This window comes from Canis lupus, chromosome 6 (assembly GCF_011100685.1).
Source record: "Canis lupus familiaris isolate Mischka breed German Shepherd chromosome 6, alternate assembly UU_Cfam_GSD_1.0, whole genome shotgun sequence".
NCBI classification, from domain to species: domain Eukaryota; kingdom Metazoa; phylum Chordata; class Mammalia; order Carnivora; family Canidae; genus Canis; species Canis lupus.
This window is the reverse complement of record NC_049227.1, coordinates 59665283-59737371: the sequence shown is the minus strand read 5'-3', so window position 1 is coordinate 59737371 and position 72089 is coordinate 59665283. Positions and strand designations below refer to the sequence as shown.

The window sequence follows — 72089 nt, the reverse complement described above, 5'->3', positions numbered from 1 at the left end:
TAAGAAAAAGTACCACAAGCTTCTTCTGGAACTCCTGTTGGTCATCCCCAGAAGAGTGCTCCACGAGGACTCCAACAACTACCCCTCACAGTCTTCATGCACATCCAGCAGCTCCTTGAGCATGTCTGTGGGGAGCCTCAGTCGCTAGGCCATCTGCTCGCTGTAGTGGTCAGCTGCCTTCTGCATGGCCACTTAGTTCTCACACAAAGCCAGAGTTGTCACTGCATTCTCCAAGCAAGGCACTGCTCCATGATTGATGGCATCCACATAGGTCACCACTAGAGTCCTCAGCATAAATAAAGCAGAAAACAGGGATAAATATCAATTTCTTACTCAACAAGAACCAAGATTCTGAGATTACAGTTCTTTTATTATTGTTTTAATATTTATTTATTTATTTATTTATTTATTTATTTATTTATTTATGAGAGATTGAGAGAGAGAGAGCATGTGTGAGCTGGGCCGGGGGTGTGGGCAGAGGGAGAAGGAGAGAGAAACTTTAGCAGACTCTGCACTGAGTGGGGAGCCCCATGTGGAGTTTGATCCCAGGTCTCTGAGATCATGACCTGAGCTGAAACCAAGATCAGCCTCTTAAAATACTGAGCTACCCAGGTGCCCTATAGTTTTTTTAATTTTTAAATTTTTTTAAAAATTTCATTTATTAGATGTGTAGCTTTACACATCTAAACTTTTGCACTTCGGAAATAAATTTATAAGTATTCATGACAACTAAAGTAACATACAAATGAAATACTTTAGCTATGGCCACAAACAGTGTTCTGAAAAGGTGTGTTGTCAGTACTGATCCATTGCAAGGATATTTAAAGAAAATAATCGAACTACTGATCAGGGGTCACATGGCAATAACAGAATGCCACAGATTGTACCTAATAGACAACAATGGATTATTAAAATTCTCAAGATGTTGTACACAAAGTTAGTTATAACCCCCCCAGCTTTGCTTTCTTTAATTTTTTTAATCTGAGATTATAGTTCTAAAGTCACACACACCTACTTACTTCTATTATCATCACCTTTATTTTCACTTTCACTTCATTTACTCGTTATTGTATTTTTCTCCAGGTCATAACATCGGGTGAAAAAAAGATGAATACCTACCTTCATCTAACATAATCAGGGAAATCTGGGAAAAATTATTTCACATTAACACAAATTAAGATTAAAAGAGGGGAATCCCTGGGTGGCTCAGCGGTTTAGCACCTGCCTTCGGCCCAGAGTGTGATCCTGGAGTCCCGGGATTGAGTCCCACATTGGGCTCCCTGCATGGAGCCTGCTTCTCCCTCTGCCTGTGTCTGCCTCGCTCTCATTAATAAATAAATAAAATCTTAAAAAAAAGAGTAAAAGAGACCACCAAAATAGACACCCAGGGTAATTCACATAATATTATTTCTAATTCTTGAGATTTCAGTGGATTTTCAGGGACTCAAAAGCTAGTATTTATTTTGGACAGGTTTGAACTCCAAAGTAGTCCCTTTGAGAAAAACACATTATATAGGACTTCCTCTGGGAAGACGATCCACCCAGTCTAGTTAGTGTTGGGTTCTTCTTATATATGGGAACTGCAGATATCAGTGACAATGTTTGGGGTTTTGGAAAGGGATTTGTTAATCCTATGATCAGAGATAATTACTAAAACACATAATCATTTCTATCTGGGGTATGAATATATATAAGTATACACCTATATATAAATTGATACAAAGCTGCTGAAGAGTGCATATTATAGTTAGCACATATCAGGTCACAGAGAAATATGATTTTGGACAAGGACACTCACTATTCTCAGTGACCTTGACTTCTTTCCTGAGGGTCCTAGCCCTTGCATGGGTAAAGATAGAAGAACAGAAATTATTTGATTGTTTCTGGAATTCAGGATCCAGTTGATTTTCCAGAATATCCTCAGTATGGGCTAGAATTTCCTTTTTGTGTTTTGGCTGGCTAAAAACAATTCTGTTTTGGGGAGGCGGTAAATATAACATTTTATATACTCCCTGGGTTTGTTGGAATTTTTAGCTTTGGGATTCTAACCTGAGGAAGAGAGAAAACAGAGTTACAGTAAGCACACTCTTGGGACAAGGCAGCTAAAGGTTTTTATGAGTGGGGATTTCTGATCTTTCAAGTATTCTAAACTCAGAACTTCTTTTTACATATTTATACAAATGGCAAATTAAACTCATATGAATGATGTATCACTGGAGAGGAATTTTTTAAATTTTCTTTTTTAATTCAAGTATAAATAACATACAGTGCTATATTAGTTTCAAGTGTAGAATATAATGATTCAACAGTTCTATACATTACTAGTGCTCATCATGATTAGTGTACTCCCAATATCCTTCACCTATTTTACCCGCTTTCCCACCTCCCTTCTTGCAACCACATTTTTCCTCTATATTTAAGAGTCTGGGCTTTTTGTTTGTTTGTTTGTCTTTAAGACATTTAAAAAAATATTCATTTGTTCCTTAAATGCCACATTTTCTTTATCTATCAATGGATGCTCGAGTTGCTTCTATATCTTGGCTATGGTAAATAGCTTCAGTAAACGTAGGGGTGTATACATCTTTTCAAATTAGTGTTTTCATTTTCTTTGAGTAAATACCTGGCAGTGGAATAACTAGATCATCTGGTAATTTTTGAGGAACCTCCATACCTTTTCCACAGTGGCTGCACTACCTTGCATTCCCACCAGTAGTGCACAGGGGTTTCTTTTTCTCCACACCCTCACCAACACCTGTTTCTTGTGTTTTTTTATTTTAGCCATTCTGACAGGTGTGAGGGAATATCTCATTATAGTTTTGATTTGATTTTTTACTGTTCAACATTCATGACTCCCTAAAGAAGTTAAGCTAGCTGATGGCATTATAATTAGGTCAAGACCTTAAAATTGAGGAATAAACAAGATAATTTATTCAATAATTATTTACTAAGTACTTATTATGTTCTGGCACTGGGGATATGTTCAAGGGTCAGAAGATACAGCAGTGACTAAAGCAAAGGGAAATAACCTGTTCTTTGGAATTATATAACTGATAAGTGTTAAGACTACTAATGTATAGGGGATCCCTGGGTGGCTCAGCGGTTTGGCGCCTGCCTTTGGCCCAGGGCGCGATCCTGGAGTCCCGGGATCGAATCCCACATCGGGCTCCCGGTGCATGGAGCCTGCTTCTCCCTCTGCCTATGTCTCTGCCTCTCTCTCTCTCTCTCTCTCTCTCTCTCTCTATGTCTATCATAAATAAATAAATAAATCTTTAAAAAAAAAAAAAAAGACTACTAATGTATAATGAGCTAATGCCAGGCAGGTGAAATCTGGTCTTAATGGAAGGAGTATGGGGAGAAAGGAATGGGTAAAACAAAATAAAACATAACAAAACATACATAAAAGGTTGTGACTGCATCTCACTCCTTACTTGTTTTGAGGATGCTGTGAATCATAACTAATTCAAGGGATCTCAGCAGAAGTTAAAATATTTTCTAAGAGGAACATTCCCCCTTATGTTTTCTATGCTTGAGGGGAAGAGAATTTCTGAGATACCTGCATAGAACCAGGGTAGAAGTGTGGAAAGATGGAAGGATGGTTGATACTACTTCTATATTGTCATTTTTTCCCACGGAACTCAGTAAGGTGACCTCTGTTTTTCTTATGATTTGTACATGCCCAGCATCAGATGCTCTTTACATTAAACCATAGTTATTAACTTTATAGGACCTGGACATGCTATTCTATAAGGTATTCTGCAACACTAAGGTACTTTGCTCTAACTAGAATTTTCATGAAAGTTAGCTAAAGCCAGTGAGCTCATAGATAAACATTCTGATTTGCCTTTTTTTTTTCAATTCAGGTAAAGAAGCAATTATTGTGTGCCTACTATGTTACACATACTGTCCTTGTTGCTGGAAATTGGCAACAAAGAATCAGGTAGGATTTCTTCCTCTACAGATTTTAATTTTAATAGAAGAAAAAAATAAGTAAAGATATAAATAAATATGTTCATATTGTGTTAAGTTTATGTGGAGGGGCAACCTGAGACAGAATGGTCAGGGAAGACCTCTTTGAAAACTGACATTTGTGTAAGGCCTTGAAAGAAAGGAGCAACTGGGTGAAGGAGCAGCAAGCACTGCAGGCAGAGTGAACCATGAATGCAAAGACCTGGAGATAGGAAAGGGATTGCAATTTGCAAGGATAAAAAGGAGGCTGATGTGGCTGTGGTATGACCGTGGTGGAGAAAATACAAAAGATTAATTTAGAGAAATAAGAAAGAGTGGTCACAGTGTGCGTTTGAGGAGTATGGATCTTATGTAAGTATAATGCAGGTTTAAGGAGGGTATTAAAAGCAACTAGATTAATGGTCACTATGGTTGTTTTGAAGGGAATTTACTAGAGAGGGTCAGAGTGGAAATGAGAAGGACATCAGGACAAATAAAAGTATTTCAGGCAAAAGAGGAGGGGACCCAGTCCAGGATGGTAGAATAAAAACAGAGAGAAATTGACAGCTTTGAGATATATTAAGCAAGGGTAACAAGAGGACTGATGTATGAACTGGATGTAGGAGTTAAACTAAGTGAGGAATGCAAGTTTTGAGTCTTGCAACCTTCAGGTTGGTGATACATACTGAGAAGAAGATGAACGAGAAAGCAAGAAGTATGCTTTTGTTTTGCTTTATTTTACTTGATTTCATTTGAGTTTAGGAGTGATCAAGACTTATACTGTGAACATGATAACTTAATTTTTTTAACATGATAACTTTAAGTGGACAGCTTGCAAAAAACCAAAAAAAAATTCAGATGGTTATTTGATCTATGCATCTGAATTTCAGAAGAGATATCGAGGCAAGAAATATCAATTCGAGAGGTATCAGAATAAAAGCAACATTGAACATCCAAAGACTGGATGAGATCATTTTGAGAGGGTATACATGGAAGAGAGAAAAGAACCCAGGGCCACATCCTAGAGAGACATACAATTCAGTGGATTGGATGAAAAGTCAGAGTCTGGTAGAAAGACTGAGTGAGCTAACCACAGAGACAGAAGAAAGTCAGAGTAGTGTGGTGAGGCAAGGAAGGAAAGAATTTCAAGGAGCAGGAAGAAGCAGGGGAGTAAGATGGGTGCAAAGAAACACTGAATCAGGGAAAATGGACGTCATTGGTAAGTATAACAAGAGCATTCAGTAAAGTGTTGGGTTAAAACTAGAGAGGAATTCATTGAAGACAGAGGTAGAAAAAGGAAATTGAGGCTATATATTTTTGCATGAAGAGGAGTAAAAACAAAATATGGGGTGATAGTCATAATGAGATGTGGAGTCCAGGGAGAATATTTAAGATGATAGTTATTGAAGCATGTTGGTTAGTTAATAAGAATACTCCAATACAGCAAACAAAACATGATGTGAAAGACATAACTGCAAAAACTCCACGTGTGGCAGGCTAGAAAAGATGGCTTTAAGAACACTAATATGAGGGGCAGCTCTGGTGGCTCAGCGGTTTAGCGTCACCTTTGGTCCAGGGCCTGATCCTGGAGACCCAGGATCGAGTCCCACATTGGTCTCCCTGCATGGAGCCTGCTTCTTCCTCTGCCTGTGTCTCTGCCTCTCTCTCTCTCTGTGTCTCGCATGAATAAATAAATAAAATCTTAAAAAAAAAAAAGGACACTAATATGAGGGATTTTCCCTCTATATGAAACAGGAACAACAGGAGTAGGAATTGGGAACAGAAAACAATTGGGTTGCAATTTGCTGATAAGAATTAGAACGTGTGTTTCGTAAGAAATTTGAACTCTCCTTTCATGTAGCCCTGGAGAAGTGGTTAGAAACAGATTTCACTTGAAATTGAGCAAATAGCCTCTGTCATAAGACTTTACTCCCCAAGCTTTTTTCTTGCAAAGCAGTACATCAAGTAGGACTTGCCTGTATGAGGCAACCCAGTGCTAGCCACAACCACCACAGGTTGAGAAATCCTGAAAGAATCTTTAACACTTTCCAGTTCACCAACAGCTGTTCATTCTTGTTCTCCACCAACATGTGGGAACAAGCATGATGGCTTATATATGCCTGGAAACCTGAAAACCCCAAAGCTCTCTGTAGAAATAGGATCACAAACTGATTTTCTGCCTCAGGGTTAATCAAAATATGTGTACATCAGCAGGGGGCTGGTGGGACCTTTGTATTTTTATGTGATATAAAATGGAGGATAGCATTAGCAGACCACAGAGAGCTCCCCCCACAATAATCCCTGATGATGATAGTGAAGGAATAGCAGGTATTAGCAGCCTTCAAATTTTTATTTCCATAATAAAAATAAAATTCAAGCAATGCTTATCATGTATTGAGAATCTACATTGCGCTGAGCTCTGTGACACATGCATTGACATACCTGACCTCACCTGTGTTTATAAGACCCTTGCAAGTTTGGGCTTATTATACCCATTTTGCACATGTAGTAAGTGAAGTTCAGAAAGACTGAGAGATTTGCTGAAATTTATGTATGAATAAGTGGTAGATCCAGGATTTGAAACCAGCAAAGTCTGTTTCATTACGCTATGCTTTGCAGCCACTTACCTCGCAAAATAATCCTTCTCAGCAACATGGATTACTCCATGTGCTCTTTAATCAATAATATACAGGGGCTTCCTATTGACTCTCCTATACCAATAACACGTCCTCTAATGGATTTAGTATGACAAGATGGGTTCTCTTATTTCTCATTCCATAAACCAGCAATTCCTAGACCAGTCTCTTTCTTTGCATGACCAGTGTCTCCTCAAGAGCTCCACATCACCTAGTATTTTTTGAATGCTGTGCTTTCACATCTTCATTCTTTGATATCCAGTCCTATCAATACTATGTTTTTATGTATTGAAATATATTGAATGATTATTATGTACCTGAAACTGCCTGTTTCCTGGGATAAACGCATTTATGACCTATGGCCCTGCCCTCAAAGTAATACTAGAGTAACCATATCAGTTAGAATTAGATTTAGCTGTGAGAAACAGAAAAAAGGCTCATAAACAAATATGTTACTCGATGTATTAAATATGCTACTCTACTACATAAATTCCAGGATCAGTAGTCCATAACTGGCAGAGTAGATGTGTTTCACAAAAGATTGGGGCCTAGGACTCTTAGCCACTTATGCAATGTGCCATCAAATCTGTAGTAAGAGCAGATTGGAGAAGGGAAAGAAGGATAGGCACCTCCTTTAAGGACTCATCACTTCTACTCAAAAATGATAGATCTTAAGTTATTGCATTATCATATCCTGCCACAGGCGAGGCTCTAATTGCTATGAGCCTTCTGAAAACACATGTACACAGCAGACAGACAGCGATTCTTTCTCTATGGTTATTCTATTCTCTATTTCATTTGTCTCTAATTCTTATTACTTAAGTTCCCTCTGCTAGCTTTGAATTTAGTTTGTTTTCTAGTAACAAGAACAGCTAGAAAAATACAACCTCTACCTGGGTTGCCATGAGTTCATATTATAAAATAGAATCATGAAGCATGTTGATTAGTTAATAAGAATATTCCAATAGAGCAAACAAAATATGATGTGGGAGACATAACTGCAAGAGCTCCATGTGTGTCAGGCTAGAAAAGATGGCTTTAAGAACACAAATATGAGGGGTTTTCCGTCTATAGGAAACAGGAACAATAGGAATAGGAATTGGGAACAGAAAACAATTGGGTTGCAATTTTACTGGGAAGAATTAGAATTTCAAGCTGAAAATTCCATCATAGCTCTAAAAGTATGTGGCAGTATCAGAGACAGCTTTTTTTACAGGACCTAAAATAGAGCAATTTCTAGAATTGAACCCACACTGGGCTAAATATAGTGACCATGTACTTATGGCACAGAGATTGATGCAGGATGAGGGTTGGGTACTGCCCCAAGCCCCAAGGAAGGGTCCTTCTTCACCAGCTGTATCAAAAAAGCTCCTTGTCTCTGTGTCTGTGTGTCTGTGTGTCTGTCTCTCCCATTTTTGCTTTTATTTTGTTCTATGATACTCTAATATAAAACTGTGACTCCAGAGATGAAGAATATAAGGCTAGTTAGTTCTTTTAAACTTTCAATCAATATTTTATTGTTATTTTTATATTTTAATGTTTACCATTGACTTACTTTTAGTATTATTATTTTAAATTTATTATTGTTGAAAAATACATTTGGAATATTTTTCAAATGTATTTTTCAACAACATACAGGGAAGTTGTTACAAGAAAAAAATATATCAAAAACATATTCTGTAAGTCTGTCACAAAAATATAATAGTGATAAAGGAAGAATTATTAACATGATTTCTTAAACTGAAGGAGGTTAATGAGACTTGGTTTAACTGAAATGAAGTTTTTTCATATTTATTAACTCCAGAAAAAATGATCTAGCATCTTGTTTTAGAAAGTGTGTTTATTTGGCACTAAGTATACTCTACTTTGGGGTTTAGTGGAAATTCTCAGACAGGAGGAGTCTCATTTTAATATCCTGTACACAAAGCTTGGTGGAAGACCAAAAAGCTGCAGCTGTGCCAGCTCTTTCAGAGAAGCACAAACTTGAAGCAGTTTCAGTTTTAGAATTCTGTTGAGAGCAGTTTTCAACTGAGAGAAATGTAGGTACAAAGGAATAATGGCCTTTAAGGGATAAGATTTATAGGCTTGGGGAATTTTAGAATTGGAGAAACCTGCTGTGACAAAACAATAAAAACAAAACAAAACTAACAGCACCTTGGATATTGCTAGATATAGAAATAGAATAAAGGGCTAGGTTTTCAGAATTATACAAAATGTAAGGCATGGAAATTGCTTGGTGGATTGGCTATGTAAATATAGCTGGAGTTAGATTACATCACTAGAGAGATGTACCCCAATTTGTTCTTCCTGTATGGAGAACTTAGAGCTGAAAAGGAAAACTGAAATATCAGAGACTTTTTATTTGTAGGATGAGTATTTAAGGGAAGACAGAGCCTCTGGTAGGACCTCCTAAATACTAGAATGCTAGGATTACATATGAATATATAAAAATCCAGTTTCCCTCATGCCACCTTCTGAGAGGAGAGGCTCTGACTGGTTCATTGTAACCCTTCTCTAGTCTTTTCAAATCCATCGTGCCTTTAAGGGTGCATCCACCCTTAAATCAGGTAAGACTTAGCCTTGTGCCACATCACTGATAATGGCTACAACCACTCCCTAAAGTCCAGCTCCAGGCACCCAGTCACTCTTTCTTCCAGGGGCACCTTTCATAGACACTGCCCTGACTTCAGTGGCTCAGTGACTTATAAATAGGCCTGATGTGAAAAAGCATCTCATTCTTGTCCCAGAGATCCAACCTGGAAAACACCCTCACAACAGTCAGCTGATATGGCCCCTCCATGGACCGCCAAATGTGTCTTGGCGTGAAGACACATATAAGTGCACTATTGTTGGGCTACACTTCAAGAAGTACCCCCTTTATACATTTGCGACACTTGGCAAGGCTGGTCCACTCAAGTAATATGTAAGTGATTTAAAAGATATTTCAGATTTCTGACTTTAGGTTTCAGGTCTCAATGGTTAAACAGGCTCACTCTAAAGCCTCTTTAGGTCCCATTTATAAAGACAAAAAAGTTATTCCTGGTTCAGTGTTTTCCTTCTTACCATTTCTTTGGTGTTAGAGAGTTCATATAAAGTGTGGAGACTTTAAAATTTGGAAGGGAGGAGCCTTCTGGGTGGCTCAGTCAGTCAAGTGGCTGATTCTGGATTTTGACTCAGGTCATGGCCTCAGGATTCTCAGATCAAGCCCCATGCTGGGCTCTGCACTCAGCTGTCAGTCTGCTTGAGGCTTTGCTCTCCCACTGCCCCTCCCCCTCACTATTTCTCTCTCTAAAAATAAATAAATAAATCTTTTTTAAAAATTTGAAAGGGAGTGTGTGTGGGAGGGAGGATTATCTTTTAAAGATACCCAAAAGACTTTCCATATAACAATATCAAAATATTTAATATACATGTAATCAGAATAGCAAAAAGTATAGGAGGATAAGAAAGTGATACATAGTTTTTCCAAAATTAATAAAAGACAAAAAGCCACACATCCAGAGGTTTAGAGAACCAACCCAGTGCAGAATAAATAACAAGAAAAAAAAACACCCCTATACACACTATAGTCAAATCCATGAAATCCACTTATTCAAAGAAAATATTAAAGACATCTAGTGAAAAAAGAAGTACTACCACAGAAGGCCAAAAATAGGAATGTCAAAAGACTTCTTCCTAGAATCTATGCAAGTAGGAAGAAAGTGGAATGACCTGTCTAAAGTATGAATGAAAAAGAATGTGCAACCAGAATTCTCCACCCAGTAAAGATGTTTCCAGAAAGAAGGCAAAATAAAGACATTTTCAAAGTAAAGGTGACTTCATAGTATGGGATGGTCTATCCAATTCAGTGTGCACATTAAATGAGGAAAACAGTATAAAAATTAAAAATAATCAAAGAAAAATGTTATTATTTGTAATTATTATAGTGGTGATGTGTGTGTTCTGTAAGAATTTTTCTGTCATCCAGAGTCATAGTGTTACTTACTTGTGTTATTTTCTAAAATATTTATTATTTTACCTTTTACTTTTAGAACTGTAACTCACTGAGAATTGATATTTCCAGGTGGTATGAAATATGGGTCTGAAATATATATTTAGAGGTAGGTACAATTTCCCAATACAATTTAATCACAGGAATGGGGGAAATAACTATCTATATAAACATATATCTATATATAAACATATATAAATAAAGCCGTGACCTTAGATATCTGAGAAAGATAATGCTTACAGAACAAACACACACCCCACCACCACCTCCGTAAAGTAAAATATTAAGTTAGACTATATCAAAACTAGGTATGTCCTTCATGGAAAACATTCTTAAAATTATTAAAAGGTAGTCACAGAATAGATGACATTTTCAATCACCTAATCAATAAAAAACTCATATCTAAAACACATATAAAAAATTCTTACAAATCAAGATGAAAAAGACAAACTGCTCAAGAGAGACATCTACAGGGGTATCACAGGAAAACAAAATAGTGAGTAAATATGAAAAGAACTCTTATTTATAGTGAAGAAAATGCAAATTAATGTCTCAGTGAGATAGCTGAGAATCTTGTAGAGATTCTTTAATGATTCCTAATTCAGTGACCACTGCTGAATTTTGTTTTTCTCCAGACATGGGATCCAGGCTCCAATAAATCAAAAAAAAAAAGTCTCTAAAGAGCCTACTACACCACAAGTCATCCCTTGACACAGGGTCATCCTGCATGTGGAACCTAGTGGGGGATGGGACACCCTATGTCATCTCAATTCAAAGATTAGCACTGGCAGATGGCATAGCTCTTTCTTTACCATGGCCTTATTTGCTAGTGGTCACTCATGGGCTATTACCTGTCTCCAAAGATTGACTTCTATAATAGCATTCTAGTGCTGCTTAATATTTATTGAATCCCTTACTGTGTCCAGCCCTGGTCTAGATGTCTTAATCACATGATCTTCTTGACTCTTGCAAGAACCCTAAAGGTTAAAGATACTTATTCTTCCTTTGTAGATAAATAGAGTAGACTAAGGCTGACAGATTTGCCAAAAATTGTATATTAAGATGCAGAATCCAGGAGTAAACACAGATCTCTTTATCTCTCACTACACTTGGTGATCAAAAACCTATTCGAAATTAACTTTCTTAAATGTTTTTATCCTATAAGCCCCTTATAAATGAAGTATGGTGTACTATATATTGATTATCACATAGCAGGTTTATAGTATGCTAGTATAAACCAAGCAGATGCTGTTATTTCTGCAGTGTCTGTCATTCATCCCACAAGCACTAAATTGTTTCTAGGCAGATCTTCATTTTTAAACAACTCATCAAGGAATTCAGTTCATCTCACATTTTATGACATCCAGCCCTACGTATTATCTTTATTCTACCGCTCATCAGATATTTGATGAGCACCTATTATACTTAGATATTGTTCTCAACTCTGAGGTTCAAATGTGAGCAAGATAGTCCTTGCCTTCAAAGATTTTTAGAAATTATAACAGCTAGATTTAGGTTCATCTAAAGTTAGGTCAACTGTTGATTATCTATGAGTAATAGAAAAGATCCAGCAAAGTATGGATTAAAGATGAAAATTTTGTTTAAAAGTTCTTTTTTTTAACTTTTATTTGTAAGTCCTGTGATAAACAATCCAATACTGGTATTGAGGCTATGTTCAACAAAGTCAATAGGGGCACAAGGCTCTTCCTGAAACAGAATTAAACCTGGATGTGATTGTCACATACTCAGGGAAACTGAGGAGAATACCAGAGTCAAAAATAAAAGTAATACTTGCTGTTCTGAACTACTTAGGACAGTTATGTGGATATTACTGGACTGCAGAATGTCTATGGGTGAAAGGGGGTTGAAAAATCCACATTTTCTCCCTGCTCAGGCCTCAGTAAACTGAAGATCATCTGCTTGCCTATCTTCCCTCCAACTTCTGACCCTGGAAGAATTTCACACAAACATTTCTTCATGCACCTCTCCCTACTGACTTCAATATCCATGCCACACATGATAAAGGATGTATTCCAATTATTTCAACACCTTATCTCTTAGGAGGGATTTCTTGGATAGTCCTTTAGTCAGAGAAGTTGCAATTGTTTTGCTTGTTCTTTTTTAAATATTCAATCTGATAAATAATCAATGTTTTTATAAAACAATCAGAAAACAGATGAACAAAGATAACAACCAAATACTCTCCTTAAAATTTTTCATATCTGCTTTTTGGGAGACTGGCTCCCCACATTTAAACAACTGCTTCTCCCCTACTGCTCACACATATACATCTGCTTCTGAACATTGTGGACAATATTCATATTCATATTGCTCAGTTTACATCAGATAGCAAATGTCATTATTGTTGACACATATGTAGCTTCTTCTCATGGGTCTATGTGGTGCCTATAGTCTAAGTGAATAAAAAAGAGCATTATTGATAGAAATGATAATCACTTGAAATCTTAGATCATCGTAACTTTTGATTAAGTTGTCCCTTTCTATTCCCTCCCCAAAATAAAGGAATTGTTCGTTGTACATTTGAAATTTCAGTTCAGAGTTTCCTTTCTCTTTCTTTCTTAACCTCTTCCTCTTTTAAGATTTCCCACAGGAAATTTAAAGATCTCTATTAATTTTGCTTGTCTTTACACTAATGGAGGTAACACCTATATTGCTTTAAAACAAGACTCTGAGATACAATATTTACAAATATAAAAAAGTATTAAAAGTATTTCACGTTACCATCCAAACTTTCAAGGTTTCTGAGGCACATATCTGGACTGTAGACCATGAGACAGGAAAAGAGAATGTCAGAATACTTATTCAGTATTTCATGGCCCAAGCCAGAATATGGTATATTCCATGTGTACTCATATTTTATTTGTGAAAATTGAAACACCTGACATTCCTGGCTGCAATATAGGAAATATAGTTTTTAGGTGCATGGCCATGTGCTAAGTAAAAGAGTAAAACAGATCTTTTTTTTTTTTTTTCTTTTTTGATGGAGGAGGCAACCAGAGAATCTTTTAAAATAGAACCATAGAATCATAGGCTATTCAGTAGGATATGGTGACCATAGAGAAATAATGTAGTATTGTTCATATTAGCATAGGTTTGGAACCAAGCTCTTTTCAAATTGCATTTTTGCATTTTATGATTTTGTAACCTTGAGTAATTTACCTGACTTCTTTCTGACTTAGTTTTCTCATCTATAAAATAGTAATAATAATAGAACCAATTTTGTAGCCTTGTCATGAGAATTAATGAGTTAATATATTTAAAGCGCCCCACATAGTAACTAATAATTATTTTGCTATTAGCAGGAGTAAAAGTGAACTCAAATTAGAATTACTGGTCATCTCACTAAAGTTTTTATTGACCATATGTGTGCTCATCCCCATAATATTTGGCTTGAAAACCAGAGGGTCCAAATTTTGTGAGTTCTTATAAGCAGAAGATTTTAAAAAATAAGTGGACTCAGTTCTGGGAGAATTAGGAAGGTGAGAGAAAACTGAGTCCCCACCCTGAAAGAGACAATACAACAAACAGCCCAGAGAGATGCAGCATAGAAGCAGCAGTTTGAAAAACACCTGGGGCACACAGGAAGGAGAGTTATTTGCTAAAATCAGAGCATTTCCCAAAGGGACAGAGATCTGTGGGAGATTTCTCTGAGAAGAAGTACCATTTCCCTCTCTCACCCTGCAGCATAAACTGATGGCCACCTGCACAAAGCAGCCTGGCACCAACACTCACTCCCTAACTGCCTCATACCAACACCCTGCTCCTCATATTTATGTGATCTGCCCCCTCCAGCCAGGCCTGCCTCATACCCAGCATGGCAGGCCCTCACCCTGAAGATCAAGGCATCCTTGCTACCATTACATCTCCCTACCTGTGCCCATTGCAGATCCATGCCCTCCAACCCACCAGCTTGGTCTTGATGACAGTGGCATATCTCACAGAGATCAATGTGCTAAGCTTGCTAAAATCGCATACCCTGCCCCCTTACATGTTATGGATCTGCCCCCTCTGATTTGCTCTTAGCCAGGCCAGAGCCCATCCAAACTGGGGCCATGAGCCTGGTAGTGTGCAAGCAGACCCAACAGGAGCCAGCCACTCCAAAGTGATTCATACGTTGGGAAGAGGAGAAGGTAATCACATACATGAGTCAGACTATGATCCCAGCAGTGGGTTTGGGGCAGACAGTTCATCTGACTACAGGCCCCACCCACCAAGGGAAGCTTCTTGGGACAACACAAGGAACAAGCCCTGAAGTTTGCTGCAAGTGCATCTCTGGCAAACTCCTGGTCTGACTCAACTCAAGCTCAAGGGAGCCTCAGACTGGTCCACTAATAATACAGGGACCAAACACTGCCCACAACAGTCAAAGAGAGCCACTAGAGATGGCTGGACTGAGGGAAAAAGTGGCTCAGGCACAACAGTAGGGCACACATGACAGACATAGGAGACACTCCTGAAGCACCAAGTTTCGGCAAACGAGGGACACTGGACTGGAGGGCACACAGGACCTCTTACTCATAAGGGCACTACTTTCAAGAGCAGGAGACATAGCTGACTTTCCTAAAACAGAGAAACACAGGAAGTTACATGAAATGAAGAGACAGATGAGTGTGTTCCAAATGAAAGAATAGGACAGAATCACAGCAAGAGACCTAGGTAAAACAGAGATAAGTAACATTCCTGGTAGAAAATTTAAAGTAATGACCATAAAGAAACTCACTGAACTTGAGGAAAGAGTGGAGGACATCTGTGAGACCCTTACAAAGAGATAAAAAAAAACAATCAGAGATGAAGAACACAATAAATGAAATTAAAAATCTACTAGATGGAATAAATAGCAGACTACAGGAAGCAGCAGAACCAGTCAGCAACTGGAAGAAAGAGTAATGGAAAGTAATCAAGCTGAGTAGGTGAGGGAGAAAAAAAGAAAAGCTATGTAAAATAAGAATAGACTAAGGGAACTAAATGACACCATCAGCCTAATAACATTCACATTCTAAGGATCTCAGAAAGAGAAGAAAGAGAAAAGGGGACAGAATGTTTATTTTTAGAAGTAATAGCTGAAAACTTCCCAAATCTGGGGAGGGAAATGGAAATTCAGATCCAGGAAGCACAGAGATCCCCCAACAAAACCAACCCAAGGAGGTCCACACCAAGAAACACAATAATTAAAATGGCACAAAGTAGTGATAAAGAATTTTAAAAGCAGCAAGAGAAAAGAAAAGAGATACATGCAAGGGAAATCCCATAAAGCTATCAGCCGATTTTTCAGCACAAATACTGCAGGTCAGAAGTGAGGGGCATGATTCAAGTGCTGAAAGAAAAAAATCTACAACAAAGTATAGTTTACTTAGCAGAGTATTATGCAGAATAGAATGAGAAAGAGTTTTCCAAACAGACAAAATTAAAAGAATTCATGACCACTAAACCATACTTACAAGAAATGTTAAAGGGCCTCTCTGAGTGGAAAGGAAAAATCATAAGTAAAAGAAAAGTAGGAGGGATGTCTGGGTGGCTCAGGGGTTGAATGTCTGCCTTTGGCCCAGGGTGTGATTCTGGAGTCCCAGGGATCGAGTCCTGCATCCAGCTGCTTGCATGGAGCCTGCTTCTCTTCTCTCTGCCTATGTCTCTGCCTCTCTCTGTGTCTCTCATGAATAAATAAATTAAAAAAGAAAAGTAGGAAGCACAAAAGCTGTCAAAATAACTACATCCATAAAAGTCAAGGGACTCAAAATAAAAATGATGTAAAGTATGACACTCCATATCTAAAACGTAGGCAGAGAGGGAGCAAGGAGTAGGAAATGAGTTCCTCCTCTGTGTAACTTGAAGTGCTGCAACCCCAACCAGAATGCCAGAGTCAGGTCAGTGTGAGGCCCAGCTATCCAGGAAGTATCCTTCCCAAACTGTAGAAACAGTGTCCAAACCTGAAAAAAGGCATCAAGTCCTTGTAACCAAGGAAAACTGTTATCTATACCTTGACGGCCAATTTTTGCTGAGTTTATGTGTCTAGTACATGTCACCAAAATTTTGCATGGTTAGCATCTTTTCTTTCTTTCTTTTTTAAAATTAATCTCTTTACCTTACTTTTTCTTGTCTTCTTCCCGTCTCTCCTTTCCAGCCATCTTACTTCTCCTGCTTCTTGGGATATTATACAAAGCCTGTTGAATCAGAAACTTCTATTTAGAATACAATTTATTTCACACATTTTGCTAGTTGTCATAGGTACATCACTTCCAAGCCGATATGAAATGCATTTGTTTAATTTATCTGCCACTATGAAAAGGTAGACTTATTAAACATGTACAAATTATTTCAGTTTTGTAACACTCTTCTTGAAAATTCAAGATGATTTAAAGTGCACTCAGGAAAGCTGTTTGGAATCATTTACTTAAGCTGACAAAAAGTTTCCTATGACCTGGCCATTTCACTCCTAAGTGTATGGCTAGCAGATATGTGAGTACATGTGCATAAAGAACATATATAGAATGACCATAGCAGGGGCATCTGGGTGGCTCAGTGCTTGAGTGTCTGCCTTTGGCTCAGGTTGTGATCCTCAGGTCCTGGGATCAAGTGCCCCCATCGGGCTTTCTGCAGGGAACCTGCTTCTCTCTGCCTATGTCTCTGCCTCTCTCTGTGTGTGTCTCTTATGAATAAATAAATAAACATCTTTTTTTAAAAAAAATGACCATAGCAGCAATATGTATAACAGCTCCAAATTGAAAAAACCCAAATATCTGTCCACAGTGAAATAGCTAAATAAACCCATTTGTACAACAGAATTGTCTTATTGTAATGAAAATAATCAAACTATAGCTAAACCCAATAACATGGATTAATCTCACAGTCATAATGTTGAATAAATAACAGGATAGAATAGAATACATTTTGTTTGATTCCATTTATATAAAATTCACTAATGAACAAACTTAGTCTCTGATGTGAAAATAAGGAGAGTGGGTATCCTTGAGCAGGATGGAGGGGTTGTTGAGTGGAAGCACAAGAAGTTTTTGGGATACGGGGAGTACTCTCTATTTTTAACCTAAGTAATAATTACAGGAGTGGATTTATCTTGTGTGTTTCACCTGCTATATACTTCTGAGCTGAGCACTTTTCTCTTTCTATGTCATGCTTTAATTTGAAGGCTTAAAAAGTACTGCAAAAGTTCTTACACTAATAAAAAAAGCTACTTAAGACACTTCATTATAAATGCTCTACCTCAAAAACAAAGAGGAGAGAGAAAGAAAGAAAGAAAGAAAGAAAGAAAGAAAGAAAGAAAGAAAGAAAGAAAGAAAGAAAGAAAGAAAGAAATAGAAAGAGAGAAGGGGAGGTGAGGAGAAGAGAGGGAGAGAGGAGAGAGAGAAGGAGAGAAGGAGGGAAGGAGGAAGGAAGAAAAGAAAGTAAAGAACTGTTGCCTCTTTTATGTCACAGTTAACAATCCTGGCACTTTTGTGGTAAATATGAATGATTTAATGCCTGATCTAAAATTCAGATTCTTATCCAAGCTATCAGGAATATAGGCTGAGAAGATGACCAGCATGTCAGTAGAGTTGGAGGCCCTATGGAACTCTGTGAGAGAAACTGAGAACTTAGCAAAATCTACTGGTTTCTCCTCTCACCCTCCCTAACTTTCCTTCAGCCGGATTCATATTTTGTAAATGATAAGGTCTGAAGTTTATCCTTACCTTCCCCATGTATGCAAAATTCTGGTGTTAATTTCATTCTTTATTTTCTTTTTTTTTTAAGATTTTATTTATTTATTCATCAGAGAGAGAGAGAGAGAGAGAGAGAGAGAGAGAGGCAGAGACACAGGCAGAGGGAGAAGCAGGCTCCATGCAGGGAGCCCCATGTGGGACTCGATCCCAGGTCTCCAGGATCACACCCTGGGCTGAAGGCGGCGCTAAACCGCTGAGCCACCAGGGCTGCCCCTGGTGTTAATTTCAGGACAAAATCTAATACTTTATTTTCTATTAATATAAGCAGACTGAAAGTGAAATTAGGGCAGGGCTGCTTTGAAATCAGACTAATGCTGAGAGATCGGCTTTTTTTTCTGGTGACCAGTAAAGTCTTTATGTCAGGCAACCAAAAATAGTTCCAGGAGCAACTGAATGTTTATGTAAACTTTGCAAACTGAATTTCTTGTCTGTCCGCCAGATTCCTTTCCAGATAAACTAGTTATTTATTTCATGCAGATGAACTTGGAAAAGTTAGTTAGAATAATTTAATTTGTGGCACATACAGTTGAAGTCTATTTTTTAAAAAATACTTATAAAGCTAGGTCATTGAAGGGACTAAAGTTTACTTTTATAGTTTTGTGTGCTTTATAAATTTATCTTCAATAAATGTGAATTATTTTTATCACAGAAGTACGCATGTGTAATAATAAAATAGTTTCCATTTTGAAAAATTATGTCACTTCTTTCAAGTAATATTTCCTATGTAATTTCGATGATCATGTATTACGATTCAATTGGCCATTGGTATTTATTAGAGAAGTATTAATTAATTAATACTTAATAAGCACTGACTACTTCCCAAACTATCACACATTAGGGCTCAACTGGGTGCACTGAAATTATTTATATTAAGTTAGATCAGACAGGAAAGCTGCCTGACATGAGGGATTGTAGGGGCCTTCCATGGTTTAGACAGAACCTGGCGTTTGCTATGATTGCAGAACAAAAGAAAAGATACTTTATTCTGGTGAGCAAATAAGGAGGCAAAACTTTATAACAATAGTAGATTGGAATTGGAGCAAATTTTTATTTTATCCATGTGATAATTTAATATTTTATTTTTTTATTCATGAGAGACACAGAAGGTGAGGCAGAGACATAGGCAGAGGGAGTAGCAGGCTCCCTACAGAGAGCCTGATGCAGGACTCGATCCCAGGACCCCAGGACCCCAGGACCCCAGAGTCATGACCTGAGCCAAAGGCAGACACTCAACTACTAAGCCATCCAGGTGTCCTAGATAATTTAAATTGTGCAGTTTTTTCATCATTTGTTTTTTAACTTGATGATAAATCTTGGAGATTATCTCATGGTAGTTAGAAGTGTTTCTCTTTTTATCTTAGTAACTGTAGACTGTTCCATTATACATATGTCCCGTGGTTTACATTATGAGTACCTGGTAGATGGACTTGAGAGTTGTTTCAGTCTTTGTTATTACCACAGTGCTGCAACACATACCCTAGGACGTCTCTCATTGTCTGCTTGGGCAAATTTATCTGCAAGATAGTCTTAAAAATTAACTTGCTGGGTCAGAGGTTTTTATGCATTTAAAGTTATGATATATAATTATGGCAGTTTGTACTGTCACTAGCAAATGAGATGGCCTGTTTCCCCAAACCCTTGCTAACCTGACGTCCCAACAGACGTGTCATTTCTTGCTGCTTGTAGAAGCAAAACAGATAGTATAGTTTTAATTTGCACATCTCCTTATCACCCTTACAGCTTTATTTTCTTCTACTGTTTTTGCCTAGTGTTTCATGGGGTTGTTTTTTTCTCACTGTTATATGAAGGGCTCTTTATAGCATGAAGAAATTATCTCCTTGTCTGATATAAATTGCAATTTTTTTCCATCTTGTCATTTGTCTTTTGTTTTGCTTATATATTTTAGATAAATAATTTCATTATTTTCATGTAGGTAAATTTATTATTTTTTTTTATTTTGTCTTTCTTTTATGTGACATTTAAAAAGGGCCTCCTTGGGGGACCTGGGTGACTCAATCAGCTAAGTAGTCGACTCTAGGTTTCAGCTCAGGTCATGATCTCAGGGTGCTGCGATGGAACTCTAAGCCAGGCTCAGCACTCAGTGTGGAGTTGGCTTGAGGATTCTCTCTTCCTCTTCCTCTGCCCCTCCCCCTACTTGCTCTCTCTATCTGCCTCTAAAATAAATAAATAAATCTCAAAAAAATTAAAAAATAAAAAGGGTCCTTTATTACAGTACTGTTATTTATTTTATTTAGAGCATGTGAATGGAAGGGAAGAGAGAGAATATAAGTGGGCTCCAAGCCCAGGATGGAGTCCAACAGGGGGCTCAATCTCATGATCCTGACATTATGATCTGAGTTGAAGTCAAAAGCCGGATGCCTAACTGACTGAGCCACCCAGGTGCCCCTAAAGTATTATTTTTTAAATCTCATATATATTATCTAGGTTTTTAGTTGAATTTTTTATGTTTCAATTTGATCCATCTGAAATTTATTTTGTAAAAGGCATAAGGGAATCTCTAACTGTTTTGCACATGGCTACCTTGAGTCCAAATACCATTTACTGAAAAATCTATATTCTTTCACCATTTACTGAGTTTCAGGATAAATTTGAGTCTATTTTTAGGCTTTCAAGTCTTTTATCAATTTAAAAATATTCAGAGGTCAGTACCAGTGTGGTAATTGTTGGGATGTTTTAACATATGATTACAGTAAGTCTCCCCCAATATCATTTACCATTTTTCTTCCAGAATTGCATTGGATATAGTTGCTTTTAGTTTTTACATATCTGCCTTAAAGTTAGTTTTTCTACTTCCCCCAAAAACCTTCTTGCCATATTTATCTGAATCATTTTAAAATGTATACATTGACTTTAAGGGTTGACGTTTGTGCAGAGCCTTAAAGAGAAGGAGTATGTGGGTGAAGACGCAGGAAGCATTGTAGGTGTAGGAGTGGGGTTGATCAATTATTTTATTGTGAACATAACTTTCAAAAGAAAAAAATCAAGTGTTATTTGATTTATAAATTTCAAGAGTATTAAGGCAGGAAATATCCATGTGAGAGTTATCAGAATAAAGGTAGCATTAAAAGTCTGAGGATTAGGTGAGATCACTTCAAAAGAGGATATAAATAGAGGAGAATAAAGATCCCAGGGCCAAGTCCCAGAAGGATTCACAATTCAGATGCCTGGAAGAAAAGTTCGAGACTGGCAAAGAGACTGAAGAGAAGTTGAGAAGAAACCCTGAGGAATGTGGTGCCACAGAGGCCAAGGAAGGAAAGGAGCAGGGGTAAGTCACCTATGAGATATGATGCCAGGCAGGGGACCAAGATGGATACTAGGAAGCATCTGTTTAATCAGACAAAATGGAAGTCATTGGCAAATAGAACAAGAGCAGTTTAGTGGAGTGTTGTGGTTTAAAGCCAAAGAGCAGTTAACTAAAATAAGAGGTGGGAAGAAAAAAAAGTGAAAAGAAGAAATAGAGACAATATACTTTTGCCTCGAAGAGGAGTAAAAAGAAAAAAAAGAGAGAAAGAGTGGTAGTCATTCTTTCTGGGAACAGAGGAAGTTAAGTTTGCAGTTTTGCTGGTGAGAATTGGAATTGAAAGATTTCTTTAATAAGAAATTTGGAGTCTCTTTCCTCTGGATTTCACTCACCAAGGATCTTTCCAAGCGGTTCATCAAGCAGGATTATCTAGTATGACGCAGTCCTACCATAACCACAAACCACCACAGCCTGAGAAATCTTGTTAGAACCTTTGGGATGCCTGGGTGGCTCAGCGGTTGAGCATCTGCCTTTGGCTCAGGGAGTGATCCTGGAGTTCTGGGATCGAGTCCCACATCAGGCTCCCTGTGAGGAGCCTGCTTCTGTCTCTGCCTATGTATCTGCCTCTCTCTGTGTGTGTCTCTCATGAATAAATAAATAAAAATCTTTTTTTAAAAAAAAGAACCTTTCAAGGGTTTCTGGTTCACAACAGATGCTCAGTCTTCTATTACACCAGACACAGGAGGGTCTGAATAGTGGATTTAGATATTGTGGTAGCATGCACAACCAGAACAACCTCTCAGGAGAAGTAAAATCACAAATCTATTTTATGCCTCAGGGTTATCCAAAGCACATGTATACCAGCTGAGGGCTGGTGGGACTTCTGTACTTTTCTATGGCCCAAAATGTAGGCTAGTTGGTAAACAGAAGAGCACTTTCTCCATCTTTCTCCAATTATCTGATGATGTCAATGATGAAATGCTGGGTATTATCAATCTCATAAAAATCACAAAAATAAAATTGAAACAATACTTACTATGTATGGAGTATCTACCATGTGCTAAGTTCTATAGTGTGTTGAATACCATACCTGACCTCACTGGTATTTACAAGAACTTTGCAAGTTAGGGAATATTATACACACTTTGCAAATGCTGTAGATGAAGTTCAGAAAGGCTGAATGCTTTCCCCAAAAGTACAATGAGTAAGTGGTAGACTCAAAATTTGAAAACTGGATGATCTGTTTCACCTTGCCATGCTTTGCAGCCACTTCACTGCCAGAATAACCCTTTAAAACATTGATTAATAACTACTGGGACTTTCTTTGATTCTCTTATGCCAACAGCATGCTCTCTGATCAATAGTATGACCATAAAGGCTCCATTTATTTCTGCAGAGTCAGGTTCTCATCCCATGAATTCAGCAGCTCCATACTGGTATCTTTCCTTACATGGCTAGTCCTTCATCAGGAGCCCCCGTTAATCTTGTATTTTGTGAAAATACATGTTTTCATGTCTTGATACTAGACTTTAAACTTGCCAGGTATATTCACTCTTGTCTTGCTACATTCTATTCTAGGGCAAATGATTTTCTTTTTTAAAAGATTAATTTGTAAATCATAAATATAAATAAAGATAACTGAATTATATTCTTGCTGTAGATAATTTTCAAAAAGTAGGTATGCCCTTCAACCATAAGCAAATTCCAGCAATAGATTATTACCAAAGATTCCCAAAAAGCCTTGTCATGGCACCTCCCAAATTTCAACTCCTTCCTTTCTTTCATAGGAAACTGGTGGGCAGTTTTTTTACAATAATCTCTGCCTTCTTGTGTTCAGACCCTTATGTAATCCTCTCCTGAGTGTGGGCTTAACTTAGTTATCTTTAACTCTACCCTAACAAATAGAATATGGCAAAAGTGATGGAGTATCACTTTCATGATTAGGTTACAAAGGACTGATTTCCGTATCACTTGTACTCTCTGTCTTGTCTTCTTGTCTTGCTCACTTTGATGAAGCAAGTTGCTGTAGTGGACAGGCCCAAATGGCAAGGACTGAAATTAGTCTCCAGGCAGAAGTCAGTGTGAAAATGTAGCCCTTGGTCCAACAACCCATGATGAAATGAATTTTACTGACAACCACATGACTGAGCTTGGAAAGGTGTTCCTTCCTTAGTCAAGCTTTGAGATAACTACAGTCCCAAGGAGCACCCTGATTGCAGCTAGTGAGAGACCTAGAAGCAGAGGACCAGACTAATGCCTCAATTCTTGGGCTACAGAAACTCTGAAATGATAAATGTTGTTTTGGAAAATTTGTGTGTAGTAATAGATTACTAATACAGAAACTTTAATCTGACTTCTAGCACCATAGATTACTATTGCCTGTTTGTATCTCTACATAAATTGAATTATACAAGATGATTTGTTTTATGTTAGCTTCTTCAACATTATGATTTATAATTCGTTCAAGTTGTTGATTTCAGTAATAATTTATTCATATGTTTTGCAGTTTAGTATTCCATTTGATGAATATACCACAGTTGTGTTATCCATTTTACCATTGATGAGAACTTGGGGTGTCATTTAGGGCACTCCACATACATATGCATTTCAGTTGGGCATAAATCTAAGACTGAGATTAATTGATCCTGTGGTGTTCATTTGTTCATTTTATGGTAGATAATATCCAATAACTTTTCAATATAAATATTCCAATTTATACTCTCACCAGCAATGTATAAATTTCCGGTGATCCATAGCCTCACCATCATGTAGAAATGCCAGACTTTAAAATTTTAGTCATGTTCATGAGTTCATAGTTTTAATTGTAGATTTAATTTGCTTTTCTTTGACAATTAGTGATAAGTAGGGGGTTGAGTCACATCTATTATTTATTTAGCTATTCTTTTGTCTTGCATATATTTCTAATGGGTTGTGTGTCTTTTTTCCTTTGACTTGATGATTGCTTTATTTTTTCTTAGATTTTATTTATTTTAGAGACAGAAAGTGTGTGTGTGTGTGTGTGAGACAGAGAGAGAGAGAGAGAGAGAACAGGATGAGGGGCAGAGGGAGGAGAAAGAGAGAATCTCAAGCAGACTCCAAGCTGGGCACAATCTCATGACCCTGAGATCAAGACCTGAGTCAGAAAGAGTCATTTAACCAACTGAGCCACGCAGGGACCCCTCAACTTTTTATTTGTGGATAGTCCTTTTGTGTCTTGTTTCCAAAACTAGAGGACATGAAAATAATCCCTTTAATATCTTCTAAACTTTATTGTTTTGTCATTCACATGGACATGGACTTCCATTCCCTTTCCTTTAGAGCTCTTTTTTGTTTACTAGTTCATGGTGAACTTCACTCTGCTAAGATCATTTACCCGAATAAAAACCCATTAATGTAATTCATACTGCCTCAAATTACAGACTCCCAAAGGGGAAAGCATATTAAGGAGTAATGCCCTTTATTTTCCTGTAACATTTGGAAGATCACACTGGGTATCGTCTGATTCCTGGCAGCATAATTTTTGCTATCTTGGAGAAACTGACATCTCACTTTTCAGACAGTAATTCAATCAAAGATAGAGCTGCTTGTAACACCTCCTATAACCCCACTGCCAAATGCAAGGCTATCCATAAAGTTCATGTGAGTGTAATAGATTTTACTAAAAATGAGGGAAGACATCTTTTTTTCCTAAGATTTCTTTGTTCATCACAGCTTTGAAGAAAACCATGATCATTTCATTCCACTAAAGCCCAGCCCCTTTCTATTCTACTGGCTCTGCTTTCCTGTGCCTAATATCTTCTTTCACATACTCTCTACCTTGCTTTTAGGAACATTCAAAATTTCTCTAACAAAGCAATTTAGCACCATTTTTTATTGCGTGGGTTTCACCTCTTTGTATTCACCCCCTCTGCTTCAGTAGGCAGCTCAATGAATTTTTACAATGCACATTTGCCTCTCTATCTAGAAGATCGGGTGTTTAATAAATCTTTGTCTCCTCTTTTTATGTTATCCCGGTATCTATTCTCCTATAAGAAAGAAGGAGGCTGTGTGTTGAAGATTCTGAGTTCAAATAGGGCCCAGATACCTTTGCTTTGGAAACTGTAGCAAAATGTATCACAGCAGGAGAGATCCATGCAAGCTTAAATTGAATACACATTTTTTAATTACACCAATCTGGGGTTTTGGTGAAGTTCCCAGCCAAGCAGCAGTTGTACAGTCCATGAATTTTTTCCGGCAGGTGAAAAGCAGGTGGCCCCTCGTGGAAGAATGTGGTGTCTAAGGAGAACGGGTAAAAGTACATTCGGGACAGTGGTTTAACTGAACACTTCTAACACATTTGGCTATGCATTTAGATAATCAAAAATAGTCTCTTGTTTTGCTCATAAGAAAGGTGCCTGATTTCCTGGAAATAAGTCTGTTTGAAAGTGGCTCTTCTTTACTTTCAGTTGCAATCTGAACTATGTTCACAGGAAATGCCATTTCAACGTGCCTTAACTGACCTAAGAGATTATTTTTCTGGGTAAAACACCTTTATATTAGATCATTTTAAAAACCTAATTACTGTCCACCTTCAACTTACACAATGTTACATGTCAATTATCTTTTACAAAAGCTTGGCGGGGAGTAGTGACTGGAAGTGTGTGCAATTTGGAGGGAGCAAGGGGGAAAAATTCAGGGTAAGAATTCTGGTGCCTCTTGGTTTTTTTTTTTTTTTTTTAAGTGAATGTATGACACTTGCCATTTTAAATCTTTTACAAAGAGGCTAGTAGTTTTAAGAAACCTGTTTTTAGGGCTGACAGCATGGCCAGGAATCATCACTGTTGGCAGGCTCCAGTTCATTCTCACCCAGTCATCACAGTGAGTTTTGTAAGAAATAAGTCATATCACTTTTCATAAAAGTTTGCGGTTGTCATATAAGAGCCACAGGATCCCGTAGTCTGGCTGCTGCTGGCTCCTCTTTTCATCACATATTCTCTCAGCTTTGGCACGTAGACTTTCACTTGGGTACCGAACACACCCAGCTCTTCTGCAGTCAGGAATTTTATACGCAAACCCTCCTTCTGCTTGAAACTGCCTTCCCTCATTTCTTCCCTAATAGCATTCTTTTTTTTTTAAACAAAAAGATATTATTTATTTATTCATGAGAGACAGAGAGAGAGAGGCAGAGACACAGGCAGAAGGAGACCAGGCTCCCTGCAGGGAACCTAATGTGGGACTCCATCCAAGGACCCTGGAATCACGACCTAGGCCGAAGGCACTCAACCACTGAGCCACCTAGGCATTCCTCCCTAATACCATTCTTTTTTTTTTTTCCAATTTATTTTTTTATTGATGTTCAATTTACTAACATACAGAATAACCCCCAGTGCCTGTCACCCATTCACTCCCACCCCCCGCCCTCCTCCCCTTCTACCACCCTAGTTCGTTTCCCAGAGTTAGCAGTCTTTACGTTCTGTCTCCCTTTCTGATATTTCCCACACATTTCTTCTCCCTTCCCTTATATTCCCTTTCACTATTATTTATATTCCCCAAATGAATGAGAACATATAATGTTTGTCCTTCTCCGACTGACTTACTTCACTCAGCATAATACCCTCCAGTTCCATCCACGTTGAAGCAAATGGTGGGTATTTGTCATTTCTAATGGCTGAGTAATATTCCATTGTATACATAAACCACATCTTCTTTATCCATTCATCTTTCGTTGGACACCGAGGCTCCTTCCACAGTTTGGCTATCGTGGACATTGCTGCTATAAACATCGGGGTGCAGGTGTCCCGGCATTTCATTGCATTTGTATCTTTGGGGTAAATCCCCAACAGTGCAATTGCTGGGTCGTAGGGCAGGTCTATTTTTAACTCTTTGAGGAACCTCCACACAGTTTTCCAGAGTGGCTGCACCAGTTCACATTCCCACCAACAGTGTAAGAGGGTTCCCTTTTCTCCGCACCTCTCCAACATTTGTGGTTTCCTGCCTTGTTAATTTTCCCCATTCTCACTGGTGAGAGGTGGTATCTCATTGTGGTTTTGATTTGTATTTCCCTGATGGCAAGTGATGCAGAGCATTTTCTCATGTGCATGTTGGGCATGTCTATGTCTTCCTCTGTGAGATTTCTCTTCATGTCTTTTGCCCATTTCATGATTGGATTGTTTGTTTCTTTGGTGTTGAGTTTAAGAAGTTCTTTATAGATCTTGGAAACTAGCCCTTTATCTGATACGCCATTTGCAAATATCTTCTCCCATTCTGTAGGTTGTCTTTTAGTTTTGTTGACTGTATCCTTTGCTGTCAAAAGCTTCTTATCTTGATGAAGTCCCAATAGTTCATTTTTGCTTTTGTTTCTTTTGCCTTCGTGGATGTATCTTGCAAGAAGTTACTGTGGCTGAGTTCAAAAAGGGTGTTGCCTGTGTTCTTCTCTAGGATTTTGATGGAATCTTGTCTCACATTTAGATCTTTCATCCATTTTGAGTTTATCTTTGTGTCTGGTGAAAGAGAGTGGTCTAGTTTCATTCTTCTGCATGTGGATGTCCAATTTTCCCAGCACCATTTATTGAAGAGACTGTCTTTCTTCCAATGGATAGTCTTTCCTCCTTTATCGAATATTAGTTGACCATAAAGTTGAGGGTCCACTTCTGGGTTCTCTATTCTGTTCCACTGATCTATGTGTCTGTTTTTGTGCCAGTACCACACTGTCTTGGTGACCACAGCTTTGTAGTACAACCTGAAATCTGGCATTGTGATGCCCCCAGATATGGTTTTCTTTTTTAAAATTCCCCTGGCTATTCGGGGTCTTTTCTGATTCCATACAAATCTTAAAATAATTTGTTCTAACTCTCTGAAGAAAGTCCATGGTATTTTGATAGGGATTGCATTAAACGTGTATATTGCCCTGGGTAACATTGACATTTTCACAATATTAATTCTGCCAATCCATGAGCATGGAATATTTTTCCATCTCTTTGTGTCTTCCTCAATTTCTTTCAGAAGTGTTCTATAGTTTTGAGGGTATAGATCCTTTACATCTTTGGTTAGGTTTATTCCTAGGTATCTTATGCTTTTGGGTGCAATTGTAAATGGGATTGACTCCTTAATTTCTCTTTCTTCAGTCTCAGTGTATAGAAATGCCACTGATTTCTGGGCATTGATTTTGTATCCTGCCACGCTACCGAATTGCTGTATGAGTTCTAGCAATCTTGGGGTGGAGACTTTTGGATTTTCTATGTAGAGTATCATGTCATCGGCGAAGAGGGAGAGTTTGACTTCTTCTTTGCCAATTTGAATGCCTTTAATGTCTTTTTGTTGTCTGATTGCTGAGGCTAGGACTTCCAGTACTATGTTGAATAGCAGTGGTGAGAGTGGACATCCCTGTCTTGTTCCTGATCTTAGGGGAAAGGCTCCCAGTGCTTCCCCATTGAGAATGATATTTGCTGTGGGCTTTTCGTAGATGGCTTTTAAGATGTTGAGGAATGTTCCCTCTATCCCTACACTCTGAAGAGTTTTGATCAGAAATGGATGCTGTATTTTGTCAAATGCTTTCTCTGCATCTAATGAGAGGATCATATGGTTCTTGGTTTTTCTCTTGCTGATATGATGAATCACATTGATTGTTTTACCGGTGTTGAACCAGCCTTGTGTCCCAGGGATAAATCCTACTTGGTCATGGTGAATAATTTTCTTAATGTACTGTTGGATCCTATTGGCCAGTATCTTGTTGAGAATTTTTGCATCCATGTTCATCAGGGATATTGGTCTGTAATTCTCCTTTTTGGTGGGGTCTTTGTCTGGTTTTGGAATTAAGGTGATGCTGGCCTCATAGAACGAATTTGGAAGTACTCCATCTCTTTCTATCTTTCCAAACAGCTTTAGGAGAATAGGTATGGTTTCTTCTTTAAACGTTTGATAAAATTCCCCTGGGAAGCCATCTGGTCCTGGACTCTTGTGTCTTGGGAGGTTTTTGATGACTGCTTCAATTTCCTCCCTGGTTATTGGCCTGTTCAGGTTCTCTATTTCTTCCTATTCCAGTTTTGGTAGTTTGTGGATTTCCAGGAATGCGTCCATTTCTTCTAGATTGCCTAATTTATTGGCATATAGCTGTTCATAATATTTTTAAAAATCGTTTGTATTTCCTTGGTGTTGATAGTGATCTCTCCTTTCTCATTCATGATTTTATTAATTTGAGTCTTCTCTCTCTTCTTTTTAATAAGGCTGGCTAATGGTTTATCTATCTTATTAATTCTTTCAAAGAACCAACTCCTGGTTCTGTTGATCTGTTCCACAGTTCTTCTGGTCTCGATTTTGCTGAGTTCTGCTCGAATCTTTATTAACTCCCTTCTTCTCTTGGGTGTAGGATCTATTTGCTGTTTTTTCTCTAGCTCCTTTATGTGTAAGGTTAGCTTTTGTATTTGAGTTCTTTCCAGTTTTTGAATGGATGCTTGTATTGCGATGTATTTCCCCCTTAGGACTGCTTTTGCTGCATCCCAAAGATTTTGAACGGTTGTATCTTCATTCTCATTAGTTTCCATGAATCTTTTTAATTCTTCCTTAATTTCCTGGTTGACCCTTTTATCTTTTAGCAGGATGGTCCTTAACCTCCATGTGTTTGAGGTCCTTCCAAACTTCTTGTTGTGATTTAGTTCTAATTTCAAGGCATTATGGTCTGAGAATATGCAGGGGACGATCCCAATCTTTTGGTATCGGTTCAGACCCAATTTGTGACCCAATATGTGGTCTATTCTGGAGAAAGTTCCATGTGCACTTGAGAAGAATGTGTATTCAGTTGAGTTTGGATGTAGAGTTCTGTAGATATCTGTGAAATCCATCTGGTCCAGTGTATCATTTAAAGCTCTCGTTTCTTTGGAGATGTTGTGCTTAGAAGACCTATCGAGTATAGAAAGAGCTAGATTGAAGTCACCAAGTATAAGTGTATTATTATCTAAGTATTTCTTCACTTTGGTCATTGATTGATTTATATATTTGGCAGCTCCCACATTCGGGGCATATATATTGAGGATTGTTAAGTCCTCTTGTTGGATAGATCCTTTAAGTATGATATAGTGTCCCTCTTCATCTCTCACTACAGTCTTCAGGGTAAATTTTAGTTTATCTGATATAAGGATGCTACCCCTGCTTTCTTTTGAGGACCATTAGAATGGTAAATGGTTCTCCAACCTTTTATTTTCAGGCTGTAGGTGTCCTTCTGTCTAAAATGAGTCTCTTGTAGACAGCAAATAGATGGGTCCTGCTTTTTTATCCAGTCTGAAACCCTGCGCCTTTTGATGGGGTCATTAAGCCCGTTCACGTTCAGAGTTACTATTGAGAGATATGAGTTTAGTGTCATCATGATATCTATTCAGTCCTTGTTTTTGTGGAATTTTCCACTGAACTTCTTCTTAAAGGGGAATTTTAAGAGTCCCCCTTAAAATTTCTTGCAGAGCTGGTTTGGAGGTCACATATTCTTTTAGTTGCTGCCTGTCTTGGAAGCTCTTTATCTCTCCTTTCATTTTGAATGAGAGCCTTGCTGGATAAAGTATTCTTGGTTGCATGTTCTTCTCATTTAGGACCCTGAATATATCCTGCCAGCCCTTCCTGGCCTGCCAGGTCTCTGTGGAGAGGTCTGCTGTTACCCTAATACTCCTCCCCATAAAAGTCAGGGATTTCTTGTCTCTTGCTGCTTTAAGGATCTTCTCTTTATCTTTGGAATTTGCAAGCTTCACTATTGCAAATGTTGAACGGTTTTTATTGATTTTAGGGGGGGGATCTCTCTATTTCCTGGATCTGAATGCCTGTTTCCCTTCCCAGATAGGAAAGTTTTCAGCTAGAATTTGTTCAAATACATATTCTGGCCCTCTGTCCCTTTCGGTGCTCTCGGGAACACCAATTAAATGTAAGTTTTTCTTCTTCAGGCTGTCGTTTATTTCCCTTAATCTATATTCATGGTCTTTTAATTGTTTGTCTCTTTTTTCCTCAGTTTCCCTCTTTGCCATCAACTTGTCTTCTATGTCACTCACTCGTTCTTCCACCTCGTTAACCCTCGTCGTTAAGGACTTCTAGTTTGGATTGCATCTCATTCAATTGATTTTTAATTTCTGCCTGATTAGCTCTAAATTCTGCAGTTATGAAGTCTCTTGAGTCCTTTATGCTTTTTTCTAGAGCCACCAGTAGCTGTATAATAGTGCTTCTGAATTGGCTTTCTGACATTGAATTGTAATCCAGATTTTGTAACTCTGTGGGAGAGAGGACTGTTTCTGATTCTTTTTTTTTGAGGTGAGGTTTTCCTTCTAGTCATTTTGCTCAGTGCAGAGTGGCCAAAAGCAAGTTGTATTGGGAAAAGGAGAAAAAGAGAGGAGAGAAAGAAGGAAAGAAAAGAGAAAGAGAAAAAAAAGGAAGAAAAAAAAATGAAAAAAAAAGAAGAAAAAGAGAAAGAAAAATAAAGAAAGGAGAAAAAAAGGGGGGTGGGGGAATGAAGCAAATCAAAAGGCAAAACAAAACAAAACAAAACAAAACAAAAAAAGAACCACGGGGGAGTATCTTCTGATTCTGTGCTTCTTTAAGTCCCTTGGCTTCTCCTGGAAGTTGTCCGTCTAGCTGGTGTTCTGGGGGAGGAGCCTGTTGTGCTGATTTTCAGGTGTTAGCAGTTGGGGGAGCTGCTGTGCCCCTGCCTGGTGCAGGGCTCAGTGGGGGTTGTTCACCCCGTGAGGCCCGAGGAGGAACAGCCCTAGTGGCGGGGCCAGCTCTGCAGCCCTGGATTCAGCTCCGGCAGGAACTGCGTCTGCAGGGCCTGGAGGCTCCGGGGCGGGGCCGCTGCTCTGCTCAGCTGGGGCAGGAGCGTCCTCGCTGTCCTGGGCCCTCCCGGCCTCTGCCTGTCCCGGGGGAGGCCGGATCCTGGGCTGTGTCCCGGCGCCCTGTGCTTCGGAGCCTGCGCTGTTGGATTCGCGCTCCCGCCCCGCAGTCCCCTCCGCGGAGCCGCCGCCCGAGCCACTCCGAGCTGCTCCTGGAACCGCGCAGCCCCCTCCGCCCGGAGCCTCTTCCTCCGCCCGAGCCCCCCCAGCTGCTCCCGCCCCGCAGCCCCCTCCGCGGAGCCTCTTCCTCCGCCCTCCCCCCTCCGAGCTGCTCCGGGTCCCGCCGTGCGCGCTGCAGCCCTTAGGGAGCTCGGCGCACTCTCCCGGGGTGCAGGTGTCTGTTACTGTCCCCGGGAGCCCGAGGGCATCCCCGCCCTCCTGGGTCCTGCTCCAACTCCCTGCGAGCCCCTTTCCCCCGGGAAGGTCGGTGCAGCTCCTGCGTCCTCCGGGACGGGGCTCTCCTGTCCTGGGGACACTCGCCCCGGCCTCAGCCCGGCTCCTCGCGGGCCCCTCCCCCTTGGAGGCCTTTTGTTTCTTTCTTTTCCCCCCCGTCTTCCTACCTTGATAGAAGCGCGAACTCTACTCACTGTAGCATTCCAGGTGTTCTCTCTTTAAATCTCAGGCCGAATTCATAGATTTTCAGGATAATTTGAAGGTTTTCTAGGTAATGTGGTGGAGACAGGTGATTTGGAGACCCTACTCTTCCGCCATCTTGCCCCTCCTCCCCCCTAATAGCGTTCTTAATAAAAATGCATCTTACATGATACTGTACATAGAAAACCCAAAAGATTCCACCCCAAAATTGCTAGAACTCATAAAGCAATTCAGCAATGTGGCAGGATACAAAATCAATGCAAAGAAATCAGTGAGATTTCTATACACTAACAATGAGATTGAATAAAGAGAAATTAAGGAGTCAATCCCATTTACAATTACATTCCAAACCATAAGATACCTAGGAATAAACCTAACCAAAGAGGTAAAGGATCTATACCCTAAAAATTACAGAACACCTCTGAAAGAAATTGAGGAAGACACAAAGAGATGGAAAAATATTCCATGCTCATGGATTGGAAATAATAATGTGAAAATGTCAATGTTACCCAAGGCAATGTACACCTTTAATGCAATCCCTTTCAAAATACTATGGATTGTCTTCAGAGAGCTGGAACAAAATATTTTAAGATTTGTGTGGAATCAGAAAAGACCCCGAATATCCAGGGGAATATTAAAAATGAAAACCATATCTGGGGGCATCACAATGCCAGATTTCAGGTTGTACTACAAAGCTGTGGTCTTCAAGACAGTGTGGTACTGGCACAAAAACAGACACATAGATCAGTGGAACAGAATAGAGAATCCAGAAGTGGACCCTCAACTTTATGGTCAACTAATATTCGACAAAGGAGGAAAGACTATCCACTGGAAAAAGACAGTCTCTTCAATAAATGGTGCTGGGAAAATTGGACAGCCACGTGCAGAAGAATGAAACTAGACCACTCTCTTACACCATACACAAAGATAAACTCAAAATGGATAAAAGATCTAAATTTGAGACAAAAATCCATCAAAATCCTAGAGGAGAACACAGGCAACACCCTTTTTGAACTTGGCCACAGCAACTTCTTGCAAAACACATCTATGAAGGCAAGGGAAACAAAAACAAAAATGAACTATTGGGACTTCATCAAGATAAAAAGCTTCTGCACAGCAAAAGAAACAGTCAACAAAACTAAAAGACAACCTACAGAATGGGAGAAGATCTTTGCAAATGACCTATCAGATAAAGGGCTAGTATCCAACATCTATAAAGAACTTATTAAACTCAACAGCAAAGAAACAAACAATCTAACATGAAATGGGCAGAAGACATGAACAGACATTTTACCAAAGAAGATATACACATGGCCAAGAAGCACGTGAGAAAATGCTCCACACCACTGGCCATCAGGGAAATAGAGATCAAAACCACAATGAGATACCACCTCACAGCAGTGATAATGGGGAAAATTAACAAGACAGGAACCAACAAATGTTGGAGAGGATGTGGAGAAAGGGGAACCATCTTGCACTGTTGGTGGGAACTGGTCCAGCCACTGTGGAAAGCTGTGTGGAGGTTCCTCAAAGAGTTAAAAATAGAGCTACCCTACGACCCAGCAATTGCACTACTGGGTATTTACCCCAAAGACAGAGATGCAGTGAAACAAACGCCGGGACACTTGCACCCTGACGTTTCTAGCAGCAATGTCCACAATAGCCAACCTGTGGAAGGAACCTCGGTGTCCATCGAAAGATGAATGGATATAGAAGCTGTGGTCTATGTATACAATGGAATATTACTCAGCCATTAGAAATGACGAATACCCACCATTTGCTTCAACGTGGATGGAACTGGAAGGTATTATGCTGAGTGGAGTAAGTCAATTGGAGAAGGACAAACATTATATGGTTTCACTCATACGAGGAATATAAAAAATAGTGAAAGGGATTATAGGGGAAAAGAGGGGAACTGAGTGGGGAAAATTAGAGAGGGAGACAAACCATGAGAAACTCCTAACTCTGGGAAATGAACAAAGGGTAGTGGACGGGGAGGCAGACACTGAGGAGGGCACCTGATGGGACAAGCACTGGGTGTTATACTATATGTTGGCAAGTCAAACCTCAATGAAAAAAAATTTTTTTTTAATTTTTTAATTCATCTTAACTCTCATTTTGTCAGGGTAAGTGGCTCTCTGACTAATCTAAATTGGGGCTCCTTTCTAAACTTACCTCGAGGCACCCTGTATTATTCTTTACAGAGCTTCTCAGAAATTAGAATATGACAATTGTTTGTGTGACTTGTTTTAATATCTTATTCCTGAACTAAAAAAATGCATAAGTACAAGCACAGGGACTATGGCTATTGTGCTAACCACAGGATCCTCAATGCCCTCCTACAGTGTCCTGCACATGGGCATTGGGCATTGGGCAGCACATATTCATTGAATGACTAGATGTTTAAAAGTGCCTGCTTTGATGTCAGTCAGGACTACACAATAAATTTTTCTCTCTGCATTGTAACCTTGTAAAAAATATGAAAAATCCATAGTCTGTATATAAAACTTGAATCGTTGAAGGTGAGCTCTTGTCAGTATTGTATTTGTTGCCGTCATCATCATGATTACTATCACTTATGTTAGGGTTGCTTTGTTCTGTGACTCAGAAAAACCACTCTGTCCAAGGGACAAATGTATTATACAAAACCCAAGAAATTTAGGGATTTTGCTTAGATTTCTTTTGTATTATTACTGAGATTTTGGGATTTTATTTTGAGATCAGTTATTTACTTAACATCATTCTGAATTAAAAAAAAAATAACAGGACTAGGGGCACCTGGTGGCTCATGGTTGAGTGTCTGCTTTTGGTTCAAGTCATGATCCTGGGGTCCTGCGGGGAGCCTCCTTCTCCCTCTGCCTATGTTTCAGCCTCTCTCTGTGTCTCTCATGAATAAATAAATACAATCTTTTAAAAAATAACAGTACAAAATACTGAAAAGAATTTAGTGAAGGAGGGGACACTTCCTCACCCACTGATAAAGCAACAACAACAACAAAAAGACCTGAAGAAGTACAGCAGGAATCAGTGACCTGGATTACATTACTTCTATTTTCTCCACAGAGAGTCAGGCAATTTAAACATATTTTAAGGTAGAGAAGACTTCTTCTTCAGACATTGTCAAGTGGCCCCTCCTTCCACATTTTTCTCCAGCCTTATGGCTGCTTAGACCAAGGAACACTTATTATGAGACTGGAATGTGATTGAATAGAAATGGCTTTTAATTATTCCAGCTCAGTAGCTCCCAACAGTGATGATTTTACCCCCACGTGAGATTTGGCAATGTCTGGAGATACATTTCATTGGCACAACTGGGTTAGTTGGCCTTCTTGTCTGGAGAATTTTGCTGGACTGGATGGGAACTGCTCTGCCCATGATGGATGGCCCACAGATGTCTGACCCTTTGCTTCAAGGAGGGACCAACCCTGGCATTGTTTGTGCTGTAGAGATCTCAGAGCTAATTTCCACCTGACACTGCAGCCTGTTCTAGTTTTTATTTTCTTGCTCTCTCCTTCCCTCAGTCTGTTTATTCTGAAAGCACACCCTCAATAAATCACTTGCACAAGAATCTCTCTGAGGTTCTCCTTCTAGGGAATTTGAACTAAGACATTACAAACCCTACTTTGTGGTTTAGTGTATGTGGTTTAGTATAATTCTCCTTTGAATGAAGGTTCCCAGTGTGCCTCAAAAGAGTGAGTAGTCTACTGTTGTTAGGTGCAGGGTTCTACATTAATTCATTAGGTCAAATTTGTTTATCATGTTTTAAAAATATTCTCTGATGGTTTTGGTCTGTTACTTTTTTCTGAATTATTCAAATGTGTTTAAATTGTTTTTACATTTCCTACTATGGAAATTTAAAACTTTCTCAGTTCTTTAATTGGTTACATTATAAATGACAGTATTCATACTTAAATTAACACACTCAAAATTATTCTCCTTTGTTTTCCTCCAGAAATATTCAAAGATTTTAGAACACTTGATCTATATTCCCACTCTTCCTGAGTTATTTTTTACTTCCATCTTCTCTTTTTCAATCCCAGAGTGCATTATTACAAATGTTTTATGAAGTCAGTATTTATTATTTCATGTATCTACCGCAGTCTTGGATCTTTGTTTGCTTTTGCATTTCAGACTTTCTGTTTGGGATCTCTTTACTTCTGCCTAAAGTAAAATATTTAGAACTTCCTTTAGAGTCTATCTGCTAACGGTAAACTCTCCTCCAAATATAAACTTTGCCGCCATTTTTGAAAATTATATTTTCTTCATACATTTAGGTTAATAATTATTTCTCTACTTCGCACTTTCTCCCTTGCTTTTGCCCTGTCCTGCTTTGCCATAAACAGGTATTTCCTCTGTAGATGTTTTTAAGACATTCTCATTTGTATACTGTAATTTTCCTCTGAATACCCAGATGTAGATTTGCTATTTTTTTCTACCTTGATTCAATTCTTCATTTGCACATGGTTGGTTCTTAAATTTCTGGAAAATTCTCTGACATTATATCTTCAAATATTGCCTCTGTCCCATTGCTCTTTCCTTAGATACTACTCCTGATTATGTATTGATGACACCACCTTCTCTATCCTCTCTATTACCAACCTGTCTTTCACTCCTAAATTGCTTTTTTCTGATATATATATACACCAGCTCAATCAGTTTCTCTTCATTTGGGTCTAATCTGCTTCTAAACTCATCTTTTGAGTTTTTCAGAAAAACTATTCCAATTTTTGCCTTGGAATTTCTATAAACTAATTTTCAAATATATTATGTAATCTTGTAGTTCAGTATTTCCTGCAGATATTTTAAAGTTTGCCTTTTATTTCATTTTTTATAATGTCTTTAAATTTATTCGAAAGAGAGTAGGGGTGGGGCAGGGGGAAAGAGAGAAAGAATCTCAAGCAGACTGCCCTCTGAGCATGGAGCCCAACCCAGGGCTGGAACCCATGGCCCCAAGACCATGACCTGCTCCAAAATCAAGAGTCAGACACTTAACTGACGAGCCACTCAGGTGCCCCTGTCTTTTATTTCTTTAAGCATAGAGAACTTAGGGTTTTTTTAATGTACTTTTTAAAAAAAGATTTTATTCATTTTATTTGAGAGAGAGAGCATGTGCAAAAATGGGGGAGGGGCAGGAGGAGAGGGAGAAGTAGGCTCCCGCTGAGCAGAGAGCCCGATGTGTGGCTCGATCCCATGATCCTGGGACCATGATCTAAGTAGAAGGCAGATACTTAACTGACTGAGCCACCCAGGCACTCCTAATATGCTTTTGATAATTCTAGGTCTCTACTTGATTTCTTCTGTTTTTGCTCCTTTGTATTCATGGTACATCTTTGTATAGTGCACTTAGTTATGTTAGCTATGAGCTGCTTTCTTTTCTTCCATATCAATATCTTATGGAATTCTTTGAGTCTTAATGAGTATTTTGCCAGGCTCTACCAGGAGCATATTGGTTCTCTTGTCCAGTCCCACTTAAAAAAAAATAAGTTATTTCCTTATAATATTTTTTCTGTGCATGTGTATCTTTATTTCTCTTGGGTAAATAGCTATGAATTAAATTGTTGAGTTATAGGCTAAATGTATGTTTAGTTTAAAAGAAACTGTCAGGGATCCCTGGGTGGCGCAGCGGTTTGGCGCCTGCCTTTGGCCCAGGGCGCGATCCTGGAGACCCCGGATCGAATCCCACGTCAGGCTCCCGGTGCATGGAGCCTGCTTCTCCCTCTGCCTGTGTCTCTGCCTCTCTCTCTCTCTCTCTCTCTCACTGTGTGCCTATCATAAATAAATAAATAAAAAATTAAAAAAAAAATAAATAAAAAAAAATAAAAATAAAAGAAACTGTCATAACTTTTTCCAAGTAGACATAGCATGTTACACTTCTACCAACAGTATATAACAGTTCTAGTTGCCCCACAACCTCACCAACATTTGGTAGTCTTTCCAATTTTAGCCATTCTGTTGGGTATATAATGCTAGTTCATGGTAGTTTAACTTACATAAATATGTGAATATTTTTTTCATATTCTTGTTAGCCATTCATGTATTTTCTTTTGCAAAGCATCTGTTCAAGAATTTTGCCCATGTTTTAAATTTTTTTTAAAAAAATTTAATTTAATTGCCTATGACTATTTTTTAAAGGAATTTTAGGTTCACAACCAAGGTGAGTAGAAAATACATGTAGTTTGTACCCAAGGACAAAGACTTCTTTCTTCACCAGGCTATAGTGGGGTCTCTCTGAGCTCTCTTCTCTTCTCAACCAGGCCTTGACCTTGGTCCTTGTCCTAGTCTTGCCTAGCCCAACTGTTATGGGAGGCATGAACCCATGACCCTGAAATCAAGACCTGAACTGAGATCAAGAATCAGGACACTCAACTGACTGAGCCACCCAGATGTCCCTAGCCCAACTTCAATATAATCTTGCCAAGTTAGTTTGTTAAGATTCCTCATCACCTGCTCTTAATGGCATGGATTGAATGCTGTGTCCTCCCAAGAAAGAATTGGGTGGTGCTGCTTTAAAAAATACCTAAAAATGTGATATCAGCTTTGGAACTGGGTAATGGATAGAGGCGGGAAGAGTTTTGACGTATCTGCTAGAAAGTGCCAATATTGCCGGTGAAGAGAACTGGAAGGGTGATTTTGGTGAGAACTCAGACAGAGATGAGGAACATGCTATTGGAAACTGTAGGAAAGATAATCTTTTTCATAAACTGAAAATCTCACTGAATTATGTCCACATTCTAGCACTTTGTAGAATATAAATCAAATTGGATATTTAACTGAAGAGATTTCTAATAAAGGTAATTTCTTTCTCTAAGAAATTTTCAATTTCTTCTGCTTCATTTTTGATAGTTTATATGTTTCTAGGAATTTATCCATTTCTTCTAGGTTGTCCAATTTGTTGACACATAGTTTTTCATAATATTCTTTTATAATTGTTTATATTTCTGTGGTGTTGGTTATTAGTTCTCCTCTCTCATTCGTGAATTTATTTGGGTTCTTTCTTCTTTTCTTGACAAGTCTGGCTAGAGATTTATCAATTTTATTGATTTTTTTCAAAGAATTAGCTCCTGGTTTCATTGATTTTTTTTTTTTTTAGTCTCTGTTTCACTTATTTCCACTTTAATCTTTATTCTTTTCTTTTCTTCCTTCTACTAGTTTTAGGTTTTGTTCATTATTCTTTTTCTCGCTCCTTTAGGTATAAATGTAGGTTGTTTATGCAAGATGTTTCTACTTCTTGAATTAGGCCTGTATTGCTATACACTTCCCTCTTAGAACCACTTTTACTTACATCCTAAAAGCCTTGAACCCTAGTGTTTTCATTTTGTGTCCCTGGATGTTTTTATTTCTTGTTTTATTTCTTGGTTGACCCATTCACTGTCAGTAACATGTTATTTAACCTCCATGTATTTGTGCTCTTTACAGATTTGTTCTTGTGACTGACTTCTAATTTCATGGCATTGGGCCAGAAAAATACAAGACATGACTTTTATTTTCTTGCATTTGTTGAGGCTTGTTTTGTGGCTTAATGTGTGATCCTATTCTGGAGAATATTCCATGTGCACTTGAAAATAATGTATATTCTGCTATTTTAGGATGGAATGTCCTAAATATATCTGTCAAAGCCATTTAGTCCAGTGTGTCATTCAAAGCCATTGTTTCCTTGTTGATTTTATGTTTAGATGATATGTCCATTGTCATAAGTGTCGTGTTAAAGTCCTCTACTATTAGCACATTGTTATTGTTTTGTGTTTGTTATTAGCTGCTTTATGTACTTGGGTGCTCCCAAGTTGGGTGCATATTTACAATTGTTAAATCTGCTTATTGGATTGTCCTCATAATGATTTAGTGTCCTTATTTGTCTATCGTTACATTCTTTGTTTTAAAGTTTATTTCGTCTGATATAAGTATCACTACTCCAGCTTTCTTTTTACATTCATTCGCATGATAAATCTTTCTCCATCCTCTCACTTTCAATCTGGAGATGTCTTTAGGTCTGAGTCTCTTGTAGGCGCCATATAGATGAGTCTTGTTTCTTTATCCATTCTGTCACCCTATATCTTTTGATTTGAGCATTTCATCCATTTACATTCAAAATAGTTATTAATGTTTATTGCCATCTTATTACTTGTTTTGTGGTTGAAGATTTTTCTCTGATCCTTTCTTGTCTTTCTTGCTCTCATGGTTTGTTGGCTTTCTTTAGTGATTTATTTGGATTTATTTCTCTTTTTTCTTTGCATATTTGTTAGTGGCTTTTGACTTGTGGTTACCATTAGGTTTATATATAACATCTTCTGCATATAGAAGTCTACATTAAGTTTATGGTTAAGTTTCAATCCATTCTTTGTTCCTTTCCTCCTCAAATTTTAGATACATGGTGTCATATTATACAACCTTTTATTTTGTGAGTTTCTTGACTGATTTTTTTTTTACAGAAATATTCATTTTTTTTTTAAGATTTTATTTATTTATAGAGATGCAGAGAGAGAGAGAGGCAGAGACACAGGCAGAGGGAGAAGCAGGCTCCATGCAGAGAGCCTGATGTGGGACTCCATCCAGGGTCTCCTGGATGACGCCCTGGGCTGCAGGCGGCGCTAAACCGCTGCGCCACTGGGGCTGCCCGAAATATTCATTTTTTACTGCTTTTGTGTTTCATACTTTTATACTGCCACTTTTGATCTTTCCTTTCCACCCAAGGAGTCCCTTTTAATATTTTACGCAGGGTTAGTTTAGTGGTCATGAACTCCTTTAGTTTTTGTTTGTCTGGAAAACTCTTTATCTCTCCTTCTATTTTGAATAATAGCCTTGCTGGATAGAGTATTCTTGGCTGCAGATTTTTCCCATTTAGCACTTTGAATATATCATGCCACTCCTTTCTGACTTAGAAAGTTTCTGCTGAAAAATCCACTGATAGCCTTATGAGGGGTTACTTTGTATGTAGCTGTCTTCTTTGTCTTGTTGTTTTTAATATTGTTTATTTTATAAAATTTTTTATATTTTTATTTTTTAAAGATCTTATTTATTTATTTGAGACAGAGAGATAGAGAGAGAGAGAGAGAGAGATTACGAGTGGTGAGAGGGGCAGAAAGACAAGCAGACTCCCCACTGAGCATGGAATCCAATGCGGGGCTCAATCTCAGGATAATGAGATCATGACCTGAGCTGAAGTCAAATGCTTAACCGACTTAGCCAACCAGATGCCCTTAATATTTTTTTTTTATCCCTATGTTTTGTCATTTTAATTATGGTATATTTTGGTATGGATCTGCTTTTGTTGATTTTATTGGGGATAATCTTTGTCTCTTGGATCTAGATATGTTTCCTTCTCCAGATTAGGGAAATTTTCAGCTATTATTTTTCAAATAAATTGTCTGCACCCCTTTCTCTCTCTTCTTCTGGTTCTCCTTTAATACAAATGTTATTACATTTGATGGAGTCACTGAGGTTCCTAAGTCTATTCTTGTTTTGCATAATTCTCTTTTTAATGCAATTGCTATCAAAATCCCTATGATGTTTTTGCAGAATAGAAAAATTTATCCCAAAATGCATATAGAATTTCAAGGGACCACAAATAGAGCAAAAAATCTTGAGACAGTTGGAGATAGTATACTTTCTGATTTTAAGACTTACTACAAAGCAGTAATAATCAAAACAGTGTGGTACTAGCCTAAAGATAGACATACAGACAAATAGAATAGAATGGAGAGTCTAGAAATAAACCATCCCATATATGGTAAAATTATTTTTGACAAGAGTGCCAATACTGTTCAACAAAAAAAGCCGTCTTTCCAACAAATGGTACTGGGAAAATGATACAATGCTGAAGAATGAAGTTGGGACTTTAACTTCCACCATATTAAAAAATCAACTCAAATGCATCAAAGATCTAAATATAAAATCTAACACTGTATAAACTATTAGAAGAAAACATGGGAGGATAGTTTCATTATATTGGATTTGGCAATGATTTCTTAGATATAACACCAAAGGTATAGTAAACAAATGATAAAATTGATAAATTAGATTTCATGAAAATTAAAAACTTTTGTGCATGAAAGGATACTATCAAGAGGGTAAAAGGCCACTCAGATTGAGAGAACATATTTTCAAATCAGGTATTTGGCAAGAGATTAATATTTAGAATAAAAGAATTCCTATGACACAACAGCAACAAAAAACAGCACAATTCAAAAATGAGCAAGGACTTGAATAGCCTTCCTCCAAATAAACCATACAAATGACAAATAAAGCACATGAAAAGATGCTCAACATCATTAATGACTTGGGAAATGCAAATCAAAATCATAATGAAATACTTTTATACCCACTAAAATGGCTACTATTTAAAAACTCAGAAAACAAGTTTTGGTAAGGATGTGGAGAAATTGGAACTCTTGGACATTGCTGTGGGAATGTAAAATGGTACAGCGGCTGTGGAAAACAGTATGGCAGTTTCTCAGAACATTAAATACAAAATTACCATTTGATCCACCAAATCCACTTCCAATTATATATCCAAAAGAATTGAAAGCAAGAACTTAAACATATACTTCTAGACCGATGTTCATTTCAACATTATTCACAATAGCCAAAAAGTGGAAACTATTCAGTTGTCCTCAACAGATAAATAAAAGATGGCATATATATTCCATGGAATAATATTTGGCCTTAAAAGTAATGAAATTCTGACACATACCACAACATAGATGAATCTGAGGACGTTATGCTAAGTGAAATGAGCCGATCACAAAATGTCAAATACTGTATGATACCATATATGGGAGGTATCTAGAATAGTTAAATTCATAGAAGCCAAAAGTTAGCTAGTGATTACCAGGAGACTGGGAAGACAGAAAAGTGAACTTGTTTAATGGATACAGTTTGAGTTTCATTTTGGGATGATGAAAAATTGCTAGAGATAGAATCTAAAAGAGCAAACAATTGTTGTGGTTGCACAACAATGCGAATATGCTGAATTCTGCTGAGTTGTACACTTAAAAATAGTTAAAATGATATATTTTATGTTATGTATATTCTACTGTAATAAAAATATGTAAGTATTTCAAGTGGAAGGAAAATAGAATTGGATAGTTTCTGCATTTTATATATTAATGGACAGTCAGTCAATAGCAGCAAAGAGATATTGGGGCCTCTCCTAGTCAGATTATTTCAAGGGTTTCCACTCATTCACATTTGATCAGACACTTCCCTGACTGATTAACTGGGTCAAGAGTGGGCACATACGCAGTCCAGCAGGGGACAAGTGGGCACAAAAGAAGTTGTCAGGGGATAAACTTATATTGCCTGAAATGAGAAGGATTCCACTCAAATAACAATGTTGAGTAGGGAAGCCACACTTCCAAGAAAAGTGATACTCGGAAGAACATTCCGGAGTTGATATATCACTTATGGAACAGTCATGGAAACAGAAACCACTTAAGATATTTTTTAAGATTTATTTTTCTTTATTTGAGAGAGAGAGAGATGGTGGTGGGGAGGGGCAGAGGGAGAGAAGCAGACTCCCTGCTGAGCATGGAGCCTGACATGGGGCACAATCTCATGATCAGGGCTTGAGCTGAAACCAAGAGTCGGGTGCTCAACCAACTGTACCATCCATGCACCCCAGAAACTACTTTAGATTTTTAAACATAATCCATTTGTACTGGTGATAGAAGACCTGAGACCAAAAGCAGGGGCTCATGAAGGAGCCCAGGGATAACTGCATGAAGCAGCATCTAAAGCAGGAGAAACAAATGATGGGAAGCCCAGAGGCCTGTGCCTCATTGCAGAAGATAATGCCACACAGGGCCTGTCCTGTGATATTTGGAAAAATTGGGGGTGGGAGGGAATGAGCAAACTTCCAGATACCACCTGAATCGTACAAGAAGTGAGGGAAGCCCCACATTGTCCCTTCCCCACTCACATTTCTCATCTAGTGCCTCCTGTATTGACTGAACCCAGCAGAAAGCCAACAGAAGGGAGAAATGGTATATGGTGCTGCAGGTGCCATCTCCACTGCAGGAAAGAGCCCCAGGAGAAGGAATAGGACAGATTTCAGAGCAAACAGGAGAAGACCAGCATGATGTCCACCCCCAGAAATTGGTATTGGAGAGACAGAGAGAAATAAGTATGAGAAAAAAGGCTAAGAAAAACTCATGAGCTCATTTTTTCAAAAAAGATTTTATTTACTTATTTGAGAGAGAGCACAAGCAAGAGAGGGGCAGAGAGAGAGGGAGAGGCAGACTTCCTGCTGAGCGGGGAGCCCAATGCGGGACTGGATCACAGGACCCTGGGATCATGACCTGAGCCAAAGTCTAACCAACTGAGCCACCCAAGCGCCCTTCATGAGCTCATTTTTAACAAGTGTATTCACTTCTAATAATCACTCAAATCTAAGATGGAAAGCCACTTTGAGTGTTTAAGGTCAGAAAACTTATGCACGAGGGTCACTCTGGGATTCTGGATCTAGAGCTACAAAACCCAAGCCCTGCTTTGGAAACATATTATGCTTGGCTTCTGTAACGCAGTTATCAGGAACCTTGCATCAGGCTATTAATGTAATCCTGCTACTTGGGAACCTGTTTGTGGTTTGATTTTATCAGCTCCAAGAACACATTTTCAGACTTAAGTGTTTACTTTTTTTGACTAAGCATAATAGGAGAGATATTTATTACCCTTTGAAACAATAAACAGATGTTATCCGTATTTATTCATGCAACCATTCATCTCTGTATTTATTCTTTCAATCACCGTTCACCCTGGGTTTTACTGTGCTTTAACATTATTGGATTTGGTCCTTAGGACTCAATAATATTTCCTGAAGAAACAAGCAATTATATTTTCAAGCAATATGAATTGGATTGAAGCTAAACTTAAAGATAGAATATTGGTTTCTATTCTAATCACTATCCAGAAAAATAAATATATATGTATATATATGTGTGTGTGTATGTATATGTGTGTGTGTGTATACATTCACAGCATGTGTTGCTAAGTAACTAAATAACATTATGCAAGGTTCCTGTAGAGTATAAGCTGCATGAGGACAAGATCTTTATTTTCCTCTCTTCACAGAATCCAAAACAATGGCCAGTAGGGAGGGATTAGGCGTTTAGTAAACCGCAAATTATTAAAATTAAGTATTCTTTAATGAGTATTAGAATACATGTGTGAATAAATGGTTAACTACTGTTTCTTTATAAAATAAAACCTTTTTCTTTATTTTTAAGTGATCAATACATGGCTAATTTTTATTGAAAAGACACGAGAACAGTATTTCAAAGAGGTGTATGAAGTCCCATATTAATCGCAGTCTTATTCACAATAGCCAATATACAGAAACAACCTAAATGACTTCAGTGGATGAATAGATTTTAAAAAGACGTGGTATATATTCACAATGGAATATTATTCAGCCATGATAAAAGAGGATATCTTGCCATTTGCCACAACATGGATAGACCTTGAGCATATGATGCTAAGTGAGATAAGTCATACAGAGAAAGCCAAGTACTATATGCTTTCACTTATATGGGGAATCTAAAAGAGCAAGCTTTCTTTAGTTTTGTTCTTCAGTTTAGAGTGTCTCTATACCCAAGTTGTCTCTGAGGCATTAGAACACCTGTTTGATTCAAGCTTTCAATGAGAACAGATATTTCTATAGAATAGTTTGCCTTTCCATGAAACCATACCATTTATCAGCCACATATTTGTTATTGTGTGTTTCTTTCTTTAAAAGGCAAAGCCATTCTTCCTTCTGAACATTTGAAGCCACAGCCTGATGGATCAGTTTAAAATCTCTAGTGGAGATGTGGTGATAGCCTCACAGAGACAAAGAGATTGTAATACACAAGGTGACAGAGTGGGAGACATCATCAGGAAAGTTTTTGTTCTTCCTTATATCATCTCAAAGCCCTTAATCTGGTGTCTAGAATCCAAATTATTATTACCTCAGACCTTTGGAGTACTTGTAGAATTCTGGCAGTTGAAAACAATCACAAGGTGTCAATGTTTTGTTTTTCCAGCAGATGCTTATTTAGTACTTTCGGTGCCTAAATATACTTTGAGGTGATGTACAGAAAAATAGGCAATGGGATCTTGTTCTCAGATGAACTTTACTCTTATTTGAAAACCAATGCTAGACCCCAGTTAGTTGCCCCTGCATTTATTACTTGGATGTGATGTGCTCCTATTTTCATAGGGAGACTGTGATGTCTTTCTGGTGTCTGGGCATCACTACAAACTTGCATCCTGACCATCAGAGTCCTCAAAATGTTTAAGCATTTCTATTTCCCCAGACATAGGTACCAAGCGAATGGCCAGAAATACTCCAGAAGGAGAAATGGGAAAGCCACAATCATCCATCCCTATCCTAGAGTTGCCTGATTTTTCACCTTGGAAGTCTGCCCTCCACTGGAGGGCAGGTTAGGTTTGTGGTCTGAAATTGGTTCAGATCAAGGCTAGGGATAGTGACATTGCTACCTCTCAGCCTTCTGTTAAACATCCTTGATTCCATTTGATTATTATCTCCCCATACATTTCGACTCTGTAGATGTCCTGTTCTAGTCACTTTCTTCAAAATTTTCTCTGATCATCCCCACCTGGCTGTCACTCCAACCATGTTATGGATTGAATGTTTGTGTTCTCCCCAAATTCATTTGATGAAATCCTAAGCCCCAATGTCCCAGTGTGAACATTTGAAGTGGAGCTTTTGGGAGGCAATTGGGTAATAAGGGTGGGGCTCTCCTGAAATCTGATTAGTGCCCTTCTAAACAAAGAGTCATGGGAGCACTCTCTCCTCTTCCATCATGTGAGGACACAGCATAAAGGGAGCCATCTAAAAGCAGGAAGAGGGCCCTTACTAAGAACCCAACAATGTTGGCCTACTGATACTCAACCTACAGCCTCCAGAACTGTGATAAATAAACATTTGTTGTCTAAGCCACCACCCTGCCTCTGGTAATTTGTTATAGACCTGAGCTAGGACAAACCATGATGCTTGTTACTATTTATGTACTTAGTTTCTGATGTTTAAGTGCCAACACCTGGCCTCCATGCATCAGGGTTTATCATATCATCTCTAATACTATCAATGGCACATTGTCCCTTCTGCTCTTGCCTACAGCAAAGAGGCCACTGCAGCACTTTAAGAAATGATGGGGTCCCTCTCACCAGTGCATATTCTTAATGTTTGGTAATCTGCTTCTAACACCTTGAAAGGAAGGTGTAATTCAAATATAGGAAGTAGAAGCTACTCTAGCAGAGATTTAAAAGGGTAACATGAAAGTTTATACCTTAATTTTGAAGTAAATGTAAGATATTAAAAACCAAAGCCAGGGGCACCTGGGTGGCTCAATGGTTGAGCATCTACCTTTGGCTCGGTTTGGATCCCAGGACCCCGGGATCAAGTCCCACATCAAGCTCCTTGCACAGAGCCTGCTTCTCCCTCTGCCTACGTCTCTGGCTCTCTCTGTGTGTCTCTCATGAATAAATAAAATTTTAAAAAACAAACAAGGCCAAAATGAGAACAAGATTAAGATGTAAATGTTATGCATCCCTAGTACTCTGATCTTAGTCTTAGACCCCTAATTTAGCACGCTGATGTCGTTTCTAGAAATAGTGATTTTATCATCACATAGCCAATTTCACATTCCTTTTATGAATATCATTATATATTAGTATTATACTCTATATTTTCTGTTATTTATTTATAAAATGGCAATTCAAGATTTCTTTATGAAAGTCAAAAGATAAGAGTATATGATGAAGGCCTGTGTTCCTTCCATCCCTGATGCTATTCAGTTCTCAGGAGGAACCAATGATACTAGTTTCTAACAAATTTTCCAGAGATATCCTAGTGTACATAGGTATGATCACACATAATAATTCATTTACAGTGAACACATTTTACATACTGCTTTATACTTTATTTCTTTACTCAAGATTTTTCTGTGTTTGTACAAATAGAGCTCCACTGTCAGTTTATTTCCTGGCTACATAGTATTCCAGTGTAGGCACATGTTCAATTTATATTACCAATTTATATAGCTAGATATTTAAGTAATATAATTAAGCAATCTTTTGTCATTTAAAGTGATACCTCAGTGGATTTTATATATATTTACAATTTTGCACATGTATGTTTCCTTAACAACATGCTATATCAAAGTGTACATACATTTATTCTATCTAATGTGGGCCAAGCATTGATATCCTTTTGTAGACACTTTTTATATTTAAAACTTTGTTGAATAAAAGTGAAAAGCATACACGCCAAAAATAGGCCAGAGTATATATATCTACATTTTTAAATTTCTTTAAAAGAAGAGTTAATTCTTTTTAAATAGTGAGCTCACACCTTTTATAATAGTACCAATAATTCTACCAGGAGAAGTAAATATTGAAACAATCTCACTACCAAATCTCTCCAAGACTTGTAAAAATGAGGGACTATTTTCAGTAGTTTCAATCCTATATTTCAACTGCCTTATTTCCTCATTCATCTCTTCAGATTTCTTTCTAAATCCTTCATTGAGCAGATCTCGTTGGACCTAAAGAAAAAGTGAGAAATAAAACTTTTTAAATTATCATTGTTTTCAAGAATTGTACTTCATATATAAAAACTTGGTCAAGCTGTCTTTGTTTTACTCTTAAAATTGTTCTTTCTTACTCCATCTAGAAAGGAGAATTTTGCAGTGAGGCATATCGCTTGGCTTGGACCTAAACACTGAAGGAAGCATAGTTTAAAGCCTTACTAAGGGCAGCCCTGGTGGCCCAGCAGTTTAGCACCACCTTCAGCCCAGGGTGTGATCCTGGAGACCTGGAAACCTGGGATCGAGTCCCACGTTGGGCTCCCTGCATGGAGCCTGCTTCTCCCTCTGCCTGTGTCTCTGCCCCTCTCTTTCTCTATGTCTATAATGAATAAATGAAATATTTTTTAAAAAATAAAATAAAATCCCCAAAATAGCAACTCAAATGGTATTTATATTCTCCAAGGGCTTAGAGGTGCCATACTCATCCTGAACACTCTAGAGTCTACATATAGAGTGGAATTCAAAGGCTTCTTTAGAAAAGGGGCAGGGAGGGGCAAGAAAAGGAAGAGGAAAAGGAGAGGAAGGAGAAGGGAAGAGGAAGAAGAAAAAGAAGGAGGAGGAGAATTAGAATTATTATTCAAAAGATTCAGGGTTTTAATAAATTACAGGCACGTACAATGGTGCTTCCTTCTATGAGCTCACTGTAACCGTCACCCATCCTTTCCTGAGGTATCAGGAGAAGGACCATCAAGCACTACCAAGGTCATGGCCAAACTTACCTTCAGCTTATGCTCCAACATCATATTCTGTTCTTTTATTATGTTTTCTCTCTCCCTCTCCAGCTTCTTTTCCAGTTGAGCTATGTTTTCCTGGAGACTCCTCTGTTGTGCCTCTATCTGCTGTTCCTGTTCTAGTAGTTTCTGTTTTAGCAGGTTTTGTTCCCTCTCAGCTGCCTCCTTACAGGCCCGCTCAGCTGCCCCAAGGAAAAGTTCAGAGGGAAGAAAATTAAATGAGAATTGATCCCAACCCTCCAGAGCTCAGAGACAAAACCAAATTGGAAGGGAATGTGGAAAATCTCTAAATTCCTTGTGTTCACACCATTGGGAGCACATTTCAGAATATTATGGGAAAGGCCTGTCTGGCTGACATACAATCACAACTCCTCTTGTTGTTTTTCCAATTTAGTACAGTTGTTCCACAGAAGGAGACAATGATGCTCCTTGTCTCAGGAAGGTTTTGCCCTCACACCTGACAGAGGGACCTATCCAACCCATTGTGAGCCACACCTAGCCCCATACCTGCTATGGCCTTCTCCCCATCAGAGAGGGCTTTATCTGCCTGCCAGATAGATTCCTCTATTGAAGCCTGTGACAGCAGAAAGCCCTGGAGGACCTCATTTGCCTGAAGAATCAAGAAAGAACAAACAACTTAGATTTCCACTATGAAGGTTAGTGCTACAAAAACAAGTATATCCATGTAAGTTTTGCTTCATGCTTAAAATTCTACAGTGGCTCCCTACAAGGTATCCAAGCTCTTTAGTGTGACTAGAGGGTCTCCATATCTCCTGCTTCCTGTCTACCCCTCCAGGCTCTCCCCTCAGTGCTGCTTCCTTCTACCCACCCAAGGTTCTAGCCAGTCAGAACTATGTTCAGTTCTATAAATCCACAATCTTCTCCATGGGAAATGTTGCCCCTAATTTGTGCTATTGTTCTTCTCTGTTATTTGCTCTCTTTAACTTTAGGCAAGTTATTTTAACCTATCTGTGCCTCTCAGTTCAGATCTATATAATGTTGACAATAAATAGAGACATTTCTTAATGTTGTTTGAAGGATTAAGCTTAAGAGTCTAGGAAAACAGCTTTACATCATGCCTATAGGAAATGGCAGTCTAATATATATTAGTTGCATTATTATTTAATTAGTATTATGTCTGTTACCATAATCTATGTAGCCCATTTTCTTTTATTTATTTCTTTATTATTATACTTTTTAAATTTGAGTATATTGATGCACAATGTTATATTACGTTGGGGGCATACAACATAGTGATTCTTTAAGTTTATACTTTATGCTCTATTCACAAGTGTAGCTACCGTCTCCTTACATCACTATCACAGTATTGTTGATTGTATTCCTCATGCTGTGCCTTTCATTCTCATGACTTACTCCATAACTGGAAGCCTGTATCTCCCACTCCCCTTCATTTATTTTGCCCAGCCCCCAGCCCCTCTTCTCTGGCAACCATCAATTTGCTCTGTATATCTAGGTTTGATTCTGCTTTTTGTTTATTCACTTGTGGGTGTTTTTTTAAGATTTCACTTATGAGTGAAGTGATATGGTATTTGTCTTTCTCAGTCTGACTTATTTCACTTAGTATAATATCCTTTAGGTCCATCTGTGTTGTCTTATATGGCATGATCTCATCCTTTTAATGGTTGCATAATACTGCATCATATGGAGCCCATATTCACAGGTTCATATGTGCTATAGCTTTGTATATAATTATCTGTGTATCTGACTTCATCTCTTACTTTTGATCATACTTAAGTACAAGGCTTCTTATTTAACTTGTAAGTTGTCAGCACTAGGTATATTCAATGTTGTGTTGTTGGATGAAATGAGTAGTTTCTCTTCTGTCTCTTGTGGATTTCAGAAATCCATACTCTTTTTGGGAATAGGCATTTTCACTCTCCTCAGGAGTAAATAGCAAATAGTGGATCTTAAAAGCTAAAGCTGTCATGATATCCCCATGTGTGTGCGTCTTATCATCCACAACTGGTGCATTGCTCTCAGATTATCTGAAGACCCCTTTGATGCTATTCTGTAGGCTCCCCATGCTCCCCTGTTACTCACCTTCACTCCTTTCCTGGGTACTTGTGAATAGTCCCATTCAATACTTTCCTTTGCTTGCCTGTAGAGTTTGTGTCCTCCAGGAGCAGAGAAAGTTCCTGCTGAAATACTTTCCATTAGGGGCTTTGAAATCTGATCGAGGATAGACTGGCAGTATTTAACTGATGCCTCTTCATTCTGCTGCAAGAAATGCTCCTTCTTATCCTTTATTAGTTCCTACAAGGGAAAAATATATTTATTGGGATATCACCACAAGAAAGGAACAGAAAGAATAAGATTCAAAAGAATCTGGTAGGGATCCCTGGGTGGCGCAGCGGTTTAGCGCCTGCCTTTGGCCCAGGGCGCAATCCTCGAGACCCGGGATCGAGTCCCACGTCGGGCTCCCGGTGCATGGAGCCTGCTTCTCCCTCTGCCTGTGTCTCTGCCTGTGTGTGTGTGTGTGTGTGTGTGTGTGTGTGTGTGACTATCATAAATAAATAATCTGGTAGAAGGATTGGTCTAACTGTGGTCCTCATGAGAAAAGCATTCTGTTGGAGAAGGACATGGAATAAAACAGGCATCACAAGACTTGATTTACTCATAACCTTGAATACTCTGCAAGACTACAGGAAAGTTTCTTAACTTCCCTGGTTCTCCTGAAATGTTGGAGCTGTATTACCTATGGTTCACTGAATGCAACTGTAGCATTCAGTGATTTTATCTTCAATGATACAGTGATACAACAAAGAGCAATGTAAGTTAAAAATGGCCTAGAATGAGGGTCTGATAAGAGAAAATTTGATTTTCTTGACAATGAAAATTTTATTTTCTTTGATTCCCACTTGACAGTGGGAATGTGTTCCCAAAAAGCATCCATAGTCAGAAATGATTTTGGGGTGTTCTGGGCAGGCTTAGAATTCATAGAAGTATTAAAACATCAAGAGGATATCTATATTGATTTTGCTTCAGAGATCAGAGAGATTTCTAGGTAAAGTGCCTCAGGTTTGGGAGGGGGAGAAAAAAAGATGGAAATGTAGTCCTTTGAATCTCTTTTTCTCATGAGAATCCAGATTTCTTTATCCTTGAGTAAGAGATGAGCCATGGGATCAATAAAGCTACTTCTAGGCTTCATTCTTTAAAGCGAAGGGTCTTGAAGAGTAAACTCTAAGACAAATTACCACAAGAGTCTTCTGGAATGTCTGATTTTCATCTTTGAACGAATGCTCCATGAACACTGCAATGGCTTCCCTCTCACAGTCTGCATGCACACCCAGCAGCTCCTGGAGCGTGTCTGTGGGGAGCTTCAGTCGCTGGGCCATCTGCTCACTATAGTGGCTGGCTGCTTTCTGCACAGCCTCAGAATTCTCAAGCTGGGCTAGAGTTGTCACTGCATTCTCCAAACAAGGAACTGCTCCAGTATTGATGGTATCCACATAGGTCACCACCAGAGTCCTCAGCCCTAAATGAGCCAGGATATTAAAGGGACAAATACCAAATTTATCCATAGGATACCAGATTCTGAGACTACATTTCTGAAGTCACATGCACACACATACACACCCGTCCCCCTACCCACACTCCTCTACCCCACCCCCCACCACACACCACACACCACCCTGCCTCCTCTATCTTCACATTTGTTTTCCTATTGACTCTTAATTTTTATGGTTCTCCAGGACAGATGGCTGAAAAAATTTTAAATGTACCTTTATCTAATATATTAAAGGTTATCTGGAAAAGATAATTTCCCATTAAAAAAAATTAAAAGCAAAATAGATTATATAGGTAGACAGATGAAGCAAGATAAATCAGATTATATCTGTTCTCATTTTTGAAGCTCCCAATGGATTTTAACTGATTCATGGGCTAGTATTTATTTTTGGACTGCTCTAAACTCCCAAAATGGTTTTCTTTATTTTTATTTTTTTTATCTATTTGTTTTGCAAATAACACTTATCAGATAGGACTTTGCTTGGGGGGGAAAAAACGGCAGTATATTCTGTTTGTATACCCAGTTAGTGATTTTTTTTTTTTATCAGTAGAGGATCTTTTTCAGATAAGTAGATGCCACAGATATCAGTGACAAAGTTGTATGGTTTTGGAGGGGGATTTATAAACCCCCCCAAAGTGAGATAATTATAAAATATATACATCTCTTCGTGGAGTATGAATGTGTATATACATAGAATTCCATATAGAATAAAGCAAAAATGCTGAAAAATACATTATATAATATACTTGACATATATTAGGCCCCACCAAAATGGGAAAAGGAGACTCACGATTCCCAGTGACCATAAGTCCCTCTCTGAGAGTCTTGATCCTTGCGTGGGTGAAGATGTAAGAACAAAAATTGTTTGATTGTGTCCGGAAATTGGGATCCAGTTCATTTTCAGGTATATTCTCAATATTGGCTAGAAGTTTTGTGTCATTTGTTGGTCGGTCAAAGACAAAACACTTCCGTTTTGGAAAGAAATGCCTGATGCACTCTCTCGGTTTATTGGATGCTTGGATTCTGGAATTTTTGCCTGAGGGATAAGAACAACAGATTACTGTAGGAATAGTATTGAAGCAAGGAAGCTAAAGGTTTTTATGACAGAGATTTGTATTCTTTCCTGTCTTCTATGCTTATAACACCTTTAACATAAACATTCAATACTCCTTATGAAGCAAACTCATGCCAATGGTAGCACTCTGGAGAGAAATTTGGGGAGACATGTGATTCAGGTAAAAGATCCTATGGCTAGTAACTCCAGACCTGAAAATGGTGGTATAGCTGTCCATTAGATGTTTGCTAAATGAGTGGCTAAAAGAATGAAAGGTCAAATGGAACTTTTTGATCTCATGTAGAAAGTGAGCTATGGGACCAAGGAGCGCCACGGTCAAGAGATAATGGAGTCATATTAGGAACAACAGTACTAAGCATATAACTCTGGTCACTTAAGGAAAACTGCATGATGCCAAAAATAGCTTGTACAATGTTAGCTATTTTACTTCGCAAAAACCTCAGAAAAGTAAATGTAACTAAAATGTAATTTTAGGATGTCACCACTACTCTACAGCTCTGGAGGTAAAGGACTGTCCTTGATTTAACAGCACTGATCTTCTGCTAGTTTCTCACTAAATGTATAAGTAGAAAAATGAAAGCAGGCTCCTGGCTGGCTCAGTCACTTAGGCATCTGCTTTTAGCTCAGGTCATGATCCCAGGGTCCTGGGATCAAGCCCCGCATCGGGCTCCCTGCTCAGCAGAGAGTCTGCTTCTCCCTCTATGCCTTCTTGCTGCTTGTGTTCTCTCTCTCTTTCAAATTAAAAAAAAAAAAATCTTTAAAAAAAATGAAAGCAAGAATGAATAAATCAGAATTGATCTTTTTCTCAAGGTTTAATGAGATATACACCATTTGAAATGTACATTAGAAATGTAATATAAATTAAAATAATTTATTATTTCAAAATTATAGTAAGGATAAATATGGGGGAATTGAGAGAAAACTATGGTATAGAAAATAAAATGAATGTTCTGATAATTATCATAAATATTAAAAAAGCATAAATTCAGGTTTATTTAAAGTACACAGTCATTTGTATGTTATATATATATAACATGTATGTGATATATATATATATATATATATATATATATATATACCCATAATATATAAGGACATATTCCTTATGTCAGGCATAAGGAAATTATATCCTTCTTTGAGAAAATTAATATATTTGCAAAATAAATTTATTAAAATATATTGTGTGTGTATATATATATAGTAATATATTGATTTTCCTTGTAATTTCATGCCTTACAAGTATCTGGTCAGGTGTTTTCTTCAACACAGAAAAACAGAAGCCAAAATAAGGAACATGTGTCTGGTCTTTGGAAAGTTTAAGCACACAATTGTAACCCGGTAGCTAAATTAGCCTATGTTTAAAAAACAAATTGGTTTTGAATAATTTTACCCTAGCCTAGGCTCTGCATTTTTTTTTAAGATTTTATTTATTTATTCATGAGAGACATAGAGAGAAGGCAGAGACACAGGCAGAGGGAGAAGCAGGCTCCCGTGGAGAGCCCGATGTGGGACTTGATCTATGTGGGACTTGATCCCGGAGTTCCGGGATCAATCCCTGAGCTGGAGGCAGATGCTCAACCGCTGAGCCACCCAGGCACCCCCTAGGCTCTGCATTTCTTAAGTGAACTTAAACTCCAGTCCCTAGAGCTTTTCAACACACCTTCATGTCATCATTTCTACAGACTTCAATCTAGTCTCGAATATAAATGCAATCCCAAGGATAATGGACTGTGTTTAGTAGCTTCCACCCGCTGTTGGATCATCCACTGCCCAGGCCATACTCTGATACCTGAAATCAGCTTCAAAGCATTCTCCAGATACTCATCTTCTGTGATAGGATGATCATTTAACCTCAGCTCCAGTGTGAAATCCCGTACAGCCCAGATAAAGTCTGGAAAGAAACTCACAAATTCTGCAGAGTCTTCAATTTCATCCCTTTTGGGGGAGGACTTTGCCCTGATTAGTTCTGTGAGCTCTGTCACATAACTAGGGCTCAGTTAAGGAAAACGAAGCTCCTACCCACAATCCCCACATTTCTCTAACAAAAAATTATTATGAACACTTTCTTTTGCCCTGGGTCTCCTCTCCTCCACCAAAGGCAGCTAAGTGACAGGGAAGGGGAAACTAACTTGACATCTATTCCCATAAATTCAATGAAACATGGTGATTTGGTCCCTGGGAGGATACTGAAGCTGCTCCAGTGCCTGGTGGTTGATGGTACCCAAGCTGTTGTAGACAAAGGTGCTGCACAGAAGCACAGCCAGGGCAAAGATCCATGAGTCATTCTTAAGGTCACCCTAGAAAGCACATTAGAGCAAGAATTTTAGGCATTTAGAAATTCATTCAGACACTTCTCTCAGCCTTTCATTTATTATTTCAGTGAATATACTTGCCATGCAAAGAAATAAGTTTGAAGACAGACATAGATAGATTTCAGCTTTGACAATTACAAAGACATTTTTCGTGATTGTGATTTCAGTAAAGGTCCTGCCCTCAGAGTATCTTCAGTCCAGTTGAGAAGACCACACAGATGCAGTCAGATTTAAGAAACTATGGGAAAAAAGCAAGTTGGGAAATAGGAAGAAGTTGCACTGCAGTGCAAACACTAACTTCTGTTAGGTCCATGGGAGCTCTGTGGCTGGGATGGTTCTCTTGACTTAGCCTGAGTTGGGACAAGGGTGCTGATAAATCACTGAAAGGCTGCTCTGGAAGCCTTTCTAATTAAAAGAACCAATTAAAAGAAGTGGCACTTGAGGGCTGTCTTCCATCAGCACTCCCACTAGGTGGGAAAATTTGTCCTTCAAGTGTATAAGGTGATCTGGGCAGCACACTGTAGTTTGCACTGCATACTATTCAGAATAAGGGTGTGTTGGTAGGAAAGAGGAGAAACATCAACTCCATCCCAGGAGAGGAAATACTTCTGATTTATCTTCCAGATGAACTGTGTATTTGAGCTTTGGAGTTAAGAGTTGGGTTTACATTTCCTTTGGTGAAGTTCATCAACTATCCAAAGGGCATTCTGGAAGGCTTTGAGATACCTCTGAATGTGCTCGTTCTATAAAAGCCCATGTTTGCAGGTGCCTGGGTGGAGCAGTCATTTGAGTGTCTAACTCTTGGTTTGGGCTCAGATTGTGATCTCAAGGTCATGAGAACAAGCCCTGCATTATGCTCTGCACTCAGAAGTGAGTCTACTTGAGATTCTCTCTCTCCCTCTTCTTCTGCCCCTCCCCCCACTTGTGGTCTTGTACTCTCTCTTTCTCAAATAAATAAATAATTTTTTTAAAAATTAATCAAATAATTCACTCACCATCAAGAAATAAAATATTTTATCTAATATACCATCTCTTATCTAAAAGTGAGAGTCAAACAAACCAGCAGGCTTCATTACTATAGCTGAATTTCTAGATTTTGCAAATAGATCACAGCAGTTAAATTACAAAATATCATGAAGATGTAAGGAACAAATCCAGAATAAAGAGAACTTATCTGTGACTGTTTAACTTACCTTTTCCACATCACCCAGGCCCTCAGTATCCAGAAGGACCAGGGTGTGGTTTGGCTTGGTGGGGTGAGGCACACACCACATCCAGATGCCCTTGGTTTTAGACTGCACTGTAGATCCCAGAGGGAAACCTGCAAGGGGAGGGATGAAGGCAACATATAGTGACAGGAGAGCATCAAAGCAGCCAAAGGGTTACAAAGTCAAACTTTCTGGAATGTAAGTACCCCAGCATACAAGATGGTTCTTTCTCAATTTCCTCAAATGTGTCCTACTTTCTGTGTCATCTGTTTTAAGGAGGAAATCAATTATGCCAGGTAAGTGTTCAAGATAAAGGCAAAGAGACATTCATGAATCAGAAAAAATATGGAGATTATTGAAAACCATGACATTTTGAAAGAATGGTGAGGCACAAAGCCGGAGAACAATGGGGTAAAGAGAGACATGGGAAAAGAAAACGTGGAAAAAGGAAATTGAGATCACAATTTTTTTTTTTTTTGAGATCACATTTTTTGTCAAAGCAATAAAAAAAAATAATAAGAAAGGAGACTTTTCAGCTACAATGGTATGTGAAGTTCAGGAAAGATTTTTAAGATGATAGATGTTCTGAGGTGCTTTAGCACAACTGTCAAGGAAGAATTCTTGAGATATTTCACAATGCAACTTAGTAAGTTTATTAAAGTAGCACAGGGACAAAACCCATTGACAGCAGCACTTTTGCTGTATGAAGCTGGTGGTTATATGCTTAAGGCTCAAAGGGGAGGGGACATGCAGGGAATATTAGGTCATAAATGTTTCTTTAAATTTCTACTCATAAAACTACTTTCACAAGATTTCTCTGGTGCTTCCCATTCAGCTCGATATTAACTATTGGTGAAATACACAGGCAGTGAGGAGACCCTTTAAGAATATAGCAGCCAGCACATATTTGATCTTTATAGAAACTATGAAGGCTAAAAAAAAAAAAAAAGAAAAGAAACTATGAAGGCTATGTTAGGTGAATATTCTGGGCTGAAGGTGAATATTTTTCTGCTTCTATCCCTCCTCAGTAGACTTTCAAAAATCTTTATATGTTGATGAGGATATCCCATAAAAAAGCAAATGTGTTTTGAGAGAGGAGGGAGATACATTTATAAGAGCCCAGTACTTGATCAGGTTAAAGAAGGTAGGATCCTGAGAATTAGTAGGAGAGATTTTCCTTAACAATAGTAAAATAGTATGATAACATATTAAAATAAGAGTAGTTTAGTACTGAGAATTAGAATTGGAAGGTTAATTTTTTTTTGAGAGGTGTTTGGTTCTCCTTTCATGTGACCAGGGAAGAAAAATAAAGATCTGAGATAAAGCTAGTGGTAACTGGTTGGCCCCAGACTGAATACAACACTTACCTCGGTTCTGTCCTCCAAGACGATTCATCAAATAGGATTTGCCTGTACGATACAGTCCTACAATAGCCACCACCACTACTGGTTGAGAAATCTTTTCAAGAATCTGTATAGCTGTTGGGTTCACTGACAGCTGCATATTGTAGTTTTCCACCAGACAAATGGGGGCCGTCATATTGGGTCCAGATGCCATGACAACCTGCCAACCTAGGAAAGCTCCTTGTAGAAATAAGATTACAAAGTCATTCTCTGACTTAGAGTTATCCAAAGCATCCATCAATTTAGGACTAGGTAATTGGAGAAGGACAAACATTATATGGTCTCATTCATTTGGGGAATATAAAAAATAGTGAAAGGGAATAAAGGGAAAGGAGAAAAAATAAGTGGAAAATATCAGAAAGGGAGACAGAACATGAAAGACTCCTAACTCTGGGAAACGAACTAGGGGTGGTAGAAGGGGAGGTGGGCAAGTGGTGGGGGTGACTGGGTGGCGGGCACTGAGGTGGGCACTTGACAGGATGAGCACTGGGTGTTATTCTGTATGTTGACAAATTGAACACCAATAAAAAATGAATTTATTTTTTAAAAAATTAGGACTATGAGAAACTTCTGTGCTTTCTATGGGACAAAGTGTAACCTAGAATTAGCAGACTGCAGAGGGCTTCCTCTGTTATTTCCCTAAATCTCTGATGATATTAGTGATGAAACATAGGTTATTATTATTCTCCCAAGTTTTGCTTCAATAGTGATAATAAAATTCAAGCAATTGTTACTACACACGGAGGGCCTACAACATACCAAGCCCTGTGACACATGCTTTACATACCCAGCCTCACACTTAATGAGAACCTACAAGTTAGAAATTATTGTACCCACATTGCAAATAAGATAAATGAGTCTCACAAAATCTGAGTAAGACATGGAGTCAGGATTAAACCTAGACAGCTGAGCAAAATGGCAAGCTAGGAAGCTCTAAGCTCTTATTTCTTCAGAGATTTCAAAAATAACCAAAATATTGGCTAGAATAATCTCACAGTAGTTCTGTAAAAACAGTCAAATGTCTAAAGCAACCTAGCAAACACACAATCAAGAAAAAGCCATATTAAAAATGGTAGAAAATTCTATGGTATTTTTGCTTGTCCTTTCCACATATTTCCCAGTGTGGTATAGTTTTGGTCTGTTGGAGGTGGCAACCTAGTTCCCAGTTTTCTCTCTTGACCCAGAGGGAACAGAGCAGACCCTGTTCACAGCGTCTGAGGGATACCTCTTCAGGTCTCTGTCTCATCTCACATGGATCTCAGACAGGGGCAGGGGCAGGGGCTGGGAATGTATTAAGATTACCAGTGAAGACAAAACAGACTATCTTAGGGGCACCTGGGTGGCTCAGTCAGTTAAGTGTCTTGCCTTCAACTCAGGTCATGATTACAGGGTTCTAGGATCGAGCCCTGCATCAGGCTCCCTGCTCAGTGGGGAGTCTGCTTCTCCCTCTCACCGCCCCCACCACTCACCCCCTGCTGGTTCTCTCTCTCTCTCTCTCTCTCTCAAATAAATAAAAACAAAAAGCAAGAAGCAACAACAACAACAAGAAAAAACCCAGGCCATCTTAGGCAATAGTTCAGTTCCCACTTCCCTCCTTTAGACTGAATGGAGCAGAGCAGTTGGTGTTCATAATGTTCTGTGTTCTGAGCTGCCTGAAGGACTGGTCTTTGTTTCATCTAATTTGGATCTTGAACAGGGAGAAGCAATGAGCATTGCCAGGGAAAGCTGCAGGGAGTCTGACCTGCAGACCCCTCTGGCAAAATAGTATGAGCACGTCATATCGTGATTTATAATAAGAAGCATGTATTTGGTCTTTGTCCCTGCTCCTGACACACAGCTTCCAAGTGATGAAAGTAATGGAAGTATCTTCTGTTATACTATTTGTTCTTTTGTTCTTGGTTCCCAAAATAGTTCCAGAGTGAAGACGGTGAAAGAAGTGTCTTTTGTGATACATAACAAGCACCTTTCAACCACACTTATGTTTATGTGACTGAGGTGATTATAAGATACCCTGGATAACCACAGAATGAAGGCTGATTGCCAAGGGAACCAACCCTGTGATTAGAGAGTTGGAACTTTCAACCTCATCTCCCAACCTCTGGGAAGGGGAGAAGGGCTGAATGCCCAATGATTTATTCAATAATGCCTTTTTAATGAAAACTCCATTAAGAACCTTAACTGAGGGAGTTTAAAGAGCTTCCAGGTTGACAAACATGTGCAGGTGCTCAGAGGGTGGTGTGCCCAGGAAGAGTATGGAAGCTCTACCTGCTTTTCTTTTCTTTTTAAAAGATTTTATTTATTCATGAGAGACCCACAGAGAGAGGCAAAGACATAGGCAGAGGGAGAAGTAGGCTCCCCACAAGGAGCCTGATGTGGGACTCGATCCCGGACCCCAGGATCATGCCCTGAGCCAAAGGCAGACCCTCAGCCACTGAGCCACCCAGGTATCCCACCACATGCTTTTCTTGATACTTTATTATTATTCTCCAGGTTTTGCTTCAATAGTGATAATAAAATTCAAGGAATTTTACTACGCACTGAACCTATAATATACCAAGCCCTGTGACTCAGACCTTAGATACTTGATACTTAGCCCTACACAACTCTTTTATCTTACTATTCGGGGTCTATCTTTTTTCTTTCTTTCTTTCTTTCTTTCTTTCTTTCTTTCTTTCTTTCTTTCTTCTTTCTTTTCTTTCTTTCTTTCTTTTCCTTTTCTTTCTTTTCTTTCTTTCTTCTTTCTTTCTTTCTTTCTTTCTTTTCCTTCTTTTCTTTCTTTTCTTTCTTTCTTTCTTTCTTTCTTTCTTTCTTTCTTTCTTTCTTTCTTTCTATAAACCAGTAATCTAGTGAGTTTTTGCAATCCAGTGAGTAATCTAGAGTATTTTTCCTGGGTTCTGTAAGTGATTCTAGCAAATTACTGACTGGGATAGAGATGACAAACATAGCAAGTCAGAAGTATGGGTGGCACTCTGGACGTGAAGTGGTGCCAGTCTTGTGGGACCGAGCCCTTAACCTGTGGGGCACACACTAACTTCAGACTGTTCCTGTCAGGATTGCTTACTGTGACAAATTGCCCATACCTGAGGTGACCAGAAGTAAAGTGTTGAGAACAGGGTGTTGAGAGGAGAAACAGAATTTTTTCCCTTTTCAAGGTGGGGACAAACAAGAGACCATTGAAGTCTCCAAAGAGAGATTCTGAGGGAAATTAAGACATTTAAAAGCAACATGTATATGGGAAAACTGAAAAAGCCATGTACAAGCTCAGGGAAAATGCATGCTCAGAAAAGATCTGAAACAACTTTAAGATTTCTCCTTAGCTTAATCCTAAGGATCAAGACTAAGACCCAACTAATTAGCAAAAGACATCCTTGGCATAGAACCAGTATTTCCAAAAAAATGGAAAAGGTGGCTGTTTCTATATATGACCTATTTTCAGCAGAAACAACAAAAAACACAAAGCATACAGAGGAACAGGAAAATATGGCCCATTCAAAGGAAGTAAACAAATGTGGCAGAAAACATAACTGAAGAAACACAAGCGTTGCATGTTCTAAGCAAAGACTAAAGTAATTTTCTTAAGTGTACTAAAAAAGCTAGAGGAAAACACAAAGAACTCAATAAAGTACATCAGGAAAATGATATGTAAAGAAAATTAGTTCAGTCACAGCATGGTACTGGCATAAAGATATGTATAGACCAGTAGAATAGAACAGAGACCAGAAATAAACCCTCCCATATATGGTCAAATGATTCCTGACAAGCACATCAAGATCATTTAATGAGGAAAGCATAGTCTTTACAGAAAATGGTGCTGGGGAAATTTGATATTCACATACAAAAGGATGAAATTGGACCATTACTTAAATACCATATATAAAATTTAACTCAAAATATCAAAGACTTAAACATAAGAGAAAAACTATAAACACTCTTGTTAGAAAACACAGGAGAAAACCTCACAACACTGAACGTGACAGTGATTTCTTTGGATCTGACACCAAAGGCATGATCAAAATATGAAAAAAAAATGGCAAATAGGACTTCATAATTAATATTTTTTGTTACTCAACCGAGTAACAAGGCAACACACAGAGTGAGAGAAGAAATTGCATATCACATATCTGATAAGGGATGAATATATATATTAGAATCTGTAAGAACTTTTACAACTCAATAATAAAAACAATGCAGTTCAAAAATCAGACAAAGGACACAAACAACCATTTCTCCAAAAAAGATAGCCAATAGATACATGAAAAGATGCTCAGCATCACCAATAATTATGGGAATGTAAATCAAAGCCACAGTGAGTACAACTTTATACCCTCTAGGATGGCTATTATATTTTAAAAAATGAAAACAAAAACAGACAGCAAACAACGAGTGCTGGCCAGGATGTAGAGAAATCGGAACCCTTGTGCATTGCTGGTAGGAATGTAAAATAGTCCACCACTGCGGAAAACACTATGGTGTGTTCCCCCAAAATTTGAACATGGAATGACCATTTTATCCAGCAATTCCATATCAGGGAATATCAAAAGTATTAAAAGCAGGAACCCAAACAGATATCTGTACATCAGTGTTCATAGCAGCAGTATTCACAGTAGCCAAAAGGTGAAAATGCCCATCGGGGGATAGGATGAATAAACAAAATGTGTCATAAACATACAATGGAATATTTTTCAGCTGTAGGAAGAATGAAATTCTGATACATGTTACAACAGTGATGAACCTTGAAGGCATTATTCTAAGTGAAATAAGCCAGACATGGAAGACAAGTACTGTATGATTTCACTTATAAAAGGTACCTAAAATAGTCAAATGCATAGAGATACAAAGTAGAATAGTGTTTACCATGGGCTGAAGTTGGGGGGGGATGAGGAGTTATTGTTTGAAGGGTACTGAGTTTCCCTTTGGGATGATAAAAAAATATCTGGAGATGGATAGTGGTAATAGTTGCACAACAGTGTGAATGTATTGTCACTGAACTGTACTCTTAAAAATGGTTAAAATGGGGGGCACCTGGGTGGCTCCATTGATTAAGTGTCTGCCTTCAGCTCAGGACATGATCTCAGGGTCCTGAAATGGAACCCCACATCAGGCTTTCTGCTCGGTGGGGAGTCTGCTTCTCCTTTTCCCTCTGTGCTCTCTCTCTTTCTCTCTCTCTCTCTGTCTCTCTCTCTCTCTCTCTCTCAAATAAATAGAATATTTTTTTAAATGGTTAACATTGTAAATTTTATGTTAAAAAATTTTTATCACAATTTTTAAGTTTTTAAAAAACAACAACTGGGCAATCTATCTTTCTGTTTCATGCCACTGCAACCACATATAGGACAGAATATTCTTCCTCAAAGACATTGATTATCCTGTCAGTTCCTTTATCAGTAGGTTAACCTATGGCAGCTTTCTTGTCATGATCACATATCAAAATGTGTTCTCTAGTGCTTTAGTGTGACCCATGCACTCATCTTTTGTCTGCAGATTGACAAGTGTTGGGAATAGGAGTGGTAAGTGGAATGAGATCAATCTAAAGAATGTAGCCTCTCTTTCAACCAGCGAACGCAGGAAAATGTCTCTGAATCTTAAGAGATATAGGCTGAAGTACTTAGCTGAGGTGGGTCAGGTTTTCTGCAAATTACTCTTATGGATGAGAACAAAAATAAATATGCAAATATCATTTTATATTATATAAGGAGACATACACATATATTTAGAGAGATAAAGCAAACCTAGCAAAATATCACCAGTAGATAAATCTAGGTGAATGGTATATGGGATTCTCTTATACAAAATTAAATATTAAAGATACAGTTTTGGTCTCCTGGCATATTTTTTATTGCATTAAATTTAAATGGTTTTCTGTAATATTGTGGGATTGTATAAAATTTCTAGACAAAAGAGACTCCATTTTGAAGTTCCATTTTCTTTTCCAAATAAAGAATTCCTTAACTAGACCAGAGTGGTAATAGTTTTCAAGCAATTACTCATAAAATTTCAACAGAGCAACTGGCATTTGGATCATACGAAGACTAAATGCACACCAGAGGCAATTTTATTTGATAGGACCAATAACATCATCAGTAAGATGGTAATCAGAAGTGGCTCAACTAGTCAGCACCAAATTAGTGGGTTTTTTCTCCTCTTCTTTATCTAAATCGTGTACTTATCCTTCCTTCTTTCTCATTAAAACCTTGTGCTAGGGCAGCCCTGGTGGCTTAGTGGTTTAGCTAAGCCTTCCGCCTGGGGTGTGGTCCTGGAAACCTTGGGATTGAGTCCCGAGTCGGGCTCCCTGCATGGAGCCTGCTTCTCCCTCTGCCTGTGTCTCTGCCTCTCTCTCTCTCTAATAAATGAATGGATAAATTTTTAAACAACAACAACAACAACAACACCTTGTGCGTTTCCCACAACGAGCAGGACACTAGCCACTTCGGAATCTGTGCTCCCAAATTACAATTCTGAGACCCCAAATAAAGGCCTCTGTTCTTTTTCAGTTTTACCTTCTTTCCTCCATTGACAATGTCTATATGTATTTTTCATAATCAGAATATGTAAACATGCTCTTATGTTCAAATGTCTCAAATACTCAGTTCCAAATTTTATGTCACATGTTCAAAATGCATCTAACATCAGCCCTATCATTTATTGCTTTTTGGTGCCTTAAACAAGGAGCCTCACCTAGCTAAACCTAAGTTTTTAAAGATAATTATACAGGTAATGTGAATAAAATTAAAGGTCCAACGTGGAGGATATTTCAATAATTAAATTAGATGCTGTAAGCTTTTACCTTAGTATAGCATGCAACACAAAATAGGATTTCAGTGTATGTTTGTTGAATAAACGGACACTAATCTGCAATAATTGCATTGAGCAATTTGGTCCATTGGGCTGTGGATTTCTTTTTTTTTCATCTTTAAGATTTTATTTATTTATTCATGAGAGACACACAGAAAGAGGCAGAGACAGAGGCAGAAGGAGAAGCAGGCTCCCTGCAGGGAGCTGGATGTGGGACTCAATCCCAGGACCCTGGGATCACAACCTGAGCCAAAGGCAGATGCTCAACCACCGAGCCACCCAGGTGCCCCTGGGCTATGCATTTCAACACTGCAAACTGTAGATTGCTAAAAAACAAGGTCTACAAGTAAATTTTTTGTCAGGTCAGAATGGTAAGCAAGTTCAAATACACTGCTCCTGTCCCACCACCTTTTGTCTGATTCTTCAATGTGGGGAGCAAAGAGCACCAGGGTAAAACAGAAGCCTCTGAGCACTGGGTGTTATACTATATGTTGGCAAATTGAACTTCAATAAAAACAAACAACAAAACAAAGCAAAAGAAGCCTCAAACAGCTACCTTATAGTGACTGGAACTGTAAATCCCTTCTTTGTAGGTAAGATTAAAGGAAGCTGAAGGAGACGTAACAGGAACAACTGAACAACTTTATGAAAACAGCTGGTGGTTTCTTAGCTGTGAATGAGCCACAGAGCTTTTAACTTCAAATTTACAAAGTGCAGCCATTCAATCCTATTCAGGACTGGTTTTCAAAATTTAAACTACATTAAGAATCACCCGGTGAAATTGTTAAACCCAGATTCTATACGTTTAACAAATGGTACAGGTGACTCTGATGTTTCTATGAAAAATAAACCAACAAACACCAGAGAGGGGCAGGGAAAAAGAAACAGACGGACTTGACAAAAATAGATATTTTTAACTAATAAAGATCAGCGGTGTGGGAACTAAATTTATTCCTGCATGGAGAGTTCTGTAACTCTCAATCTGAAGCTTTCTTAAGTATGACTAGTAGAAATACTAGAAAGAAACTATCTCTTTAGATTATCATTGCCTATCAGCTCCTTGAGGGGCACAGTCTCATCTGTGAATTCTAAGTGCCTGTCACAGAGCCTGCTAAGAGTCAATCAGGGAGGCTCCCATGAAATTCTTTGCACTCCAGTTGCTGCTGCCCTGAGCTGACATTGTTCCAGAAACAGCACACCCAGGGAGACCTGGTGTGCTTGGCTATCACTTTGCAGCAGCTCCCATTTCAAATGGAGAAGCTGAGCTTCCCCAAAACTAAAGCCAGCCACAGACTCTGGTGGGCCAGACAAAAGGCAACCTGCCCTTCCTGCCCATTCCTCACTGTCACTTGAAATCAGAAATCAAATCTTGAGCTCAAGACAGTGTTGCCAATAAAAGAAGATGTACTTGCCTTCTCTGCAGCACCAGGGGTCCAAGAACAGTTAGCTCTCCGCAGCTCACTGGTTGCTCACTTGTTCCTTCCACCTTCTATTCCTTCCTTTATAAAAGCTGGAAAAAACTGAGCAAGTTATAAATTTCTACCTTCTAATGTGTTAAAACTGAAATTGAAAGTAAAAGTAACTCCTGCACCCTGAATCACCAGACTAGAGCATGAATCTGGATATTCAGTACACAGTAAGAGGGCATTGAGAAACCCCACAGTTGCTCAACAGTCAGATCTTAGAAAATACATTTCATCAGCTTTCTTTTGTCTTCCCCATCTTGGAAGGCTCTGCTGGCTTCACTTCTTTATATGTCTCTCTCAGCTGGCTTAAGTTTCCTTAGAACACAAGAGACATAGAAAATGCATGGCACAAATGTAAGCAAGATTGTAGAAAGCAAGATTATTTCAATTATGTTTCTCTTAGAGGGACTTCCTGGGTTCTTTTGTCAGTGGAGAGCTTTTAACATTTTAAATATGTTCCCTATTATGTAGTGTCAATGCAAATTGAACAAACCTTTTAGAATTTCCTTGTTTTTCTTGACTGATATGTTTATTTTTGCTATTTTTATCATTTTAATTCCAGTGGAGTAAACATACAGTATGATATTAGTGTACAATATAGTGATTGAACAATTCCATATATTACTCAGTGCTCATCAAGACAAGGGTACTCTTAATCTTCTTCACCTATTTCACCCAATCCCTACTCCCCTCCCCTCTGCTATTAGTTGGTTCTCTATAGTTAAGAGTCTGATTTTTGGTTTGTCTCTTTTTTTTCCCTTTGCTCATTTGTTTTATTTCTTAAATTCCACTTACGAATGAAATCATATGTTATTTGTCATTCTCTGGCTTATTTTACTTAGCATTATACTCTCTAGATGCATACGTGTTGTTGCAAATGGCAAGATTTCACTCTTTTTATGGCTGAATAAGATTCCATTCTATGTATATACCACCTCTTCTTTATCCGTTCATCTGTTGATGGACACTTGGGTTGCTTCCATAATTTGACTATTGTAAATAACACGGCAATAAACATAGAGGTGCGTGTATCCTTTTGAATCAGTATTCTGGTATTCTTTGGTTAAACAGCCAATAGTGCGACTACTGGATCATATAGTAATTCTGTTTTTAACTTTTCAAGAAAGTGTCATTTATTATTTCTGCTATTTCATTTCTGATTTTATGTGAGTCCTCTCTTGTTTTTTGTGAGTTCAGCTAAAGGTTTATCATTTTTATTGATCTTTTCAAAGAACCAGCTCCTAGTTTCATTGATCTGTTCTATTGTTTTTTTTTAGTTTCTATTTCATTTATTTCTGCTCTAATCTTTATTATTTATTATATATTATTTCCTTTCTTCTACTGGTTTTTGTTGTTCATTTTTTAGTTCCTTTAGGTGTAAAGTTAGGTTGTTCATTTAAGTGTTTTGTTTGTTTGTTTTTTGATTTTTAGGTAGGCCTGCATTGCTATAAATTTCCCTCTTAAAACCACTTTTGGAAGCACCTGGGTGGCTGAGTCAGTTAGGAGTCTGCCTTTGGCTCAGGTCATGATCCCAGAGTCCTGGGATCGGGTCCTGCATCAGGCTTCTTGCTCAGTGGGGAGTCTCTTTTCCCTCTCCCTCTGCCCCTCCTTCCTGCTTATGCTCTCTCCCTCCCTCTCTCTCTCAAATAAATAAAATCTTTTTAAAAAAAATTTTTTTTTCTGCATCCCAAGGATTTTGGACTGTTGTGTGTTCTCATTATCATTCATCTCTATGTATTTTTTAAATTTCCCTTTCGATTTCATGCTTGACCCATTCATTATTTAGTAGTCTGTTATTTAACTTCTATGTATTTGTGTTCTTTCTAGACTTTTTTCTTGTGGTTGATTTGTAGTTTCATAGTGTTGTGGTCAGAAAAAAATGCATGGTCTGACTTTGAACTTTTTGAACTTGTTGAGACTTGTTTTGTGGATTAACAGGTGATTGGTTCTGGAGAATGTTCTATGTGCACTTGAAAAGACTATGTATTCTGCTGTTTTAGGATGGAATGTTCCGAATATACCTGTTAATCCATCTCATCCAAAATGTCATTCAAAGCTACTGTTTCCTTGTTGGCTTTCTTCTTAGATAATCTGTCCATTGTTGTAAGTGGGGTGTTAAAATCCCCTACTGTTATTGTATTACTATCGATTACTTCCTTTGTGTTTGTTATTAGCTGCTTTATGTACTTGGGTGCTCCCATGTTGGTTGCATAAATTCTTATAATTGTTATAGCTTCTTGTTGGAGTGTCCCCTTAATGATTATATAGTGCCCTTCTTTGTCCCTTGTTACAATCTTTGTTTTAAAGTCTTTTTTTCTGATAGAGGTATTGCTACCTCAGCTTTCTTTTCATACCCATTTGCATGATAAATGTTTCTCCATTCTCACTTTCAATCTGCATGTGTCTTTAGATCTGAAGTGAATCTTTTGTTGGCAGCCTTTAGGTGGGTCTTGTTTTTTTATACATTCTGTCACCCTATGTCTTTTGATCGAAGAGTTTAGTCCATCTACATTCAAAGTAATTATTGAGAAGTATGTATTTATTGACATTTTGTTGCTTGTCTTATGGTTGTTTTTGTAGTTCTTTCCTGTTCCTTTCATCCCTTGCTCTCTTGTGATAAAGTGACGTAAAAAAATTTTTTTATTGATTTATTTGAGACAAAGAGAGAGCACGAGAGGAGGGAGGGGCAGAGGGAAAAAGAAAGCAGACTGCCCTGCTGAGCAGAGAGCCCAACATGGGATTTGATCACAGGACCCTGGATCATGACTTGACCTAAAGTCAAATGCTTAACTGACTGAGCCACTCAGGTGCCCCAAAGGTGACTTTCTTAAATGAGACTCTTAGATTCCTTTCTCTTTATTTTTTGCATGTCTTTTACTGGTTTTTCATTTTTGGTTACTAGTAGGTTTGTATATAACATTTTCTGCATATTGAAGTCTATATTAAAAAAATAAAATAAAAATAAAAAACAAAAAAGTCTATATAAGTTGATAGTTGCTTAAGTTTGAACCAATTCTTTATTCCTCTCCCCTCCACATCTATGTTTTAGGTTTATGCTGTCATACTTACATCCTATTATTTTATGAGCCCCTTGACTGATTTTTACAGAGGTACTTTTCACTGCTTTTGTGCTTCCTACTTTTGTTACTCTTATGATCTTTCCTTTCCCCTCAAGGAGTCCCCTTTAATATCTTGTAGGGCTGGTTTAGCATTCATGAATTCACTTTTGTCTGAGAAACTCTTTGTTTCTCCTTCTATCCTGGATGATACCCTGCTAGATAGAGTACTCTTGGTTGTAGATTTTTCCTTTCAGCACTTTCAATATATCATACCACCCCCTTTTGACTTTCAAAGTTTCTACTGAAAAATCTGCTGATAGCCTTATGAAATCCCTTATATGTAACTGTTTTCTTTTCTCTTACCACTTTTAAAATTCTTTCTTTATCACTACTTTGTGCCATTTTAATTACTCTTTGTGTTGGTGTGGACCTCTTTGGATTGACTTTTTTTGGGAAAATCTCTGTGCCTCTTGGATCTGGATTTCTGTTTCCTTCCCCAGATTTAAGAAGTTTCCAGCTATTATTTCTTTAAATAAAGAGTCTGTCCCCTTTTCTGTCTCTTCTGCTTCGAGATCCCTATAATGTGAATGTTATTACAATTGATGGAATTGCTCAGTTCCCTAAGTCTATTCTTACTTTGCATATTTTTTTCCTCTTATCTGCTTAGCTTGATTACCTTCCATTACTCTGTCCTCCAGGTCATTGATTGGTTCTTCAGCGTCCTCTAATCTACTATTTATTCCATCTGGTGTATGTTTAATTTCACTTATCATATTCTTCATCTCTGATTTGTTCTTTTTTATCTCTTTGTTAAAGGTCTTGCTGATGTCCTCCATGCTTTCTGAAGTCCAGTGAGTATCATGATACTACTTTAAATTCTCTATCAGGAATATTGCTTATCTCTGTTTCGCTTAGGTCTCTTGCTGTGATTCTGT

General features: G+C 38.2%; 1 protein-coding gene and 1 pseudogene across 1 annotated transcript; both read right to left on the bottom strand.

Annotated features, from left to right (window-relative positions):
* The window catches only part of LOC106558911, an 8077-nt pseudogene extending 2042 nt beyond the window's left edge, over positions 1–6035 (bottom strand).
* Positions 6036–48891: 42856 nt separating this feature from the next.
* Positions 48892–68213, bottom strand: GBP6 (guanylate binding protein family member 6). Its single transcript, XM_038541447.1, has 11 exons — positions 68042–68213; positions 59802–60017; positions 58420–58547; positions 57102–57211; positions 56704–56900; positions 54630–54875; positions 53526–53806; positions 52372–52584; positions 50818–50920; positions 50299–50492; positions 48892–49537 (listed from the first exon to the last, which is right to left on the bottom strand). The coding sequence occupies exons 2-11, from the start codon at positions 59989–59991 to the stop codon at positions 49316–49318; spliced, it is 1884 nt and encodes a 627-aa protein (XP_038397375.1). The 5' UTR covers positions 59992–60017; positions 68042–68213; the 3' UTR covers positions 48892–49315.
* Positions 68214–72089: the final 3876 nt, after the last annotated feature.

What these genes read in the sequence shown, in the direction of transcription:
- GBP6 (XM_038541447.1), bottom strand. Translation starts at nt 59,991, where the DNA reads ATGGCATCTGGACCCAATATGACGGCCCCCATTTGTCTGGTGGAAAAC. An exon ending in ACTTATGGTCACTGGGAATC is followed by an intron (nt 53,807 to 54,629) that starts GTGAGTCTCCTT and finishes TGGCTCATTTAG; the next exon opens with GGCTGAGGACTCTGGTGGTG. An exon ending in CATTCCAGAAGACTCTTGTG is followed by an intron (nt 52,585 to 53,525) that starts GTAATTTGTCTT and finishes TTTCCCTTGTAG; the next exon opens with GAACTAATAAAGGATAAGAA.